Below are 72,089 nucleotides of genomic sequence, written 5' to 3'. Positions count from 1 at the left end.
TATTGTAGTTATAGTAGTGCTAACATGATTGACCTAATTTATACCTAGTCACTGGTTTTGTACCCTAATGCTGTCATCATGGTCTGGTATAGCGGTAATCCTGGGCACGCATGGATAACACACTCGTTGTTGTTGTTTTTGTTGTTCTAAATGTCACCTCTTGAATAGTTCTCCTTGCCTGTTCCCCCAACTCTTGTGTGTCTGTTGCTGTTTTGTCCTTTGCGTGTTTGTTGTTTTGCTTTGTAGAATAGACAAGAATCAATGGCAGCCTGAGATTTATTGGAAAGCAATCTCTGGAATAAATATGTAACACAGAGAGAGAGAGAGAGAGAGAGAGAGAGAGAGACAGACAGACAGACAGACAGACAGAGAGACAGACAGACAGACAGAGACAGACAGAGAGAGAGAGAGACAGACAGACAGACAGAGAGACCGAGAGTTGCAGTCGTTACAGTTGACAAGGACTTGATTAATTTTCACGTTTGTTTTTTAATTGAGTAAATTTTGTTGAACTTTGAAGTACATGTACAACAGAGATTGTGATGTTGTTCATTGTAACATGATGTTTGTGTTTTCTGTTGTCTGTTATATTGCTTTATTTTTTGACACTTTTTCACCTGTCTTCTGTGTCTAGACAGTGCAGAAGGAGTGGGTGCGTCCGCTACAGCGGCTAGAGAAAGAGAAATGTCGTCACTACCCTGAGGCCGAGCTTATACGCACAGACACCATAGTTACCAACCCCTATCTGTCAGCGCCATACTCCGACACTCTGTTCAGGGAGAAAATACGCAACATGTGAGTATACAAAAATGTGCTATAATACACCAAAACACAACATGTACGTACACCAAATTGTGCTATGACACACCAATATGTAACATAAATTAAACATAGGTGTGCTGTAATACACCCATATATAATGTAATTATTCCTACAAAATTGTGCTATGATATAAAACACAACATATACAGTACACAAAGTTGTGCTATAACACACAAATATGCAACAAGAAAGTATGCAGATATGTTGTATGATAAACTAATACGCAACATTACAGTATACATATACACCTGTCTTACCTGTTCTCCCTATTCTTACCCAAGCACTGTCTGTTACAGAGACGATGCAAGACAGGTCTTTCCCGCTGCATGTTTTCAGGCCAATGGAAGAATTGTGCCCCCGCAGCTTCGAGAGGCACACGCTCAACTCGGAATCTTCATGACAGACAGCGAATTCACATCACTATGGCAGCGGTGCGTGATTCCTCCATAAAACTTTATTTACTATATTGTCACACAAATTATTGAACATGCCTGCCGTAAATTAGCATGTTGGATTTCTTGAACATCTTACATAGATGTGACTGAGTTGTATGTTGGAATCACATGGTCTCTCTGTCTGTCCACCTGTTTAAGACATGGTTCAGCAGTTTTCAGGACATAGAAGTAAAATCATCAAATTTGTCATGTAATGAGATGTAATGGGGAAAATCCTGATAAAATAAGTCCAGCATGATTTTAATGCAAGATGATTTTTATGCAACTTGTTTTGTTTTCTAAGGCTTCAAGGAAGAAAATATTAAAAAAGTAAAAATCACATTCTGAACCATTACAGGTACGACAAAGAGGGTTTGGGAGCCATCAGGACCAGTCTATTCTTAAAACGGGCAGCCATAGATACCCGACCCAAAACATTTTCACACCGCAGCAAGACCTCTGTGGAGCTCAAGGTCAGACCGAAATCAGAGGCCAAGGTCGTGACCTTAACTCACAACAGTCAGACTGAGGAGAGTGAGCCTTCTGCACAGGATATACCAGGCGAGACTACACAAGAGACAGCAGAGCCAACCAAGGAAACAGACAACACTGACAAAAATAAAGCATCAGAGCTGGCAACCAGTAAAGACTCAGGGGAACCAGACAAAGGGGAGGAAATCAAGATCAATATCAGCCGCAAAAAGAAGGTTCAGCCAAAACTGGAGAACATCATAGACTGTCTACACTACAGGGTGAGTTATAGACTGTCTACAGGGTGAGTGATAGACTTTCTACACTACAGGGTGAGTTATAGACTGTCTACACTACAGGGTGAGTGATAGACTTTCTACACTACAGGGTGAGTGATAGACTTTCTACACTACAGGGTGAGTTATAGACTGTCTACACTACAGGGTGAGTTATAAACTGTCTACAGGGTGAGTTATAGACTGTCTACACTACAGGGTGAGTGATAGACTTTCTACACTACAGGGTGAGTGATAGACTTTCTACACTACAGGGTGAGTTATAGACTTTCTACACTACAGGGTGAGTGATAGACTTTCTACACTACAGGGTGAGTGATAGACTTTCTACACTACAGGGTGAGTGATAGACTTTCTACACTACAGGGTGAGTGATAGACTGTCTACACTACAGGGTGAGTGATAGACTTTCTACACTACAGGGTGAGTGATAGACTTTCTACACTACAGGGTGAGTGATAGACTGTCTACACTACAGGGTGAGTGATAGACTTTCTACACTACAGAGTGAGTGATAGACTTTCTACACTATAGGGTGAGTTATAGACTGTCTACAGGGTGAGTGATAGACTTTCTACACTACAGGGTGAGTTATAGACTGTCTACAGGGTGAGTGATAGACTTTCTACACTACAGGGTGAGTGATAGACTTTCTACACTACAGGGTGAGTGATAGACTTTCTACACTACAGGGTGAGTGATAGACTTTCTACACTACAGGGTGAGTTATAGACTGTCTACACTACAGGGTGAGTTATAGACTGTCTACACTACAGGGTGAGTTATAGACTGTCTAAACTACAGGGTGAGTTATAGACTGTCTACAGGGTGAGTTAATATCATAGACTGCCTACACTACAGAGTGAGTAATAGAATGTCTACACTACATGGCGAGTTCATATCATAGACTGTCTACACTATAGAGTGAGTAATAGACTGTCTACACTACAAGGTTAGTTATAGACTGTCTTCACTACAGTGTGAGTAATAGACTGTCTACACTACAAGGCTAGTAATAGACTGTCTACACTACAAGGCTAGTAATAGACTGTCTACACTACAAGGTTAGTAATAGACTGTCTACACTACAGTGTGAGTAATAGACTGTCTACACTACAAGGTGAATAATAGACTGTCTACACTACAGGGTGAGTTATAGACTGTCTACACTACAGAGTGAGTAATAGACTGTCTACACTACAGAGTGAATAATAGACTGTCTACACTACAGAGTGAGTAATAGACTGTCTACATTACAGGGTTAGTAATAGACTGTCTACACTATATAGTGAGTAATAGACTGTCTACACTATATAGTGAGTAATAGACTGTCTACACTATATAGTGAGTAATAGACTATCCACATTACAGGGTGTGTTGTAGACTGTTTAAGTACAGGTTAAGTTCTAGTAGACTGTCTATACTACAGCGCCTATTTTAAAATAGACAGTCTACACTACACTACAGCTAACCAAAAAGTTTATATGAGTAATCTTGGTCTTTGATAAATTTCTGGTTCATTAGTTTTGAGACACCAAAATAAATGAGACAATTTTTTTAAGTTTTTAGATTTTTTGAAAATATTTATTTGCCTTTTTAACACAGTTCATGTGATTTAAAAATATGTACCTTTGAAATATTTAAGGAATGAATCCAATATTTATTTGTTTTATACAATATAAAATGGTTTGGGGCAGATTACGCTTTATAAACCGCCAAGCTTTGAATTTGTGAAGAATTTAAAAATTTAAGTGTATACAACTTTATAAAATGATAAGATGTATAAAGCAATAAAGACTCTAAATACAGCTAAATAAGGCCTAAAATGACAAGAATTTGACCACCAAATTACATTTCTGCTGTAAAGTGGTCATATACACATGGGGGAAATTTTCACTAGTTACTCAGTAAGCTTAAAACCACATATAATGTTAACGTTCCCATGCACATGGTAAAAAGTTGAATCGAATGTAGGTAAATCATGCAACTGCATATTCAATATCCACATGTAGTGTTTGACTCCAGAAAATGCATACTTTACAAACAGTTTAAATTATCACTTTTACAGTATTAAGTTGCCTGTTAGATATAAATGTTAATCCACCCAACCTTGGGGTTCTATTTTTCCTAACCAGAACCAACATTTTACTAATTTTTTCAAACTAACAAAGACATTTTTAAAAAATATAATAAGCATTTAGAAAAAAAAAATTAAATGGAGACTTAATGGTAACGACATACTGGTTACAGTGTTACATTTAAAAGCCTGCTCAGCCAAATTGGTTACATCAAATTTAAATGCACTCCAAAAATCAAAGAAACAGTTTTTTAAATTTCTCTGTTTTGAGTAAATGTCATCATAAGCTAATTAAGTCAGTGGTATTTGTAGCCCTACAAATTTTGTATTAGATCTCTGGAAACTGATCAGAGATCAATAGGTTGTGTAATTGAGGACCGATCCATGTGAAATCAATATGTCAATGTAATGAGGTGTAAGTAGGTAAATCAATTTTTTTCTGGGAGTGTGGAATCAGGATTTCATCATAGCAACAGGTGTAAATAGATATCTACCTGAGAAAGGTGCGAGAACTCGGGTATTTATGGTAATGTTCCCAGACCTTTAAACCTGGAGCTGTGTTTAAAAGTGAAGAGTGTTGTCAGAAGATATGACATTAAATGCCAGGATGTGGAATTTAAGAGTGATCTGGTCCGAGAAAGTAATGTTTATATAGGCATAGTAACTCAGTGTTTGTGTGTGTACGGTTGACTAGGAGAGGGGAGGTATCTGGGTCAGGTTTTAGCTCGGTGGAGTAATTTCATGGTGGTACTGATCATGACTCCATTGTGATGAATATGGTGACATGAAGGATTCTATATATATGAGATTCCTGAAGTATATGTATTTATAAGTTCTGTGATTAATGTGTGAAAGGGCAGAGAAAGAGCTAATGAATTATAGGATATTCGTGCAGAAAGCAGTTCAGTGATTCCAAGGTTGAAATTCTGAGACAGCTATAATTAGAACGAGACTTAATATGATGGAGATAGTGGGATTTTCCAAGGTCGTGCATCAACGAACAAGCACCACCAGTACCGAGGTTCGCTGTCGTACATCAGTGGGCTTTAGGGCTGACTGTGGTCGTCCACAGTCCGCCCATATCCGCAGCAAGACCTCGCTCTCCATCACCCGCTCTGTAACTGACCACTATGAGGTATAGAATTGAGATTGGGTATAATATTTTCCCACAAGGTGATGCACTCATGCATTGAGTACAGTGTTAGGTTAATTGGGATTGGGGGGGGGGGGGGGGGGGGGTCCTTATTGAAGGTATACAAACAATAATGTATTACAAGATGTTAGTTGGATGATTTTTATTTTTATTTAAGGTAAGGTTTGCGGCTTGCATTTTTTGGAAGTTGTACCAAAGTTACATACCATTTTGTTCACTATACGAAAGTCTTTCTCATGAAATTCAAATGATTTTGCCCATCCCATTTTATAACTACAAAAGGTCAAATTTCATGATTTCCAATTTCCATGTTGATGAAATGTAAACAATTTCGTGAAAATATGTATATGGACATTTTATATGTGTCAGGACTATTATGGGGGATATTTATGCTTAAAATGTTCCAAAATAATGTCACTATTTATATCATGATTCAATTTTATTCATTTCTGATGAACTACATGTATCTAAAAATAGAATAAAATGCAACAGAAGTCTTAATTTTGGACTACTATTATGTAAACGGAAACATATTATTTGAAACCTTTCCAAGTCCACTGATTTCAGGAAAAATGTATCTTAGAATATGAGTAATCTGATGTTCCTAAAACACTATTCAAAAGCATATGATGCAGACTTCATTTTTGTGAATTTTTCATTGAAACTACAAAACCCTAGAAATAAAAAAAAACCTGAAATCAATTATGACGTCATATAAATTTTGATGTCATAGCTGAAATAAAGGGTAGTTGGTGTTACGTCACAATGAAAATGTGTGAGTTATCTCCCTGTAACCGCAAACCTTACCTTAAAAACCAGTAGGTGCATTCACCTTAAACAATGATAACAGATATATCAATTGTTTGCAACTAGATTTAGATTGTATGTAAACTACACTAACATACCCTTACTGCAGCTATTCAGATATAAAGATATAATATTTTATAAAACAATAATTCAAATAATATGTTTTTAAAATGAAGTCTTTTTAGTGGTACAACACTGAGTGTACCAATTTATATAATATTATAGATGCGTGTATATACTGGTGTTCCATATAAATCATGGGAATCTCAATTAAGCTAAGAGCTGGTAGATCCCTAAGCTTTAATTGGTTTCTTTTGAGTTTGAGGAGTTGTGTAATGCCTTATAGCTGACACGACCTTTGACCTGTTGTTTAATTACAACTCTAATCTTTGAGGAGTCTTACAATGCCATGCTCTCAGCTTTTGACCTGTAGTGGTGTATGATTACTCTGTAATTGAAACAACTCTAATCCCTTCATTTGATTTCATTGCAGTTTGAGGAGTCTTACAATGCCATGCTCTCAGCTTTTGACCTGTTTGACTACCTGAGTGATGGATACATTTCTCGTGTCGACTTCCGTCGCGTTCTCCAGGAGTTTGGTCTGAATATATCTGTGACCGACCTTGACAACTTCCTAGCAAGGTGAGATGTGAATGATGGATGATTGTAATTGTATCATGAATTAACCTATAATCCTGAAGATGGAGTTGGTAGCTGTATTGTTAATTTCATTGTAATCACAGTCCTGAGTGAAAGATCACATTATGATTTAATACATTCTGTTTAATGTGTATACTGTTTTACAGAAATGGAGTGAGAACAATTCGTGGGCAGGTGAACTACAAGGAATTCCTGAACAAGTTTCAGAGTAAATCAGAAAACAGTGTCACAAACAGGGTTGTCACCAGCCAACAGTAAGTGGCAGAGAACCAGTCAATAAAATGGGTATATCAGAGAACCAGTCAATAAAAAATGGGTTTATCAGAGAACCAGTCAATTGAAAATGGGTATATCAGAGAACCAGTCAATAGAATATGGATATATCAGAGAACCAGTCAATAGAACACGAGTAGATCAGAGAACCAGTCAATAGAACACGAGTATATCAGAGAACCAGTCAATAGAACACGAGTATATCAGAGAACCAGTCAATAGAATATGAGTATATCAGAGAACCAGTCAATAGAACACGAGTATATCAGAGAACCAGTCAATAGAACACGAGTATATCAGAGAACCAGTCAATAGAACACGAGTATATCAGAGAACCAGTCAATAGAACACGAGTATATCAGAGAACCAGTCAATAGAACACGAGTATATCAGAGAACCAGTCAATAGAACACGAGTATATTGAGAACCAGTCTGTGGTACATGATTGTGGGAGACATGTATATGATAAAATGTGTGTCAGAGATTTAGTCAATGATAGACGAAGTCAACATATGTCAAAGAAAAATATCACAATAGATAGTGATGGACAATCAATTTAAAGATGATATTATGTAGCCTAAAATTTTGATATCTTTGAATCATGTAGAGACTACTGTTAATGGAAAATTAAACATTTGATGTAAAGAAATAAAAAGTACTTATGTATAGACTTTATTATATAAAGTATATGTATAGATCATTTATTTTATAACTGTACAGTGATTTGTGATTTATCAATGTCATAAGTGATGAATTCCATTCTATGATTTCCAGATTCCAGGATAAGAAGTTTCCAGCATGGCCCCTTCCTCAACACTCTTTGACTTCAGAAGAACTTGACGTTCGATTGGTCGATTTACTTCACGGAGATTTCCTCAAGCTGATCGGCTACTTCAAGTAATTGCTTTATATCAGAAAAAAAGGATCATTGCAGATTATTAAGCCAAACATGATGTTTTCTGCAACTTGTTCTTGTCAATGTAAGCAAGCTTTTACCAACAGACTGGGGGCTGGTCACTGTTGGAGTTTGTTGAGAGATATTTCAATGGTTGGCTTTTCCTTCAGGTCCTGTGACAAGTATGGTTTGGGTGTAATCACCCCGCACGAGTTCCGCAGCGGGATAGAGAAGCGGCTAGGGTACCCCATGTCTGAGCGCCAGTGGGATCAGGTTAAGTGTGATGTGGGACAGGACAGTGATGGACTGATCCCCTACAACAAGTTCCTCCAGATGTTTGACGTCCCGTTAGTATCCATTCTTCTCTATCATTATCATACATGTATCACTGTGATTCCATCTGCGTTCAGTATCTTAGTATCATTGTCTTCTAATTGTCAGCATCTTTACATAGTACTATTGGGTGATGAATCTTGAAGGACTTGGAATTTCAAAGTTTTAAATACCCAGTAATTTAAAAATTGGTGGACCCAATTGAAAAATTGAAAACATTAACTTCATATTGTCTTATATCCAATTCACTTCTCACGGGGACCGTGAATGGACTATGAATTTATCTGATCAAAACGCTGTGAAATCAGCAGATGCCTGTAGTAAATTATCATGATGACAGAATGGCGCTTAAACTGAGAGAACCATGTCATGATTTGACACTGATGACGACCTTGAATAACGTGACCTTGTGTTTGTTGTAGGCCTGGGTCGTGGAACAGGAAGCAGGAGGGGGGACTGGATGTCTGTCAGGTCGTCCCTGCCTCTATGGTGCAGTCCTCGGCAGTGGACCGACTCAGGGAGAAAGCCAAGACCTTCATGCACTCCCAGCCAGAGGCAGTCGGTGTCCAGCCCCAGGATAACATCAGAACCATCACTGATGTAAGTACCCAGTCACTGGTATAAGTACCCAGTCACTGATGTAAGTACCCAGTCACTGGTATAAGTACCCTGTCACTGATGTAAGTACCCAGTCACTGATGTAAGTACCCAGTCACTGATGTAAGTACCCAGTCACTGGTATAAGTACCCAGTCACTGATGTAAGTACTCAGTCACTGATGTAAGTACCCAGTCACTGGTGTTAATACCAAGTCTCTGGTGTAAGTACTCAGTCACTGGTATAAGTACCCAGTCACTGATGTAAGTACTCAGTCACTGGTGTAAGTACCCAGTCACTGATGTAAGTACCCAGTCACTGGTGTAAGTTCTCAGTCACTGGTGTAAGTACTCAGTCACTGGTGTTAATACCCAGTCACTGATGGAAGTACCCTGTCACTGATGTAAGTACCCAGTCACTGATGTAAGTACCCAGTCACTGGTGTAAGTACTCAGTCACTGGTGTAAGTACTCAGTCACTGGTGTTAATACCCAGTCACTGATGTAAGTACCCTGTCATTGATGTAAGTACCCAGTCACTGGTGTAAGTACTCAGTCACTGATGTAAGTACCCTATCACTGATGTAAGTACCCAGTCACTGGTGTAAGTACCCTGTCACTGATGTAAGTACCCAGTCACTGGTGTAAGTACTCAGTCACTGGTGTAAGTACTTAGTCACTGGTGTAAGTACCTAGTCACTGATGTAAGTACATAAGTACTTTACAAATTTATAATTTTCTACTCCAGAATGAAACCTTATAAAATGCATATATGAGACTCCTTGACAAGGTTATGGTTTAAATGCTACTCAGGTGACCGTTAAGGCCTACTGGCCTCTTGTTTCTGTTAGATACAACCTATGTGATCTTTCTGATATACTGATTAATTACCTTCAGCCTCTGTATTTTTTCTGATATACTGATCAATAAGGGGTGCTTAATAGAAAGGCTTATTACTTTACAAGTTTTGCTTTCAGTATCTGTCAACAGAGGTATGCAATTTACAAAATCCATGTTTGAGTGATACCACAGTTGTCACCCCTGACTGAATCCACATGTTTCACACTGGAGTGAACTCACTGTGTGATCCCACCTATTTCTGTCTATCCCCCTTTGATTGGGTTCTAACATTGACTACACTTGGAATTTAATCATGTTGGACCAAAAAAACCTGTTGTACCAGTCCTTTGATTCAATTCCTTGATAATAGCACAATGTTACTAACTGTTTGTAATGTTCTTGTCTGCTCTATGGTTGTTGATATCATTTTACAAATCCAAAGGTAACATAATTAACTGCCATGAAAGCTGAAAGAAGTTTGTTTTATTTCCTACCAAAATGAAGTTTGTTGTAAATATTGATTTATCTCAGCAAGCAATCAGTAAATTTCCACTTTCTGAAGTGAAAATAAATTTTATTCGAAATTTTGAAATATTTGAAACGTATTGCATCTTAGAATATGATAAGACTTCTATACTAAGACTATGTTATATGATGCCATTTATTGAGGCGATTCTCGCAGTAATTTTTTAAATATGATGAACACTGACAACCCTCACAGAGAGTTTGTGCATCACATTCTTACACTTCTTTGAATTGATCACAATGTCAGTTTGTCACGGGGATATGTAAATGTAGGGCTGTTTGCCTGCTCTGTGTGGTATGAGTATCATTCATTATTATTCTGTACAATGTATCAAATAATGGAGCATTTGTCTCCCTGTTTATTTTGTGCTGAAACTAAATTCAGAAAAAAATAATAGAAACATTGCGTTGTAGGTGATGAAGATTTTAGAGGAGCTGTTTCGCAATAGATTCCACACTTTTGACAAGGTGAGAGCTTTAACTTTTTGTCTTTAAATGAGTACATATAAACATTATTCATGGTTTCAGCCCAGGCATGCTAAAGATATTTAATAGATATTCCCTACATCATGTCTTATGATGTATGCGAGGACATGACTTTGGAAAATCTTCGGATATTTCTAGTCATGTAAAACTATGATCTACTGTAAATTATAATATTTCAACATTAATCTTTAAACATCGAGTTTTACCCTCATTAATATTTAAAAACTTTACTGAATTGGTAAGCTTTTTCATACAGAGTATTTTAGTATTCACTGAACATCATTATTGATTAATAGCATATATAGACTGTAGAAATACAGTTTATTTTTTATCAGTTTGCAAAACAAATGTTTCATTGAATTGAACAATCATGTCCAATAAACTTCTTGATAAATTCAGCATCTGATTTATTGGGTCGAACAAGGACACTTATTTTAATAGAGTGATCTTGTTTCTGATTTCAGCATTTTCAGGTTTAATATACATTAGTGATGTAATTTTCTTTACGATTTCAGCATTTTCAAGACATGGATCGTCGTAAGACAGGCAGGATGAGCAAATGGCAGTTCGGTGCCCTGCTTCGACTGTGAGTTTCTTTCTCTCTATAAAATACAGTTGAGGTTGTCGTTTTTTTTTTCTTTAATAAAATTCGACAAGAAAAAATACTTCAGTGAAAATATGAGATAAGATGCAATTTAGTTATCTATTTTTATAAGATATCATTTTATTGATTGGAACTTGTTGTGGGAATTGATGTTTTGCTTGATGGAGGTCTGTAAGGAAATTTCTGTTTTGTTGCAGATGTGGAGTTAGCTTGACAAACTCGGAGCTGGATCGAGTCTGGGTCCGACTCAATGTTTCCAATGATGGAATGTACAGCTACAAGTCCCTCATCAAAGCGTTCGCTCAGAAACAGACCGGGCAGGATGTCAGGAGGGAACAGACAGACAGTGAGTCTCGGCCAGCGTTAGGTCTGAGTACCAATGGTTGTTATTATGTGGTGGATTAATTCCTGCCTCTTTGATTGGCTAATATCCAACAAAGTAGAAAGATAAAATGTTTTGTTATACTTTCATGTTAAATACTGAAATCTGATTGGTTAAGACGCAGTTAATAATATTTACTATTACCCTCAGCGTTAGCAACGCACTTGGCAACGGGTAACATTAAAAAATGTTACATGCGCGAAAATTATGCGCGTACGGTTCGCTGTAGAATTCACGTTATTCCTATATAAAAGCAGTAAAATTTTCTTAAAAATTTTAAAAAAGACATTCAGTATAACAAAATAAATAGTGCCTGTTTGGGAGGATAACAGTTGAAATTGACACCCCTTGAAAACCATTGTCAACCTCCGCTTCGCGTCGGTTGACAATGGTTTTCTCGGGGTGTCAATTTCAACTGTTACCCTCCCAAACAGGCACTATTTATATAATATTCACCTGCATGTGACCTTGAGGGTCAATATAACATTTGATATTTTATACATTGGACTAAAAATAGATCGTCCAGTGAAAAATTGCATTTCTCAATTTGTTTGGCTATGGCTTCAATGTATCAAATCATCGCTGCATCATGTAATAAAACAATTATAGCTGGGTTTTTTTATAAATACGATGATATAGCTACCCTCGAAGTACATTATTGTACTTCTCGGGTAGCTAAATCATTGTGTTGACTTAAATAACAGTAATAATTGTATGATATTGCACTCTATATGCAGTGTTATGTTTTATTATTGCTTCTATCATGGCCTCGGTGATATTTAAATTCTACAAATGCTGTGATTTGGTATTGAAGGTGACACTAGAGAGTTGATTGAAACTGCTAAAAGAGTGCAGCGAGAGAGAAGGGAGAAGAGTGTGTCATCCCAACAACAGAAAACCACTACCACCGTCACCACCAACACGGGAGAGGTAGCCACCACCACCCAAACCATGACCATGGCTTCTGTCACAGAGAACAACACAAAAACCACCACCGTCGACACTGTTGTAGCACAGAAGGCCCCAGGCACGGCCTTGTCAAACAAAAGTCAGCGAACCAGGGACCTCCTCAACAAAATCAAGTCTCAGGTGAGGGAAAGTGAAGCAAAGGCCTTTGTGAAAAAAAGTGAATCAAAGGCCCTGGTGAGAGAAAGTGAAGCAAAGGCTCTGGTGAGAGAAAGTGAAGCAAAGGCCTTTGTGAAAGAAAGTGAATCAAAGGCCTTGGTGAGAGAAAGTGAATCAAAGGCCTTGGTGAGAGAAAGTGAAGCAAAGGCCCTGGTGAGAGAAAGTGAATCAAAGGCCTTTGTGAGAGAAAGTGAATCAAAGGCCTTGGTGAGAGAAAGTGAATGGATCAATAACAAAAAAAGGATGTTCATCAAATTAAAAAAAACTTGACAGTCTTTTGTGTTGATAGAGCCATTAGTTATTTACATACAAACTTATTTACAAAACTGTTTTATAAAATCCATAGAAATTGATGCTTTAAAAGACATGCATCAATGAAACCACACAAATATAAGGCAATAATTTACAAGTTTGTAGAACAAAAAGTATCAATTAGACATTATTATATTAAGGTGGAATAACACACCTGGAAAAAATCACTCAAATTAACAGTAAATTATTTGATTATAAAAGGCATAATGAAAGATAAACTGAAAATATGTCAAATAAGCAGGAAATTTGCAGTTTGGGGATAAAAAATGAATATCGCAAAAATTCAATTCAGTAACAACAGAGGCTCCTGCGGTATTCGACCTTGGTATGTACGGATCACAAACCTTTATCCACTTTATCCACTCAGCTATGGAGTAAGTTACATATTGCAGTTGATGAAATCCTTTTAATAGAACGAAATGTTGTTTCGATTAGAGGTCAGCCATTTTGTAATGATGTGTTATTCCACCTTAACAAAGAATTTAGACTTATGTCTTATACTAAGGAGCAATCCGTCAAATATAGTTATACATATTAAACGCAAAATTTTAACTGAAGAAATCTTTAAATAAAATAAGGTGATATGGTGATTTTCTAATTCCTATTAAATTGTTTATTTAATTTATGTGTCTATTAGTTAAAAAATACTTTAATATTCTTCCTTTTGTTAGGTGGTTGGAAATTGGGAAGGATTAAAGACAGTTTTTAAATTCATTGATAAAAATGGCAACGCAACTATTTCCATCTCCGATATGAAGGTAAGACTACTTTATAAAGCAGAAAGAGATTTAAATAGTTTTGAACTTTTTGTGAAACATGAATTAAACAATCTGTATTTTTAATTCCTTTGTTTAGGAAGTTTTAAATACCATGAAGTTTCCAATGTCTGAAGAAGACAAACGTGATCTGTGTCAAAGATTTGACCTACAACGAAATGGAAGGTAGGGGAAACAACTGATAAAAAAAGAATGAGGAAAAAGAGATATTTTATGTTAGAAAGTGTCCAGTATTCAAAGTGAAACTGATCCAGTATATCAACAAAAATAAGAGCATTATACACATATTATTTCTTTTGTTATGGCATGTACAGAATATTGACTTCCTGTTCCTGTCACTTTTACCTGTAGGTTCCACTACCTGGAATTTATGAAGTGCTACTCTCAGAACCCTCCTCACCTGTCCAAATCTCAGGTCTTCAGCAAACACACACACAAACTAGAGAGAAAGGTAAACCAGGTCAAATCTCAAAGTTCATAGGTCAAATAAAAACAAAGCAAACTACCGATATACGTAAATGTCAAAAATCTAATTCAAATGGCTATTACTCAATGTCAAATATCCATGTCTAAAATCCAGCTGTCAGCAATTGTAAATGTCAATGTTGTCCACCATTGAAGGTCAGAACTCACAACTAAAGGTCAGGACTATATAGGTCAGATATTTAGGGCTATAGGTCAGATATTCCAGACTGTGATCAGATATCTAGGATTAAAGGTCAAATGTTCAGGATTATAGATTTAAAAAAACAAGAATAAACTTATTGTGCCCAAATGTCAAGAACTTTAGGTCAGCTATCAAGGAATAAAGGTCAAATGTCAAGAACTATTGGTAAGATATACAGGAATAAAGGTCAAATACCAAGTTGTAAGGTCACATGTCACAGCATTGATAACTCAGTATAATGTTTAATGACATATCACAATGTCAGAAGTGTAGATCAGTTAGGGTCTCTCAAGAAAGGACACTTGATTTTACCTTTATAATGGCTATCAAGTTAAAGGCTGAAGATTAAGTCCAGTTTATCAACATGTTCCTAATGATGTTTTTATTCATTTACATTCATTGCTACTCCTGATTTACAAATATTTCTATGCTTCAGTTCTGTATTGTGCTCTGCTTTGTTTAGTTTAAGAATGAGCATTCACATTTTTTTTAAAAATGCACCACATTCTAGGTATATGTATGTCATGCGACTGATAAAAAAAAATTAGAAAATTACTGTATACAGGGTTATTTTTGCCCCATATTTTTTCACCCTCCTACAGTTGCAAACAACTTCGCCCCATCTTGAATTTGCCCAGACACAGTTGTGTAAATTTGATATTCTTTCTGATAAGTAAACAATTTTAAGATATAATTCACACAGATTTCAATTTGCCTACTGGCAACTAGGGCTAAAGGGATGAAAAAAAAACGGGGATGAATATTTCCCTGTATACAGCATCATGAAATTGAGAGGTGTGTGTAGATAAGTGTGTGCTTTAAAACATGATATAATATGGATGCATCTTAAAAGAATACTGAAATGGTGTCATACATAAAATGTGGCATGAAAAAAAGTACAGAAATAATCCATGTGAACATGCATGTAGATACATGAACATGAAGGAAAACACATGCAACATGACATAACATATACCAATGAAGAAGGAATATAGTACAGGTGTTATGTGTTATCAAAGTAGATATGATAGAATGTCAAGTTAATATAATGCAGGAGTAATTGATAACACATCAAATGTAGGTAGATTTAGGGAAATTCAGAGTCGATATACATTAAAAGTACCAAAACAGTTTCATTTTTTTTTATATCAATAAAATTCAATGAAAAATAAAGTACTTTGCCATAGACACTGTATCTCTCATACTAATACATCTAGCATGGTATGTACTGTTGTATGTAGATGATACACATTGGCCCTAGAGTGTATGAGATCTAGTGTTAGATGGACCCAGACTAATTGTTGATATATTTTATGTATATATAATGATTGTTGATATATATTCAAAGGCCAACTAAGTGAAAGTGAGTACGGAGTGACAGACTGACTTGTGTTGTACACATCTCTAGCTGCATGCAAGCATTACTACAGCATTTACCTTCAGTATTCAGCATATACCGCATACTACAGCATACAACCATACTGCAGCATACCACAGCATACACTGCTACTGCAGGCTAACGCTTGGATTGTTAGTGTCTTCTACACACTGTCAAACTTAGTCACATTTGTACTTTGCTGTAGAGTTTTTCCTCACAATAAATTACTGTGTGATGTTCCAGAGGTCAACATACTATTCTAAGTGGGCAAGACAAGCTAGATGACCTCCAAACACAAAGGTCACTGATCCCCAGGTATACACCTTTTTGACCCCATTTCATTAACAAAAAGATTGATATGTTACACATACAATATGTCACCTTATTAATTAATCCACACCTGGTATTTTTATGTCACCCATTACCATATCTAGTCCAACAAGGAACAAATTGTAATCCAGCAAACTCACAACAAGCCATCACCATCACCCACTATATCTATATTTCTTCTTACGATGGTTTAGTATCAGCCTGTATCACATAAGAGAATATTTGTTTCCATTTAAATAAAAAATTGTTGAACTGTTTACCTAGTACATCTTTATGTCCAAACTAATATTTGTGTTTACAGTTACCAAAGCGACGTAATGTTTCGCCAACACCTTCCTTTATGTCATGGACTATCCCTGACAACCAAAACCATAGCAACAGAAGTAAACTAATAACCCTGTTTGCCTCACAGATTATTGATACAGCTAATTTTGATATACAAGTTTTATTTTAACAGTTTGCATAAAGTAACAAGCATTGGTTGGTGTCTGTGCTGTGAACTGTTGATTGGAGTTTTAGAAATATTTTTTTTCAGCCAGAGTTCATACTATAATATGTTAGATTGAAATTAAAATTGAAATCGATGGTATGAACTTTGATAAGATATTTAAGTAAAAACATATGTTAATTCAATATCCTTGCCCAACAAGCAATATTCCTGCCAGAACATACATTATCTCTACCAGTACAAACAATATCCCAGTCAGCACAAACAATATTCCTGCCCAACAAACAATATTCCTGCCCAACAAACAATATCCCTGCCAGAACATACAATATCCCTGCCAGTACAAACAATATTCCTGCCCAACAAACAATATCTTAGTCCTACAAACAATATCCTAGTCCTACAAACAATATCTTTGACATACAAACCCCATCTTTGCCTTTCAGACAATATTCCTGCCCTTAAAGCAATACTTATGTCTTTCAAACAATACTCATGTCTAACAAACATTAGCTTTGCCCTACAAACAATATATTTGCCCAACAAACATATTTGCCCTACAAACAATATATTTGCCATACAAACATATTTGCCCTACAAACAATATATTTGCCCTACAAACAATATATTTGCCCAACAAACATATTTGCCATACAAACCATATCTTTGCCCTACAAACAATATATTTGCCCTACAAACCATATCTTTGCCCTACAAACAATATATTTGCCCTGCAAACCATATCTTTGCCCTACAAACAATATATTTTCCCTACAAACCATATCTTTGCCCTACAAACAATATATTTGCCCTGCAAACCATATCTTTGCCCTACAAACAATATATTTGCCCTACAAACCATATATTTGCCATACAAACAATATATTTGCCATACAAACCATATCTTTGCCCTACAAAAAATATATTTGCCCTACAAACCATATCTTTGCCTTACAAACAACATATTTGCCCTATAAACAATATATTTGCCATACAGACAATATTCACATCCTACAGACAATATCCCTGTCCTACAAAGAATACTCATGTCTAACAAACATTTTATTTGCCCTACAAACAACATCCCGGTCCTAAAGACAGTCATCTTTTCTTAAAAGCATTATTCCTATCCTGCATACAAAATTCATTTTTGTAAAAAATATTTTTGTCCTACAACCATTACCCCTCTCAAAAATGTACAAATAGTATTCCTGTGTTTCAAACAATATTCCGCTTCTACTAACCGTTTTTCGGGGGGGGGGGGGGGGGGGGGGTCTGACAAATGTCGAGATTTACAGGCATTATCTCTGTCTTATAAACATCTCTGTTTAAGGTTTCCCTATCCTATTAACAATATTACTGCTGTACAGACAGCAGCCCTACCCAAAGAACGATAGCCCTGTTCTTAAAAAACTACCCATATCATATAGACACCATCTCTCCCATATAAAGAGCATGTTCTGTCCCTTAAACAACGTTTCCTCTCCATCAGACAATATACGTATCATACAGACACTATCCGTTTCCTTCAGACAATATCCCTGTCTTACATGTACCGTGTTATGTACCATAATATCCCTCGCCCATGTACAGTATCCGTGTTCTGCAGACTATAACCATTTTCTACGGATATAGAACCTTGTTTTTCAAACCACATCACTGTACTTCACTTACTTAATGCCCTTGTCCTACTTTCACCATCTGTCATACAGACAATTTAACTATCCGAAAAACTATTTACCTTTAACAGTGAAACAATATTCCTGTACAACAAACAACATCTTTGTCCTACAGATAAAATCATTGTGTTACAGACATCGTCCATGTTTTACAGACAATATCCCTGTCTAACAGACAATATTCCTGTCTAACAGACAATATTCCTGTCTAACAGACAATATCTCTGTCTAACAGACAATATTCCTGTCTAACAGACAATATTCCTGTCTAACAGACAATATCCCTGTCTAACAGACAATATCTCTGTCTAACAGACAATATTCCTGTCTAACAGACAATATCTCTGTCTAACAGACAATATTCCTGTCTAACAGACAATATTCCTGTCTAACAGACAATATCTCTGTCTAACAGACAATATTCCTGTCTAACAGACAATATTCCTGTCTAACAGACAATATCTCTGTCTAACAGACAATATCCCTGTCTAACAGACAATATCTTTGTCTAACAGACAATATCCCTGTCTAACAGACTATCCCTGTCTAACAGACAATATCCCTGTCTAACAGACAATATCCCTGTCTAACAGACAATATTCCTGTCTAACAGACAATATTCCTGTCTAACAGACAATATCTCTGTCTAACAGACAATACCCCTGTCTAACAGACAATATCCCTGTCTAACAGACAATATTCCTGTCTAACAGACAATATCTCTGTCTAACAGACAATACCCCTGTCTAACAGACAATATCCCTGTCTAACAGACAATACCCCTGTTTAACAGACAATATCCCTGTCTAACAGACAATATCTCTGTCTAACAGACAATATTCCTGTCTAACAGACAATATTCCTGTCTAACAGACAATATCCCTGTCTAACAGACAAAAACGCTGTTCTACAGACATATTTTCTTTCTTGAAACCAATTGTCTCTGTTGAATGAACAATAATTCTCTCCTACAGACATTATTCCAATCCAAAAAAACTATATCCATAATATGCATACATTACGTTCTTCTACAAACACTTTCACTATCCTTCAAGCAACATATCAACCATTGTGAAAAAAGTCACTTGATCTATCATGCAGTTATTAACTGAGACGGTCTTTTACGCACTATTCTTTATATTTTGCCAAAGGAAAAGTGTCAGGGTCAGATAATGACATATGTGTTATACTAAAATTCCAATTCACTAACGTTAATTTATCTACATGTATTTGAAATGTTGCATTTTACTTATTTTGAAATTATTAACATGATGACAACAGTTTTTTTTATATGCTGATTTGCCACTAAGAATGAGTTAGTTATCCAGATGCTGTGGTTCTAATTGTTACTAACAGCAGGTTTTTATTTTTACACAGCAGCGTGATATTAAATCAGCCACGGTAGGATTGGTAATCAGTAACATTCATCAAAAGGTGAAAACATGTTGTAGTGTCCGACTTGTTGTACCTTGTTTGTTAGAAGAGCTCATTTTCTAAATCACTGAATCTAATGAATGCCAGCAATTTCCACTTTAAAATAAGATCTATGTTTTTGATTATATGATTCAGGTATCAAAAAGTAAACATCTAAATAATCAGTTTAATTATTTTTTCCCTTTACTTAAAACGTATTTTGTTTGAGTTAATGCTTTTTTCATGCTACAGAAAAGATCATTTTACTTAATTGTTTTAAACCAATCTTTGCTGGTAGATTGGTTTTGGTGAAACCTATCTCAATATTATTATTATTTTATTATATTTTTTGTATTTATTGTTCTTTGTTTTTGGTTCATTAGAGAATTTAAGATCACCTGTTTTCCAGTATCTGCTATAAAATTTCATTCTTGACTTATCTAGAACTTTAGGCAAATTCCAACCAAACTTGGCACCGAGCACTTAAAATCTATATCACAGGACATGCTTATGTCAACAGGAAAGCTTCTCCATAACTCTAGATTCCATTACGTTCAAACCAATACAAAAGAAATTATACTATAATTAATTTTCTTTTTTTCCACAGATCACAAGAAAATTGAAATTAAATGTAATTTGATGGTGACACATTTTAAGAACATATTTATTTCTGGATTAAGGGGGCTGGATGGTTGTCGTCAGTTTATCCTATATAAATCTCATTAAGGAGTAGAGCTTAACATATAGATGTAGGAAAGTATTCAAATCTAAAACTTAAATAATGTAACTTTGAATCGAAGCAAGAAAAATGACGTCACAGTGCATTTGAACGTCAGATGAACGCAAGAGGCTTTATTGATTCATTGACCGAATGTAGTTTTGATTTATTGGGTTACCTTTATGCAATCAATGCACTGTAGAGAAAGTTGCAGGGTAAACTAATTTTATGGCTAGATAAATTATCTCTAGATGTTGAAAGTCGATCTAATGGGTAATATTTTGACCGCCCAGCCTCCTTAAGAATTGCTTTTTTCACGCTGAACTAAATTGTTGTTGTAAAGAGTTGTTTAGTTTTGTATTATTTTGTCTGTATTATCAGATAGAATTGTTTGTTTTGTATTACGTTGTTAGTGTTGCGTAACATGCTACAATCAGCTTCAATTACAACCAAGGAAAATTATGAAATATATTTAGCTTTAGGATGCAATAGTTCAACAATCCATTATGGTATCCTAAACTGTCTTAATGTATTAGTCTGTTCCTGCCCTCATAATGTAATATTTAATGAATCATACATGGACCATTATAGTCTCAGTGCCTGACCACGTATATTAAACTTAGATTAAAGCTAATATCTGTTTAAATTATTTGTATGTATAATGAATAATTATAATAAATAATTATTATTACATCTTAAAAATCTGTACCTTTCTGTTTCGCACTCCGATGTCTTTGGATATACTTTAAAAATACCAATCTATATATACATAATTATCATACATATACTCAATTTTGTTCATGTTATTTCAGTTAATGTCAGAGCACAAAAACTTGCGGCGAGCGTTTCGTAAGTTGGACATAAATCGGCGAGGTGAGCTGGGGATTTCCGACTTCCGCCGGGCTCTGGTGGGCTGTAACATTCGGGTCTCTAACGAAGATTTCTACCACATCCTGAGCGAGTTTGACCAGGAAATGAAGGGCTCTGTCTCATACAACGACTTCCTCTCCACATTTGTCGACAATTTGTGATCAAGAGCACCTGTTTCTGAAAAGAACTATAGTTTGGTCAACGTCATCGTAACATTATGATACTGAGGATGTTGATGATTATTTTCAATGTTTTTAGGGGTCTCTTATTCTGTGATACTTCTGGTATTGTTCTTTTAGGCTTTACAATTTAACAAAACATATGTACATTAATTCTATCTTTGTTGATTTAATAACAAATTTTAATGGATTTATTGTTTGTTAATTATCTATATGATTGTATGGTATCTATTTTGTTGATATATTTTGTTTTTTTCTGTTTATGAATTGAAGCATGTCTGTGATAAGGAATAACTTCGTTTGTCAATGTAACCAGATTTATTTAAAATATTAACTAGTGCCTGTTTCTATTAAAATGTATAATGTTAGTCCGTGTTTTCACCGGATAAGATGCTTGCATAATAGAGATAGATAGAAAGTCCTTTTTTCTACTATGTATTATGTTACAGTAGTTTTACCTCAACTAATTGTAATAATTTCTTAATTATCAGAAAATTAACCGTCCATAGTTTTTTTTAAATAAAAATCCATGTTAAGAATTTTAAGTTTTTGTTTGTTACATATTAAAAAGCATCGAGTGCTATATTAAAGTTGAGGTTTGTATAACTTAGCTGCAGGAAATATTTGTTGCAAAATTCAAAATACGAAAATGAAAATATAATACCTTAAGGACTGTTTGATTTAAAATGACAATATGATACAGAGAACTGTTTGATTTAAAACGACAATATGATACAGAGGACTGTTTGATTTAAAATGACAATATGATACAGAGGACTGTTTGATTTAAAATGACAATATGATACAGAGGACTGTTTGATTTAAAATGACAATATAATACAGAGGACTGTTTGATTTAAAATGACAATATGATACAGAGGACTGTTTGATTTAAAACGACAATATGATACAGAGGACTGTTTGATTTAAAATGACAATATAATACAGAGGACTGTTTGATTTAAAACGACAATATGATACAGAGAACTGTTTGATTTAAAATGACTATATGATACAGAGGACTGTTTGATTTAAAACGACAATATGATACAGAGAACTGTTTGATTTAAAATGACAATATAATACAGAGGACTGTTTGATTTAAAATGACAATATGATACAGAGGACTGTTTGATTTAAAACGACAATATGATACAGAGGACTGTTTGATTTAAAATGACAATATGATACAGAGAACTGTTTGATTTAAAACGACAATATAATACAGAGAACTGTTTGATTTAAAATGACAATATAATACAGAGGACTGTTTGATTTAAAACGACAATATGATACAGAGGACTGTTTGATTTAAAATGACAATATAATACAGAGGACTGTTTGATTTAAAACGACAATATGATACAGAGGACTGTTTGATTTAAAATGACAATATAATACAGAGGACTATTTGATTTAAAACGACAATATAATACAGAGGACTGTTTGATTTAAAATGACAATATGATACAGAGGACTGTTTGATTTAAAATGACAATATAATACAGAGGACTATTTGATTTAAAATGACAATATAATACAGAGGACTATTTGATTTAAAATGACAATATGATACAGAGGACTGTTTGATTTAAAATGACAATATAATACAGAGGACTATTTGATTTAACCCGACTTGAAATCAAATGTCCTATGGTTATTTTGGATTTTTTCCCCGGTAGATAACCACTTTTTTCACTGAAAGGAAAACACCGTTTATTCAAACCATCCTCTGAGAACCACATAGCAGAAGCCTGAATTTGATTTAATCATTAAGAGGCCACAAATTATGCTTGAAGTAAAGTGAATTCACTCTAACCACATACTTTGATAAACGCTAACTCATTGGTCATTTATTAAAACGTCTTTTCATTATATATAAGTGTTGATTTAAGAATAATTGAAAATGATCATTGATAAAAAAAAAACCAAAAAGAGTAGTTTTGCCAATGATTAATTTTAAAAAGCATCAGATTCTCTTGAGAAATTTCATAAGCAGACTCGGGAAGAGAAAAAAGTACAGACAACTCGTACATGTGCAGCTTTTATGATTACTGTGCACCTCGGGAAAATTATACAAGTTTGTGTCGCATTTAATGCACCTCCACAACACCATTTAACAGAGGATGAAGTTGTTGTGTCTTAAGACAAAGGAGAAAAAAGGATTAAGTTCAATATGTTAAATAAGATAAATTCCTAAATTTTTAGTGAGATATAGGAAATGTAAATGCAATACTCGTTTGCTAATTTGAATTGTTTAGAGATTGTACATTTCAAAAATAAAATTGATGAGAAGTATTTATAAAATTGAAATATATTTAGTGACATTGTAGTTCCTATGGAAAAGGTTATAGTTTGTCGGATGAAATTGGAAGACTTAAGCAAGGAGTATTCTCATATTTATCGTGACGAGAACTTTTACAATACAAACTGTTTACAATAGCGTGGTTTGCTATGTTTCTAATATTGGTAACTTTCTTATTTTTACATGTTTTTAGGATTCCTTAAAGATTTAAAATTGACCATTTAAAGAAACACTACAGCCTATGTTGCGCAAATACCATGGAAAGATAATTTTCCCGTAATATAAATGAATTTTCTTGCAAAGTTGATAATATAACCTTGTAAAAATTACGCTTTGTAAAATCTAAACATTCTCACTTTATTGCTAAAATTAATAATGTAGACGGCCTATACACATCTTTGCTAGCCAAGGGTGACGATCCACAGTGTTTCTCTGTTCAATAGAGAAACACCGTGGATCGTCACCCTTGGCTAGCGAAGATAGCATATACAGTAAACATTGCTAGCCGAGCTTTAAGTTTAACACTGCATGCGCATCGATTGTAAACATTTCAGTGTGGCTTTTACAATCGATGCGCATGTTATTGTTATTTAAATTTTAGACCACGTGGTTTTTTATGACCCTTTCAGTTTCGCAGTAAAAATCATGCCTCGTGTTTAATATAGTCTTTTTCATAGAATCTAGGTATTTGTAATCAAATATAAAATCTAGAGGTTTATTGATTTTAAACTTTATATCTTCATTAATTGGTGGATAAAACGTGTTCTAGAAATAAATGTGACAATACAACAATTGCAACAATTAACATGCTTTAACAGAGATCCCCCATAGGATTAATTTTCGATCCGCGCCTGACCTAGTAAGAGCATCATAAGTGAATCAGACAGTACTATTTTATGCAAAATGTTCCTTGAAAATGGCTCGACATACTAGGTTTTTTATGCGAAACAGACACCCATTATTTTTCTAAAAACATGGTATTGCACACCAAAAGCATTAAACATGGCTATGATTTTTTAAGCAACCCAATGTTTATATTTTCAACCACTCTACACATGGTTTAACACGAACGATAACTCTGTTTTGAATATCATTGTTTAATATAAATAGCCGCTAGATGGTGAAATAAGACATACATCATAAAAGATTTTCATGTTTGAACATAAATCAAAGTATGATATGATATGAAAAACGACCAGTCCTTACGTATTTTGAGACTTCTATCCGAACACTTATTCTTCCGCTCGAAATTTCACAGGAACTGAACAAACCTCGGTGAAGTCTCGTGAACTTTCATTCGAGCACCTCTATTTTTTATTACATAATTAGCAACGATAAAGAAAACAGTCCGAACACATTCGCAGGGGTGTTTTAGAAGGAAGATGAAAAGACCACGGATTTCGACAGACTTGGCTAAACAAGAGGCCCATGGGCCACATTCTCACCTGAGCAACAATAGACATTATAAAATCAGCTTTACGGAGTAATATACCAAAACAAATACGGAAAATGTAGATCCTGTATTTTAAAAAATCATTTTTCCCCTGAATATTCTGTTTATCATTGATCCCTTTTTGTCACAGTATTGTCATTTTACATAATGAACATCACAGTTCTCAAGAAGATCCAAATCAAATGAGATAAAAATCTACATCAAACTTGTGAAGCCCAGAAGTCCAGAAGCCAAGTCTAAACAATTTTAAGAATCATAAATTTGTCAAAATGCTTGCATATAAGTAAAACCATATACATTGTATTATAACATTTGAGTTTTGATGAATTTAAAATGTTTTCCTTTGTAAAATTGGATCCACCATCCCATGTGGCTCCATTCTACTCCTGAATAATATGATTTTGACAATTTTGAATCTACACTATCTAAGGTGCTTTCACTAATGTTGCAGCTTTTCTAGGAATTTTTTTTTACAAAAAGATTTTTCTCAATATATTCCTAGATTTAACCGGCCCCTATTGTGCCCCTACCCTACCCCCAGGGATCATAATTTGACCAAACCTGAGTCTACCCTACCTGATGATACTTCACACAAGTTACACCTTTCTGACCAGTCGCGTTCTGAGTAGAAGATTTACAATAAAATTTCTCTTTATATTCCTATGTAAAAAGTTGACACCCCCAATGTGGCCCCACCTTACCTCCAGGGACCATTTTTTGAGTAAACTTGAATCTGCGCTATTTGAGGATGCTTCCATGCAAGTTTTAGCGTTTCTGGCCTAATGGTTTTTGAGAAGAAGATTTTTAAAGATTAACTCTATATTTCTATGTAAAACTTCGACCTCCCATTGTTGGCCTTCCTTAATATGCTTCCATGCAAGTTTTAGCTTTTCAGGCCAAATGCTTTTGAGAAGAAGATTTTTAAAGTTTAACTCTATATACTCCTCTGTAAAACTTCCCCCCCCCCCATTGTGGCCCCACCTTACCCCGGATACGATGATTTGCACAAACTTAAATCTACACTATCCGAGGATGATTACACACAAGTTTCAGTTTTTCTGTCCTATTGGTTTTTGAGAAGTAAATTTTTAAAGATTAACTCTATATACTCCTATGTAAAACTTCGACCTCCCCATTGTAGCCCCACCTTACCCCTTGGGACCATGATTTGAACAAACTTGAATCTACACTATCTGAGGATGCTTCCACACAAGTTTCAGTGTTTGTGGCCAAATGGTTTTTACGAAGAAGATTTTTGAAAAATATCACCACGTTTTCAATAAATCCTAACAATTTCCCCTTAAAATAGTGCGTGTACCTTTATATTAACAAACCTAAATCCCCTTTACCCAATGATGCTTTGTGCTAAGTTTGGTTGAAATTGGCCCAGTGGTTCAGGAGAAGAAGTCGAAAATGTAAAAAGTTTACAGACAGACAGACGGATAGACAGACGGACGCCGGACAAAAAGTAAACAGAAAAGCTCACTTGAAAAAAAAGATGGAAACGAAACACAAGTGCGACCTTAATATCTTGTAAGATATAATAATGATAAATATTCTTTTGTAATCAATCATTTTATTACAAGAATATTTTAACATCTACATGTAGATCCGCCGAGCCTTTCCACATCCCGTTGATCTTCGTCAGGTGCCTTATTTAAATTAACGCTCTGAGGTAGTAACAAGTCAAGAAATTTCTTAATATTAAGAGTTAAGACGCTGCATTTGTCATGCGCATGATCCGATGCATAAATTATTTTCACCACTTGTTTATTTCTATAAAACTCTCTCCAATATACCATTAACAACTGCTGTCATTCAAAATTACTTGATATAAAAAAAAATTCAAAAAGCGAGTCGATAAGATATAAGTTTTGAATTCCGGAACATCTTAAATACGCAATCGCGAGCTTTTTTTCGCAGTAAAAAGATTTGAACTTTCATTACATGCACACTTTCTATTTTTTAGCTCACCTGAGCTGAAAGCTGAAGTGAGGTATTCTGATCACGTTTTGTCTGTCGTCCGTCTGTCTGTCTGCCCGTAAATTTTTCACATTTTTCAACATCTTTTCCAGAACCACTGGACCAATTTCAACCAAAACTGGCACAATGCACCCATAGGCAAAGAGAAAAGAAAAGGTGTGAAAATTAAGGAAAACACCTTTTTACAAGGGGAGATACTTAGAAATTATGGAAAGATTTTGAGAAATCTTTATAAAAATCTTCGTCTCAATAACCATTTGGCCATGAAAGCTGAAACTTGTGTGGAAGCATCCTCAGGTAGTGTTCATTTAAAGTTGTAAAAATCATGACTCCCGGGGCTAGGATGGGGCCACAATGGGGGGTCGAATTTTACAAAGGAATATATTGAGTAAATCTTAAAAACCTTTTCTCAAGAACCAATCAGCAAGGAAAGCTGAAACTTGCGTGAAAGCATTCCCAGGTAGTGTAAATTTAAAGTTGTGAAAATTATGACCCCCAGGGGTAGGGTGGGACCACAATAGGGATCGAAGTTTTCCATATGAATATATCGAGTATATTTTTAAAAATCTTATTCTCAGAAACTAATCAGCCAGGAAAGCTGTAACTTGTGTGGAAGCATCCTCAGGTAGTGTAGATTCAAAGTTGTTAAATTCATGTCCCCTGGATGTAGGGTGGGGCCACAATGGGGGTTGAAGTTTTACAAAGGAATATATAGAGTAAATCTTTAAAAATCTTTTTCCCAGAAACCAATCAGCCAGGAAAGCTGAAACCTGTCTGGAGACATCCTCAGGTAGTGTGAATTCAAAGTTAGGAAAATCATGACACCCAGGGGTAGGGCGAGCCCACAATGAGGGGACAAAATTAGATAAAATCAAAGTTTTGAGGAGTAGTGAGGGGTCATATTTGGGATCTAGTTGAACAAAGGAAAACATTTTAATTATTCACAAAAATTGAAATGTTATCATGTATGGTTTTACTTATATGCAAGCATTTTGACTTATTGCTGAATCCTCAAAAAATATTTAGACTTTAGCCCCTGGACGATTCTTGGGCCTCACAAGGGGTTCAGAGTGTGATGTAGGTTTATTTTCAGTTTATTAACAATTGTTTAGGATCTTTTTGAGAACTTCAATGCTCAACGTGTGATATGACTAGAAAATCATCTAAGACTGGATCATAAACACAATAATATCCGGGGGGGGGGGGGGTAAAATTTTATTTATACAGGATCTACATTTAATATACCACATTGTCCACATATTTCGTATTATGACTCCATTAAGCTTATTTTATCATGCCTATTGTTGCTCAGGTGAGCGATGTGGCTCATTGGCGTCTTGTTTATTTGAACTGTGTTTAAAAAAGAAGACATAATCAAGATGAGAAAAATTAACTGTAGTGTCTCTTTAATAAGTGAGAGGTTACTGTTATTAAAGATTATTTTTGTTATAATTTATTCACAAACTATGCATGTACAATCATAACATAAAAATATGAATGAAATTGGAAACTCAAGTAACTAATATTTTTGAGATGATCCGCCAACTATCCTTGACCTCATTTTCTTTTCGTATGTTCAATGAATTGGAAGAGTATATGTCAACATATCTAAAATATTTAATTAATGTATTCAAACAGTGATTTTGTAGAGGGTAAAATAAACTGACATCTGTTAAAATAAATAAATCTTTTTGCTAACAATATCAATAGATTAAGTGCTCTATATAATACAGGATTGGCATGGTTACATCCAAGGATTACTGTTTGTTCATTAAAATATACACCAATATTGCACAAGTTCTTTAGTTTTTCCTGTATTGTAATCCAAATGCTTCGTGCATGCAGACAACCATAAAAAGGTGACTTATTGACTCCTTTTCATGGGAAAATGAACACATTTCCGTATCTAATATTTTAAATATAAATTAACCAGAGTTAGTGCACAGAATTCTATGTAGAATTTGGAATTGGAAACTTATCAATTTTGTGTTCATTGTGACATTATGAGGAATCGTAAGATATTGTTCCCATTCGTTTTCTACAATTATCTATAGACATTCTCTTTTCCCATTTGTGTTTTACATTTACAAGGGTTTTGGCGACAGATGATATAAATATAGGGGGAAAAAATTAATACCTTTTGTGCCTTTTTTTAATTTTTTCAATATTGCAATCAAATATTTCTTCTCTCGTGACAATCTTATCAAATTATCAAGTTATTAAAGACTAACTAGCACATTGTAAAACTATTGTCCGGAAAACTTATCTTTTATCAAATTCAAAAAAAAAATATCAGTAATAATTTAAGGAATATAATCAGAAATTGTTTCTTTACAATACTTTTAATTCACAAAAACTTGTGATATGAAGCGTAAACGTAATGAAATTTGAAAAAAGGTTAAAATCAATTGTACAAGCACAAAATATTTCTATAAGAAATGGAAAGAAGATATCTGTTTTACAGATCAATATTGAAGCATTGCTGTACATATGTTTTAAAAGCTTTTCTTTCCTTTTTTCCAACCTCGACATGCAAGGTTCAGAAAGCGTCATTGTCAGAATAAAAAGTGAGTGGTAGCTCTAATGGACCACTTTCATAAGTTTTAATTGATTTAGTTTACAAATTAAAAGAAAAAACATTTTGACCAGATTGTCATAAATACAGTTTGCTACATGTTTTTAAAGGGGCATAGTCACGATTTTGGTCAAAAATTATTTTTTCGATTTTAATGTTTACAATGCTTCAGTAAGGCATTCTTAATAGGCAACCAAAATTTGATTGTCATTTGTTGAGTTATAAGCGAGTTACAGAGCTTATAATTCTTCGCTTTGTAAACAAAGCTTTTGTTTGAAAGCGTTTGAATGTTGAAGTGAAAATTCCAGTTTTAGACCTCAAATGAATGTGTTAATCGTTAGTTACTGTTTATTTATGCTTAAAATGAAAAGGAACATAGACAAATCAGCTTGAAGAAGACTTTTTACTGGTATATTGAACCTATGTAAACAAAAACAAGGCACGAGCCTTGTTTACATGACGAAGAATCGTGATCCCTGTATCTTGCTTAAAACTCATCGGCTGGCACCCAAATTTCATTTGATCATTTGAAATGCATTCCTAAAGCATTGTAGATAATAAAAACAGAAAAATAAAATTTGACCAAAATCGTGACCATGCCCCTATAAGATGTTTGTGTTTTACAGTTAATAAATATTGTCCCCGTTGGATTTGTTTGTGTTGTGAACTTCTCATCAATCAAACCAAAAACTTTACGAAGCACCCGTCAAACATTTGTCAATCAACCCTTCAAATTTAAAGGTTCTTAGTTAGAAACCAACATAATATCAATCGAGACAATGAACCAATGATATAATGATTAATTGAACATGACATAAACAATTTGTTGATCAACCCTTCAAAGGTTCTTAGTTAGAAACCAACATAGTATCAATCGAGTCAATGAACCAATGATATAATGATTAATCGAACATTGCATAAATGAGAAAGGTGTATATAGGATTAAAGGGTTTGTTAATTGGCCACTACAGTCACCTAATCTCGATTTTATTACCAAGTATTGAGCGTTCCTAGTGAAAAGTTGTTTTTCACAGACGTTGAAAATCTGCCATGCTACAAGCTCCACAATATATGGAAAACTACTTTACTTAAAGCTGACATGAATTCATAAAAGCATTTGGTCGCCATATTAGTTTCGATCGTTCCTCTACTGCCACTTGGGTATATATATCGGTTGAGAAAGTTACGGTCGGTTGCTTTCCGATCGAGGTATTCATGTTGCACGGACTTATAAATGCATGAACTACACATTGTAGTAAAATGTTTGTAGTAAAGAATAAAGAAAACAACAATCAATGAAATACAAAATATGTTCATTCTGTGAAAGGATTTTCCAGATAACTTTATCATTTTGCACATACAGTGCTGCCTCACAACGCATTCACATCGAACACGTGTGTCTTTCATACAGAGTGAATAACGTCTGCGTCTTTTTAATAAACCCCGGCGGCACTACATCGAACACAGTAGATAAATGAAAGTAAATCCAAGAAAATGACAATGTAACATCGTTTCCATCCGTTCCACCGTTTCTAAAATCCATACGACCATTGACATTGCTCGATCTGCCGCAGTGTGTTGTTTGCGCATGTGCGATGTTATAACATACACAGGAAAACGGTCCACAAGTATCGAGGAATTTTATAACTATCTGCGCTTGGATTTCAGCCTGTCTTGTTTCATCGTGTATTGGATATATCTTGCCAGTGCAGTGGTTGTCATTTTATTTTTCTACAAAACGCGTTTCTACACGTCTTTTCGTCCAAGGCAACGTGCTCGGGTGCATGAAATACCTGAATGCGGTGAAGCATGAATAGTGCTTTCAGCTTATATAGGGGGTGTGTAGCGATGAGCAGAACAATAGAATTCGACAACAAATATGGCGGTAGTCGGAGATAAAAGGGAAATAATGCGTATTTATGAATTCATGTCAGCTTTAAGTTTTCTGCCACTAGGCAATTTAAATATAAACTAAATACTTCAGGAAATTGGAAAGTATAAAAACAACATGAAAAGCCAAACAAAGTTTCAATACTTAGATAAATCAATCCTGTATTATTAACAATATCTTCTTATGGATATAAAATTTTCATTTGTTTTCATGTGTGTTTGAAAGATTCAGTCACAACCACGGTTTATACTTTCTCACATTAACGTATAATGTTGATAATATTTGGATTCTGCCATTAGAAGTGACAGATTTATGGTTGCGGTCAATAATTCTCTCATACAACCAAAATGAATATATTAAACAAATCATTCTTTAAACATTAAATAACAAATTAAAAATTGATGCTGAATTCAACCCCGGTCTATTTTACAAAGATATTAGTTGATCAGAAAAGGCAAAGAAGTTGTTTTAAGCTCAGAAGTCCCGGAATTTGTGCAAGGTAGCCTTTTGCCTCGAAAAAAGATATATTCTTTTTAAAACGCATTATCTTATTTCAATTTCAGTCATTAATTTGTATGAAAAAAAAATCAATAAAAAACCAAACAAACAAGTTCAAATCCTGTGTATCTCAAGAAAACAATTTATGTTTTTTTACAAATGGTTTTTAGTGTCAAAATAACGTCAGTATAGACGGATTACATTCATGGTATAATGGTAAACTAAATGGAAATGATCATATCACGAAATGCTGGTGTGATTTTCTAGCAATGAAGAAAGCGATATTTAACAACAGTTAGAAGGAAAACCTTGGTAGAAGATCACCACATTTTGGGATATACTATTTCTTATCATACCTGTACGATTTTTCTCGGATAATTAATTTTAAACTTTTTATTTCCTTGACAACATTCATTAGGTTTCATGCAATTTGTTAGTGATATATAATTTAATTCTGGTTGTAACGCACTTTCTGATTGGTTAAAAAATTATTTTATATCGTATAAAGAATGTTGCCTATGTAATAGTAAGATTAACTTCAAAAAACGTATCATTACGCCTCGCGTTACTTATAAATTTTGTACAATTTTACGTCATTTTAAAGGTCAAATGACCGTTTTTTGTCTACAATAAAGGTAAAAAAATTAAATTATAAGCAATGAATTCAATATTTATTAGTTTAATACGATATAAAATGGTTTGAAACAGTTTACGCTTTTAACAGTTTAAGCGTAAACTGCCCCAAACCATTTTATATCGTATAAATCAAATAAATATTGAATTCATTTCTTTGATAAACTCTACTGGTGATATCGGAGTCACTATGTCAAATTCAAAGCGCGGGAACTCGAGCTTGCTTACAATGAACAAACTCTGTATTGTTGACAAATAAACTATATTCCGTACAATAAAATACCAACAATCTGCTATGGTGGACAGTGAAAAACAATTATAATGTTATTCATAATGAAAAAATATAAACAAATGGAATGGAAACAACAAATCCTTCGAAGCTTATATCAAAATGGTTATATTCCTTATTTCTATACAATTCATGCATAAGTTGGGATGCCTCAATACAATCTTAACAATCTTTGAATTAAGCAATGTTGTAAATGCATCGAAATTTACTGTAAAGGCGGAAAACGAAGTAAACGTATTTTATATTACTTAAAGGCATTGACTTCATCTTATCTGAATTTCAGATAGGTTTCCCCAGGTTTTTTTGAGTTCTCTCATTAATTGCATATTGCACTGTGTGGGGATTTTTAGCCTCACAGACAGAAAAGAGTGTTTTTACGGTGCTTTGCTCTTTTATAAAAAAAATTTTTTATTAGAAAAGAGATAAGTCCAATTCTCGTAATCAATCGTAATCAATCTTTTGGGGACGCCTTAAGTGTTTGAGGAACGGATGGTTGACAGTTTCAGGTAGATCTTTGAATCAGTGGGATCTGTTTGAAAACAAACACTATTTTTGCCATCTTTCAAAATTGATGTCGTTTCCAAAATTATTTTTGGAAGTAATTAAGTTACATCAGTCAAAGATAATCTAGAGTTGCTATTAACCTGAAAAACACGACAAGCTGAAATGGTTGTATGAGACGCTTAGATGCAGATTGCATTTTACACTTCAAATTAAAGATAAGTGCCAATAGATGTACCACGTATATATTTGACTTTCATTTAACTTCAAATATTATCATGTAAATGCATAGTAAAAATTTGCACAACAGCTTTTTTTCCACTGATTCAAAAGCCGATAAAGTTTCTACGATAAGGGGTATATTAAAACATCAACAAATGTTGCCTTAGTTTCATTATAGTGAACTACACAGAATTATTTTAAAGGCTGTACCTTTAAAAAAGTTTCAACAAATTGTTTTCACCGACCGTTGCCCAATCAGCTCGTACTAGGTGGAGTGGAAACATTTCCACTCATGCCTTGGAAAAGAGGGAGAAGAGATAGTGAGACTTCATGGATAAAACTAGGTCATACAGATGAAAAAATATCATCAGTTATAAACCTGTAATAAATTAACGATTATTATATCCTATATTGATGTAATTTTAAAGTGTTGATAGCGATGTCCATACATATAGGATTAACGTAATGTTAAACATCCAACATGTGCTGACTTTTGAACTGGTTATTGAAACCGCCACCGAGAAACTATGAAACTCTAACTGTTCTAATCAAATCAAGTCGAACTTATCAAAACTAAACATAGGTTATATTGTTGCTGGTAGAAACGTTGGTAAAAGGGATTGGATGTGACTGTGTTTTGGATAACAAATTTAATTTAACTCATTTGAGCTCCTTGTGTGAAATGTCTTTAATTTGGATTTGTCCGCACATTTTTTATACTAAGCTGGCGCTTATGTTGTCTTTCGATATACCATATCTAATTCATTAATCACATTAGCATTTTAAAATATTCAATGCCCATATTCTCCAGAATTTTTATTTTGGGTAATGGTAACTGTTATGACATTACGTCATTCCTATTTATATTTGTAGACACTTTGTAAACAGCAAAAAACCTCTCTTCAAAACAGTTATAATAGTGAGGTCAATATACGATATAAAATATCTTAATTTATTTGCCAGTTCATAGTTAATAATGTTTTGTTCATCTGTATCGTTAACTACATATTCTCTCTCTCTCTCTCTCTCTCTCTCTCTCTCTCTCTCTCTCTCATTTATGTCACAAGAGGTAATGTCTTTAATCTGCTTACAACAATCTGATTGGACAAAGCCATTCAAAACATTTCTGGGGTACAGCTTTTAAAAAACATTTTCATAGTTCATTATGAACAAGGATATAAACTTATTCAGGATAAACAAGTAGCAATGATGAACACCATTGAATAATTGAGAAATATGGCCGCACTGGCTTTCTATACCCATTTATGATAAGTCCCATAAGGACTCGGTATTAAACGTCAGACTTTTATTTTCTTCCTGCATCATTTTGTAATTTTTTTTGTCTGAAAGGACAATGCTCACATAGAGTATATTAAGGTTGTGTAATTTGATTCTTAAACATTCGATTTCCAATTCATGTCTACTGATGTGTTCCCTATAACGATGGGCGGTTATTGGAGACCTCATGTATGCGTTTTGTTTCATAGGATACAAAATTAATTAGGACTATCTAAATGTCTCAAAATTCATCATCAACGTTTTCATCTGCAAAACGACTTCATGATTCGACAAATAATGTCGAAATAAATAAAACATGCAGCGGAAATATCTGCCCTATAGTGTGCACCAATAAAAATGACTTAATGTGCGATTTTGTTAATATTTTCCCTTGTGCATTTAACTGCAAAAAAAGAAAGAAAATGAAGCATACTGTATTAAGCTATTTGATACAGTAATAATGGTTATGTATTTTTATGATACAAGTACTTGATTCGATGAGTTGATCTATAAAATGTTTGGCCAATGAACATCGCTTTAGATTTCCCGTTCATCCATCCAATCATTTACATGTTAAAATTTTTTAGATTATATATTTTATGCTAACCACATAGTGTGTAGCACTTTAGCTTTAACAATGAGTATGTTGAGCAGTATTCTTTGGGTTCTATTCTGTGTCTGCCCAACGTCTATAGCCACAGTACTAGTGAGTAAGCTATACATAGCGAACCTGGTTCATGATGAGAAACTATTTAATGAGTTTTTGGTGTTGCAGAGACCTTCTAGTAGCCTCGTTGAATGCGCCTCTCTGTGTGGCCCGCATTGTGTATATTATGGGTTCAACAGCAAGACGAAGAAATGTAGAATTCACAGTTGTTCTGCACTAGTCGATGCTGTGGAGGAGGCAGGCTGGAGATACTATGCTTCTAATGACCCGGATTATAAACGTAAGTTGAATATTTAAGAGATTATTCAAACATCGATGCTTCAGATGCGTTTATCAGCTTGTTTTGCCATCAGCATGCTCTCTTTGATCAATGCTATGAAAACGGCAAGATAAAAAGAAGGATAGGCATACTATGTGGTAGGAAGTCAATTAAATTTTCCGTACTTTTTGAATTGTGTCAATAAAATTGTGACAGGTCCATGTTTTTTTTTCTGATGAAGGTATATTGCTACAAAAGTAAGAAAAGTTGACTGTAGAAAAATTGAAATCATCGCGTTTTTCATAAAGTTTTAATGTTAGGTTACCATCAATGTCCATTTCCAGTATAATATCCAAATATGAAACAGATGACGCAGACTCTGTGGTATCTTTTATTTTAAGTTTACTGGGATATATCGAGTCGACATAAGAATGGAAATAACAATTATTAATTGATAATACGTCGTTTTTTAAGTTTTATCACTGAACTTAATTGTTTTGCTTTACGTTTACGTCGTCGGTCATTTGAGCGGGGTTTTATTTCAGGACTCCAAGAGTTACCCCTGTCATCAATTAAAGTACATGTATAACAGTTCAGGTCACGCCATGCAGCGTGTGCTATTTGGCTCCTCCTACACAGCTAGTGGTTAATTATCGAATGAAAAGCGTTTTAATTTTGTTTTCTAAAATCCATATTGAACGTGTCCCTTTCAAATATTTGAAACATATACTTAATTTGAAGAGCTGTATATCTAGTTACATGGTATACGGTTAAACTGGACGATTTCTACTGTATATATAAATTTTACTAGAATGGTTTCAGTTAGGGCCAACATTATCAATAGCTGTGAAAATAAGTTAAACAAAATTACATGTATGTATGTATATACTTTTACTTTTTGATAAAGGACAAATACTTAATCCATGGCTATACTCTATAAAGAATACTTTAGACAAATGCGGACTTTCAAATGTATGGTGTGTTCATGAATCATACCATTATAACACCAACTGGATTAAGAAAACTATTAACCAAAGGCTAAGAGATCATGTTTTACAAAAATGGCATAACGATATTCAGGAATTGACTAAGAGGGTTATATATATAATTTATAAAACAAATTTTAAATGTGAACTCTACTTATTCTTGTTACTCAGTAAATTACAAAAAATATTAGTTAAATTTAGTTTCCTTTCTGCTGAAATAGGAATGTTGAGTAGTGTTGAAAGAAGTAAACGCTATTGTAAATTGTGTAATTGTAACAAAATTGGCGATGAATTTCATGTTATTTTAGAATGTAAGGCATTAAGTAACTTACGAAGTCCGTTTTTAGCTACAGATTACTGTTCTTCTCCTAACACTAACATTTTAAATTTCAGGTAAGAAAAGTATGACGAATTAGTTGTGACCTGTGTATACAAATTAGTGCCTGAGAACTTAGAATCAATATTTTAATGAATAAGAGTCCGTGCCAAATAACATTGTTACAGTTGATTTCAAGATTTCTAAACTGAAATTCACTTTTTATCTTATCATTAATTGCGTGTATTTTTACATTGTCTATTCACAAGGGGAATTTGGTCGACCACAATTTGCAATAAGAATTATCATTAGAATTTTGAATATTAAGAACTAGAAAAATGCTTGTGAAAATAACAAATGGCCGAAAATCAAGACAACGATAAAAGGAACTAAAGAAATATAGGAATATAGTCGGGCAATGTTTCATAGCAATTTTAAATTGATTAGAAAAATTTGATTACTTCAATACATGTATAGAAATATAAAGATGCTTGTTAGATTTATCGACAGATCTCTGAAGTAACAAAATTATATCGGATTAAAGTCAAACAAATTATAATAATTACATCTATTCAAAATTAAAAACGAATAAAACCAGAATAATCAAAGATAAAACTATCCTCCGCTCCCCGGTTTACAATGAGAATATGTTTTAAGCGACGCATCAAAAACGGGGAAACAGATAGAAGTTCTAATTTTGATTAAACTGAAATACATATGTTATATATCATATCAAATTCATGTTAAATTATTTCATTTTATATTGAAGAAAACAAAACACGTGTTAAAACATCTATACCAGGGGCTGAAACAATTTTTTAGTAATCATATAGTTCACCTTCAAACGGTCTTTTTATAAATACTAATTGAAAACATTATTCTTCCTTCACGATTCAAATAAACAGTATCATAAACCAGAAATGAATTATATGAAATATTTGGTGCATAGAATTTCAACCAGAAAAGTGTCATTTTATTGATGTATGCAAGAACAGTGTTTTGACAATATTTGACACGTCTAAACTGTGATCACTTTAGAAATGGTTGACTCTAAAACGTATGATTTGAACTGTTTTAAAGTAACAAATAACAACAGTTACAATATGTTGACATGCAGGAAAATACAAAGCATGTTTTAGTGTTACATGTACGTACAAAATCTAGTGTTATCTAGCGTCAAATTTCACCGCTATTATCAATATATATTACATGGAAAATGCTAGTCAATGCATGGTTTTGACAAATAGTAAAAAGATAGAAGCTAGTATGTACAAAGCATATGATGAAGGACACTTGTGATCATCCAATTCGTTTTAATTTTTATTTTTGCTACAGATATATCAATAGATTAAGACATAACGAGTTAACATAAAGATTGCATATTTTGTCTAATGGAGCTCAAAACCAAAAAAAAAAATTCAAAATTTATCTTATGTGGCGATTATATAAAAGAAAATGAAATAATTGCATGACATTATATTATATTCAATTAATAAACAAAAGTTTTTAAAGATATCGGTATCATATATATATATATATATATATATATATATATATATATATATATATATATATATATATATATAATATATATATAGGGAAATTCATTTTTTATTAGAGCTCCACCTCCGCCTTGACCGAGGCTTGAAGTCACGACCTCTGGATCCCATTCTCCTTGCAGTGAGCGGCCACCGCGCTAACCACTCGGCCATCTAGGCAAGACAAAATTCTTGCTTTCGACGACGAACGGAACCTAGCGCGCTGTCCGCACACTACACAGGCGTTTGAGATACAGGTGGAATACAGTTAAACGACAATATATAATTTGTTTATGAATTGAATATATGCTTTATTTATTCTTTATAGGTCTAGTGATAAACAATTTTAGCAAAGTGAAACTTAAAGTCCCCAGAAAATGAGTAAAAAGTTAATTATTGTATTTTTTCTACTCAGCTAAAGACTGTTTGGCGGTGTATGGGACTGGACACAAATGTTCTGGTGTTTATGAAATTTACCCAGCAGGGGGCGCTAGCACGGACGTCGTCTGTGACATGGAAACAAAGGGAGGAGGATGGACAGTAAGTTATAACAATCACAATATGTCAGCTACACCACTGTGCAATCCCTGATGCTAAATGTTTCAATATATGACAGGTAATTATTGTTATCAAAAGGCACTCCGTATAGGCTAACCATTGTTCTAAAGCCGTACCTGATTGAATAACGAAATAACATTGTAAACTAATATAAATATTATATAACAATTTAGAAAACAAAAACATTGGCCTTAGTAAAATTGTTCATCTCCGATCATGTCCTAAATGTCAACAAACAACTACAATGGCTGATCCTAGAGTAATGGCACACAATGTAACGCGCTTCTCCTTGGCACTGGACTATAAAGAAATGATGAAAAATTAAAATTTGCACAATAATAATTCTAATTTGAATTAAAACTTTTGATAAAAATTTCTTTGAATAACTTAAATGATGCAACCGTTTATACATCTACGTAATTTTAACGTATCAGAATAAATCTTATGGTTCAAAGTTTGAACACAATATTTTAAAACAGATATTTATTTTTTTAATGTCGGAAAAACAAAACAAAAAAGAACATTACTGTTAATTCTAGTACGCGGTGCTTTTTGTCTTTAACGCAAGGAATTAAAAAGCCAGACAAGCGAATAGAAGCAAAGTGCATTTTCTGCTACAGTGGATAAAAATCACTAGAAACTATTTGGAATTGATATATCATCCTTAAAGTGTGAGAGAGTGAACAGGGAACCCTCCATGTGGTTCCAATGTTTTATGAAGGTACATGAATTGCCAATAAATACAGTTGGTACTCAAAGAACATATGATCAGCAAGGTTCTTACGTCATCAATCATATTAAAGTGCTACTTTAGTGATTATTTCAGAGCAGTTGTTTAAACTGATCTCACTTTAAAATAATCTAATATGTTTCTCTATAGAACACAAAGATTATTTATTTTTTCTATGAAAAATATGAATAAAAATTGTGATAGAGCATCATAGCCAATTTTTTTAAATACACAAAGTGATAATTTTTGTATATATTATGCCAACAGATAGAGCAGATGACTTGGCTAGCGTGCAGCCACTCTCCTCACTTTGCGCTCTATATAAAATATGGTATCTTCATAAGTTATTGTCATAAACGTATTGTTCAGATATGAATTGAAACAAGTAGATAATTCACAGTACGAATTTTTGTCACTGAACGATTTTTCACGATTATAACGCATTTGTGACATTACTTTTGGATCAACTTGGGTACGTTTTGCTTGTTTATTTTTTTATTTTTTTTCATTTTATTTATATATTTATTTATGAAATACAAGCATACATACAATTACACCCACAAAAACCACACACAAACACACAAACTCACACGCTCGTCTGCATATTTTAAATAATAAACTTTATGTATTGATGCATTTGAATTGCGATAAGCAGTGGTTACTTGCTTGAAAAAGATACAGTAAAAACAAATAAAAAAAGGAAGGAAAAGGGAAAAAAATTGCTGTAAAGTAAAAAATACCCAAGAGGAAAAAACAAAACAGAAAACAAACAGGAAACAAAGAGAAAAGTTATCAGTCAAATATTTCTTTCCAACTATCCCACTGTTTTTCAAATTTATGCACTTTAGAACTTTGAATTGCAGCATATCTTTCAACATTAAATTTTAACTTTTGAAGAATTTTAAATTCTTTAAAGGACCAAGAAAACTAATCTAAGAAACTAATCTAGAAAACTAAGGTGTTGGCACCTTGTTGAACATCAGACAAAAAAATAAGTATTGTTTCATCGATAGAATAATAAAAGTAATAACTTTGTTATGACATGTCAATGGAAATTCACCGAATATGATATTTAATACATTAAACCCAATCCTTTCAGAAGTCATTCTGTAAATATGAAGACTCAGTTCACTCCACAGAGTATGAATTATATCACAAGAAAAAAAAACATGGACTATGGTTTCTACATTTTCTTTACAAAACCCACAGCTGTCAAAAGACTTGATATTAATTTTTTTTAAGGTAATACCCAACTGGAAGAATGCTGTGTAAAATTTTAAACTGTAACCAATGAAGAGACGAATCATGAGTTGTTTTAAAACAAATCTTAAAAACATCGTTTACTAAAATATCATCAACACCATATGGAGTTAGTTCTGTCCTCCATTTTTTCTATAGCAGCTGGGACATCATCTTTCTCGTTCAGATAGTTGTAAATAATTTTAGTACATTTTTGTGATATTAAAACAGGTTGCAAAAAACCTGGCATACATGGATTAGGATTTCTTTTGACAGAACTTCTGTCAATAGATAATAATTTCAAATATTTAAAAATTGATGTTGTAATGCTATTATATTGCATTATACATATATCATTGAGGTTATATATGCGATGCGTTTAAATACATCAAAAACTAAAAGAAAATCTTGCACTACCTTTACCCCACTTTTATACCAGGATTTATAAAAGATTGTTTTGTTCGCTACTTTTATATTGTAATTATACCATACTAGAACATTTAAAATGTTGTCTTTAATGGTTGCGTAGTTATTTTTAGTTTTTATGTAACATGACCAAGAATAGAGAACATCTTTCCAAAAAGCATTGTTTTCTTTATGTTGGCGTTCCAATACAAAAGTGTCTCCAAAATCATATAATTTCTATAAAAAATAATGTCCATTTATAGTGTAAAAAATATCCATTGTTTGTTAATGTTAATATGTTAGCCAGTTCATCCGATTAAGGCATGATTTATGATTTAAAAGTAAATTATAGTAATTATTCTTTAAAGAAGTTCCATTTCAATTTACATGTAATCTAAAATGAAATGTTTTGAATCTAATTGTACATGTATCAAAAACTATCCCCAACATTTGAGAGAGAGAGAGAGAGAGAGAGAGAGAGAGAGAGAGAGAGAGAGAGAAAAAAAACAAAGAGACAACAAAGAGACAACAAATAACTGCATCTTCATGGACGTCTGTACAACATAAAGACTTACACCCCCAACTGCCAAACATTCAGTGTTTGATTCAAAAGCTGCTTTTTGATTTTTCTACACTGGAATACAGACTCGGATCCACGAATATCGATATTGCTTCTCATTGGCTTTTTAAACCTACAAAAACAGAAAATACTGCTCATGCACCAAGTTATTTTTTTCAAATTCCAGAATGCCAACAAGGAAATCGATCCCGCTAATATAAGCAAAATTTTTAATCACAAAAATTCAATCCTGTATTCCGCCATATTTCAAGATAAAGTCAACCCCTTGTACTTCCGATATTATACTTCAACCATTGCTTCCAAAATTTTCAATTAAAAACAAACTCTACAGGACCTTAATATCGAACATCTTAAAGATAATCCTCCAACGTGTTCATGTTCTTCACCCTACAACTATAGTCCTGCCGGTGTAATGAAGAATAATGACCCCCGTAGAATAATGACCGGGGGTCATTTTTCTACGTAGAATAATGACCCCCCTAGCTGAAGAGTAATTGGATTTTTCTGAAGAAAAAAGACCCAGGGGTTATTTTTCTTAATGTTAAACATGAAGAAAAATGACCCCCATAAGAAATGACCCCCCCCCCCCCCGTAAACATGAATAGAAATTGGTTACCCCGTATCTAAGATATGACTTTGAAATTACTTAATTTTTCACTCTGTTCAACTGATTTTGAAGTTATAAACACCGAACTTGTAAATAAATTGCTGTATATAGTTTTTCATATCCGTAGCAAGCACACGCAAAACACAGAGCTGGTTTAAGTTTTTGAAACAGGTGCCCTCTGATGATGATATCTTAGTTATTACTTGTCCTAACTTCACCAGACTTCCATGGATGGTGGGTCTTATATGATACTGATTCACCTGACAGGCTTGAATGCTGAGTCTGAGCCATAGGTTTATGATTCTTGATGAAGTTTAGTTTTTTGGAACAGGTCACATGTTTTATAGATAATAGCTGGCATAATTGATTTAACTATATTATAAATGAAACGCAGAGGTTGCTTCAGATGCAGAGCCTGATCTCCATTATCAAGGATACTAAAGAAATCTCATACCTCACTCAAACCTGCTTGATAGATAGATGTGGTTGTTGTTAAATGATGTAACATGATTCCTATGATATAGTATTGTATGATATGAAACTTTATTGTTTAATAAGATACAATATAACACCGTATGTTATATTGTAAAACGTTATATGATACGATAAAATATTGTATCAATTTTTTTGATATTTTATGATATGATATTGTATCATGAAATTGTTATGTATAGTATTGTATATTTTGATACTATATTGTATAATATTATATTGTATTATTTATTAATTATCTAATCATATGATACTATTACATATGATATTGCAATATATAATATTGCATCCTATGATATAATATTGCATATTCTATGATATTGTATCATACAGTATTGTATAATATGATATTGGTTTCTGTAATATAGAATTATGTAACATAAAACATGAAATTGTATATAGGATATTGTAATATTTTAATATATCGTATCATACGATATTTGATAATATGATATTGGTTTATATGATACGTTATCATATCACATAAAATGGTATTTTATGATATTTTAATATATATTATTATATCATATGATACAATGTGTATAATATGACTGTATTATTTAATATTTTACTTTATCCCATGATATTGTATCATTTGATATGATACAATGTTGTATCAAATTATATTGTATTATATAGTACAATATCATATTATGTATCAAATATGATACAGTATTATACAATATCATTCTATAATATTTACACTCACTTTCTTTCCCTCTATTAAATTGCATTGATAGATTTGAGTGATATTTACGCACAACACAGAAGACCCAATCACCAAATCTGGTACGTATGAATACATTCAGTATTCCTTCAGTATTTCTCGAAGAACAAGAACTGGCTCTTCTCGCGACTTCAAACCGGATACCGACCTGATATTATACTTACGCTGATAAATATTTCATTGATGTAAATACATTTTGACAGTTAAATGAATTTAATTGATTAATTTCTTAGTATATCAAGAGTAAATTCATTAAATTACAGAAACACAGAGCCTTTAAAAAAATCATATTTGCAGGAAGGAAATACATGTTTAAAAAACGTAAATATAAGCATTGAATCATTATTTTTTGAAAGATGTGGTCTCATAACTACAACAAGAAGTGCAAACAAATTTTCATGACGCGCTAGCGCGCGTTCTACAATTTGTATGCACACACCGTTGCAGTTATGAGACCACATATTTCAAATAATAATGATTAAATGCTTAATTATACAATATAATATTATATGTTTCAATGTTATGATGTATTATTGCAATATGATATTGTTTCATATAATACTATATTGTATTATGTTTTATGATATTGTTTGATCAAATACAATAATGTATAACACAATACAATGTCTAATCATACGTTACAATATCATATCTCACAACTTTTACGGTATTTTATGGTATTATATGATGAATATTGTTAGTATGATAGGAAGCAATTTTAATTTTATATTATTGTACCATATGAACATACGATTATCATACAATTTTTTAACAGATGATATACGATTTTGTGTCAAAACAGAATCCATGAATATCCAAGATCATGAAGGATGGTTTTCATATAATATGATAAAGGTGGTCTCATAAAGGTGATGCCTCGTCTCGGTGAGCTTTGTAATCTATGATAATCTATGTTTTATAATTGCGGAGCTCTCCGTCGTTTAAAGGGTTCCGAGGCATCTTTTGGAAATTTTATTTTTATAAATAATATTAATAAAATTAAATTACCCGAGGGGGGGGGGGGTAGGGTTCGGATTCCCTCTCCCGTTTTACTGCGTGAAATTATTAATATTGAATTTTTCGGGGGAGGGGGGGGGCCCTCTCCCCCTCTAGATCCATGCATGAGCAAGGAGTGTCGCTTAATGAAATTAGAATGTTACTGTGTTTGGTCCACGGTTAACAGACGGCTGGTAGGTGACAGGAGTCATATGTACACATTATGGCGGACATTAAATTTTGTGTGGAGTAGATAACTATTAGACATAGCCAGCACTGGTAAACATATATGTTACATGTACACATTAAAATATTTATAAACATTCATAGTAAGCGCGATGGCCTAGCGCATGCGTACCAATAATAGCATGGATTAATCGGAAAACCTTGGCGAGTACGGTGCCTGTATTAAATTCTATGTAATCGACCGAGACTTGCTGAAGGCAATAAAAAAAGGCGAAGGTGAAAGTGCGAAGTGCAATTGTTAAGATGACAACCATACACTGATGCAAAACGTCAATATCTTGTTATAACGGAAGGTATATATACCCCTTCTTTCACTTTAAGTTTATTTGAATATGACTTATAATTTTTGTTACTTTCTGTAAACTGCAGCAGTAAAAATTACAATAGTGTAAAAACTATTTCACAAATAATAAAAAAAATATACTGAAAAACTTTAATCTACATGGGGGTCATTATTCTACAGGGGTCACTTTTCTTCATGTGGAGTGTGCTCATTTTTATGAAAATGACACTTATTCTTCAGGCAAAGGGGTCATTTTTCTACGTAGAATAATGACCGGGGGGTCACTTTTCTGCGTAGAATAATGACCGGGGGGTCATTATTCTACGTAGAAAAATGACCCCCGGTCATTATTCTACGGGGGTCATTATTCTTCGTTACACCGGACAAGTCATTACTGGTGATGTTAATTTAGTTAACAACGAAGACATAAGATCGCTTATTATGTAAAAAACAAAATTTAGGGGACCTAAATCCTTCACATGGCGTCGTAATTTTATACATATCATGAATTCTGTTGAAAATTACGCTAAAAGATGGGCACAATCTGAAAAGAAGAACTTGATACCTTGTCAGAGTGGGTTAAAAGCATCTTATATGTAGATGTATATTAAAATCTCGTATTAAACGACTGATATGTCATTTGAAAACCATCTATCCATCTGTTTTCAATAAAGCAGAAGTCAGAAAAGAACTAGACAGACTGAACGATCAGTATGTACTGGTCCATGCTGATAAGGCAAGTAATAACATCGTCTTTGTATGTAAGGCACATTATATTAATTGTATTTTCATAGAACTAGGTTTTGATTCTTCTCTTCTTAATCTTACTTACACCCATAGCAGCCTTTCCAAGCAGGAAATACTTCAAAATCATAAATCGGTTATGTATATCTTTACAAGTTGCTGTCCTTTAAAAAGGACTACAATACGTGGACCATATGCATGTGTTTCCAACGAAAACGTGAAAGCCTCAAGATTATCAGAGATTCTACCGACTCTAGCCCTCTGCTTTTAACCACTAAATTTGTACGTTGTATTACCTATACATGTATGTATAGCCCTGACTTTTTATCTCAGAATTTAAAGGATTCATACTTCTAAAATAATTATAATCTATCTTTGAATGAAGTTTGCATGTATAGTGTCAGGCATTTGGTGAATTCTACTATTTGCGCACACATAACGATTCGCCCTACTTTGTTAACTAAAAAGTGACAGATTTGTGTAAATTAAAAAAATCATATTTTGATGCATTTTTCTTGCGATTTAAACTTTTATACAGTGACATAATTATTCAATCATACTTCAATGCTTAAAAAAATTTAATCGGGAAGTTCTCTAGCCTCGCCTACTACAAAAGTAAAGTTAAGTTACATTTGTATTCGGAAACAAAAAATTGCAAATTATGCTGTTTGATGCATGTTGTAGTTTCGGCATAACATTAACTTATTTTATAATACTGATAGTTCATATCACATGACAATCATTTCTTTAAAAGGAATACTTTGTTTCTGTACTGTTTACCGACAACTTTACAATTACAGCTCCTTTGAACTTATGCACACATATGGCACGGAATCCAGATCCCGATTCATATAAACGTGTGCTAGCCTGGTTCCCTGAGCTACCCATTACGCACAGGAACCAGGCTAGCTCATGTGCAGGCTTAATTTTCACCATAGCATCCGGTTTAAACTCGCTTATATATTTTCTGCGTGGACCTCAGGGTCCACGCAAAAATCTCCAATAAACAAAATGAATTTGATTTACCTTATTTGTACTGGATTCCAAAGCTTCACAAAAGTCCTTACAAACAGAGATATATAGCAGGTTCCAGTAAATGTTTTACCAGACCTCTCTCTTTACTCTTTACTAATATTCTTAAAACAGTGAAGGAGAAACTTCAAGAGTACTGTACAACAATATACACCAGAAGTGGTGTGAATCAGATGTGGATACTAAAAATATCTAAAGAAATATTAGAAACTTTGAGGTCACAAAAGCTTACTAAAATCGAAAGCATCAAAACGTACGTTTTTTAAACGCTTTATACAACCTTTCCCACGACAATTTAAAATCAAGGCTTTTTTATATCATCGACAGTTGTTTCTTCTTTAAAAAATGGAAGTCGTGACATGTCATTGGAAATCTAAAAAATTATTTTGTAATAAACCATTCTGTTTGCACACACAAGTACTCTGAAGTTGACATTAAAAAGATGATTGAGTTTCTGATAGACAACATCTATGTAATTTTTGGAAATCAAGTCTTCTAACAACAGTGGCGTCGTAAGCAAATTGAAAGGGGGGGGGGTTAGACTATTTCTCAGAAATCTTAAGAGGCAAAAAAAAAATTAATCTAATTCCCAAAATCATGAAAATCCTTATCCGGGGGGGGGATACTCCAAACCAAAATAAGTCCTTAAATACCAAAAAAAAACTTTCTTTGCCAAAATCATAAAATTCCTAATCGGGGGGGGGGGGGGGGGGCTTAACCCTCTATGACGCTATGCTATGTGCCTAATGGTAAGGTCTAACTTTGCAAAAAAATTGGGGCTCAGCCCCCACACCCCCCCCCCCCCCCGGTTCCGACGCCTATGAACAATCCGTTGGAATTTCCATGGGTAACAATTGTGCCCCATTGTAAGCAGACCTATTTTTGTATTCTTATTGTCACGGGGTCGTTATTCCTCGTACGAAATAAATAAATTAAAGGATGGTCCAGTTTCCAACATTACTTTATTATGGCATTCGTGAATAATAATGATGATAAGAAGGTGACCTGAAATGAAAACACTCATACAATTGACGCATACATTTTTATAATATTTAGATATTTTAACTTTAAGATAAAAACAATTAAAGAAAGTATTTCTCACCAAATTTGCCTTCAGTAAAACTTAATAGTAATAGTTTGAAACTAGTGACAATCTCAAACTATTAAATCAGACCAGTTGTAAAACTGTCGCTGTCTGCTGGCAAACGAGTTATGTTCTAAAATCATGGTGCAAAGCATTATAAATTAAGTGTTATCACTCACACTTGCGCACTGACCATACACACCCATGAAAACCTGTTTTTCCACTACCAAATATAGACATACAGTAGCTATTACCGTATTTGGTAAATCACAACCCAAAATAACACAATCACGTGACAGAACACGAATACCACTCAAACACGAGTAAACTATGAATGAGTTAATAATGAAATGTATGGATGAATGAATGAGTAAATAAATGAATTACTAAATACTAAATTATACTCAATTGTAGCCCTGTGACATTCTCCCCCACTTAAATAAAATGTCTCCTGACATTTCTTAAGGGAGAATACTGAAAAGAATCATAACCTCTCCAAATCATATAACTTAGTACTGTTACTAAATATTTAAAATATATATCATTCATATTAGAATAATATCATGTTCTACCGTCTATGACATATTCTATCGACAAAATCTAACTAAATCATCTTATCAACACTAAAATAATCATACCACATTCTACTTATACTACAAAATTAAAAACAAATATTCAGGAAAATATGTAATTAAAATACAACACAATATGCGATTCTGTCTGCAGAATTTCACTATTCTGTCGGCAGAATTCCACTAATCTACCTGTGACATTCTCTCCGTGTCATACATACCAGACCTGAGTTTGTTGGGGAGATACCCAGGTACCATACCTTTCTGGGGGTTTTCTAACCCTTTCAGATCTCCTTGGTTCCGTTATTTCCTGTGTTGGCGATTCAAACGTTGTTGTTGAATTCCTTGTGATAGATGACCGACCAGTTGAATGAGATGATCCCATTGTGGAGTACTGCCGAGAACTATCATATGAATCTGCCGTTGATTTTCTTTCTGAAATACTCAAATTTCGTTTAGTTTTACCTTTCCTTTTTCTAATGGTAGTTCCTTCATCACTGGATTCTGATTCTGAAATATCTGATTTCTCTGTTGATTCTTTTTGCTCTGGTCTTGGCATCTTCTCAGTTGACTCTATATTTGAACTAGAAGATTCAGTTATGCACATAAAAGGCAATAAAAGATTTCTATGTAACGTTCTTATTTTCCCAGACACCTCATTTTTGACTCTATAAACGGGTCTCTCTCCCACTTATCTGAGAGTTTGGCTTTGCCTGAAAACACTAACATTTTTACTAACACTCGATCACCAATATCTAGTTTCTCAAACCTAACACCGTGATCATTCATTCTTTATACCTGTTCGAGTTCCTTCCGATCTTACCCCTTGCCATCTTGTAAGCGTAGTGTAATCGTTTCTTTAACTTCTGGGCATAGTTTTCTCTACTTCTTACCTTTTCTTGTGAATCCTCTAATCCAAGATAGGCATCGATGGCTAATCGTGGATTCCAACCAAACATAAGGTAGTGCGGGGAAAAGCCTGTAGTCTCGTGCTTTGTCGCGTTATAAGCGTGAACTAATGGTAAAACGTAAGTTTTCCAATCTTTCTTCTGCTCATCGTCGAGTGTCCCCATCATTTTGAGAAGCGTCTGATTAAATCTTTCTACCTGACCGTTACCCATTGGGTGATACGGCGTCGTTCTACTCTTCTTTACTCCGGCAATCTTGCAGAGCTCCCTAATAACACTACTCTCAAAGTTTCTCCCTTGGTCGGAATGTATACGCTCTGGGAAACTATAGTGGCAGATAAATTGCTCATACAGTACCTTTGCTGTTGTTGATGCCAGTTGATTCCTGGTCGGAACAGCCATTGCGTATCTCGTAAAGTGGTCTGTTATTACAAGTATATTTTCATACCCACCTTTTGACTTCTCCAGAGTAAGAAAATCAATACAAACAAGTTCCAGAGGTCTTGTTGTATGAATGGACACCAATCCAGTTTTTGGTATATCTCTTGTCTTGCTTCTTACACACCTCTCACACTTTTCTACCTTGTCAACCACATCTGCATACATATTGGGCCAGAAGAATCGCTGTTGAACTAACTAGTAGGTTCGATCTCGCCCTTGATGACCCATGTCATCATGCAGTCCTATGAGTACACTAGATCCTTGACTCTACTTATAACTTTATCCTTACCTTGTTCCTCTCGCCAATCGATGTTGCTAAGCTTCTGCGGTGTTTCATCGACTTCTTCTGACTTCAGCTTCATTGACTTTCCAATTACACAGCTCTCCGCTAAAGGGTTAACCTTTACCAATGCAGCTAGAGAAATAGCTTTAACCACATCCGAAAACAGTTCTTGTTGTGGTGGATTTCTTGATAACCCATCTGCATCTCTATTGAGCTTACCTGATCTATATGTAATATTAAAATCGTAAGCTGACAATGATGCCAACCAACGATGAGAAGTAGCATCCAGCTTGGCTGTTGTAGTAACATAGGTTAGAGGATTATTATCAGTCCTTACCTCAAAGTGATTACTATACAAATAATCGTGAAATTTGTCTACTACAGCCCATTTTAAACATAAAAACTCCAGTTTATGAGCTGGGTAATGTTTCTCTGGTTGTCTTAAACCCCTACTTGCATAAGCAATAACTCGCTCAATACCATCATTTACTTGATATAAAACAGCCCCCAAACCATCTGAACTCGCATCTATGTTCAAGACAAATGGTTGGGTAAAATTGGCATAAGCAAGAATAGGAGGATTTGTAAGCTTCTGTATGATCAAATCAAAAGAATCCTGTTCTAACTCACCCCATTTCCACTCTGTCTTCTTTCTCTTCCTTGCGTTTTTCTTTGCTGCTTTGTGTGTTGGTTGTCCAATCAGTAGGTCATTCAAGGGCTTGACTATTCTGGCATAGTCCTTGATGAATCTGCGATAATATCCTGTGAAACCTAAGAAAGATCTTAATGACTTCACATTACACGGAATCGGCCAATTCTTTAAAGCAGATGTTTTATCAGGATCAGTCATAATCCCCCTTTCAGACACTACATGACCTAAGTACCGAACTTGACTTTTAAAAAATTCGCATTTCTTTGGATTTAATTTCAACTTATAGTCATGCAATCTCTGAAAAACAGACTGTAACCTCTCAAGATGTTCCGTGAATGTACTGGAAAATATAAGGATATCATCAAGAAAAAGTAAACACTCTTTGAGATTCATGTCCCCCATGCAAGTTTCCATAAGTCTTTGGAATGTTGCAGGAGCGTTGGTCAGACCAAACGGCATCCTGTTACATTCAAAGAACCCTAGTGGACCTACCGTGAACGCCGTCTTTTTCTTGTCCTCCTCTCGGATCTCCACCTGCCAGTAGCCTGACTTTAAGTCTAACTTACTGAAATAAGTAGCCCCGTCTAACCTGTCTAGCGTGTCCTCAATCCGAGGTAAAGTGTAGGCGTCCTTGATTGTCCTGTTATTTAACTTACGCAAATCGATACAAAACCTTAAGGACCCATCCGCCTTCCGGCACAAAACAACATTGGAGCAATATGGACTACTGGACTTTCTAATAGCGCCAGCCTCTAACATCTCACGTAAATTTTGTCTTACCTCTTCAATCATTCCCGGGGGAATTCGCCTGTATGGTTCTCTGAAGGGTACATCTGTCGTTAAGTGTATCTCGTGTTTCACCACATCCGTCCGCCCGAGATCGGTCGGGGATGTAGAAAACAACCCACGCCATTTCTCTAAAACACCATATACCTCCTTACACTGTTCTGTAGAAAGATTATCTGTATTTACCTTCACTCCTAAATCTGTTAAGGGTTTGTGATCTTTCGTCTTGTCAGTAGTCGGTGTTTCCGGATTCCAAGCATCCATTACTCTAACCTGACTTACCTGACACAAATTTGTTTTCGGCAGAATCTTTATAGCACTTGCCGATATATTACATACCTTAACGTTGACCCTTTTGTTTCTACCTGCATTCTTCATGGATAATAACCCTGGACAAACTATCACTCCTTGTTGCCCATTTTCAGACTGTTCTGTTAACACTGACTCTACAGAGGAATCTACATTACGAACAATACCTCTAATGTACTTAACTTCATTAGGTTCTAACTTAATAGGAAATCTGTTCGTAGTTTTTACAGGTAAACAACAGTTCAAATTTAAATTTTCAATTGCACTTTTCCAAGCACTGTCGGCCATATCTGAAAATTCTTTACAATATCGAATTACATTGGTACCCACAATGACAGGGATCTTAGAACTGTAGTCTGAAGTCTTTGTCACTAGAACTGGGACAAAAAGTGGTTCTTGGAGAAATGGTAGCTTAACAGAAGCCTCAATATAACCAAGAAATGGTAACTCACTGCCATTTGCGCCGTATACATTCAGCTGAAATTCTGAAATGTTATGTAATTCAGGCTTGTTAGTCAGAGAATTATAAAACTCTTCTGATACCGTAGTGACCATAGATCCACTATCTATGAGACCAATGACCTCTTTTCCACAAAAATTAACAGTACTTGTATTTGATGGACCAACCATTCTCTGTTCTAAAGTTGTAGGGCACTTACTTTTCTCTTCCATTTGCCCTGCAGTGGAAGAGACTACTCTTTTGGGTCACTCCTGACTTTGTCTTCAAATGGTTTCTTGAAATACCTACCTCTGTTGTTTCCTCTGTTGTACGAATGCCCCCTCCGAAATGCTCGTCCTCTGCCATAAAACTGAGTGTTTGGAGGAGATAATTCATTACTTTGATTATGCATTAGTTCTACTTTCTCTAACCTTTTTTCAATACTTTGTAGTGTCTTGAGTAACTCCTCGTTAGTTGTAGACTCTTTCTCTACTCTTGCTGTACCAAGGTTCTGATGAGCTGTCGACTTTTCGCTGGCCTTACTGCTGCATAGTTCCTCCTGTTCAATCTTTCTGATTTCTTTAAGTAAACTCTGAAAATCTTTCACAGAATCAAAAAGATACCTAGTTGCACTTCTCAAAGGTTTGCTTTTAAGACCTGTCCAAAATTTACTACACAAGATAGATTCTTTTGCAGCATCACTGATATGACCTTGTTTGATAGCTTTACACAACGTCGACTCTAATAATCTTGAACCATATTGAACACTAGACTCTGTGTCCTTTTGACAATCATTATAAAAGCCCTGCATTAAAGTTTCACTGCTACTGACTAAGCCGTAAAAACCTTCAAGTTTAGCTAAGACCTTATCTACCGTAGTTGATTCCCCAAGGGATACCAACATTGACCTTGCTTCACCCCTTAAAGAATTTCTGATAGTCTGAAGCAATAAAGCCTCAGGAATAGCATGCGAATTTTGTAAACATTTCACTTCAAAACTCCAAACATCGTAGCTAACTTCACTCTTGTTTGGTTCAAGACTACCACTGAATATAGGTAATTTAGGTGTTACATCAAAATTACTTTGCAGTAATGATGCATTCGAACCAGGGAAATTGAATGGTCCAGCATTTCCTATGATGGGAGTGCTAGCTTTCAATGCCATAAGATCGTCATATTCTTGGTTACTTATTACCTTATATCCGGGTTGCTTTATACCTGGTTCTACCAAAGATGTATTTGTTTTTGACAATCCTCGGCCACGCCCCTTCTTTGGTTTCGCTCCCGCTTCTTGATCAACACCTGTCAGGTTTTCACCTCCTTCTGCCATATCAACAATTCAAAATCTGACAAAAACAAACTGCAAACTGATGAATTTAAAGCTGAAAATAAATCGGCACTAGAATGAATACTTAAATTGCTCTATTGTTTTCAACCGACACTCTAGATACTTTTAAGCAACACTTAATGCAAACTAGTCTACTCACTACTGCACTAACTAATCACTACAGTTATTAATTAATCTAAGCTATATGATAAGTATAAAATCATGCAAATGAATGATAATGATAGTTGTAATAAGAACAAAAAAAAAAAAACAGATGACAAAGAATTTGAGTTCAGTACAAACACTTCAGAACTAGTAAACCGACTGAAAAATCAACTCAAACTTGAAACCAAAATTCAAAATGAATTTTACCGATTTTCTGCAAGATTCTCACATTCTGTAAACAATTAGTGCTTGATATGCTCAAGTAAGTGCAGTAAAGGGTTAGTAACAAATCTGATTGTCTTCGTCTGGATCTGTCAGCTGTCAATGGCCCTGAAATTTAAGTAAAAGTTATTTAGTTTACGCGAGGTTACTCAAACTCACTAACTAAACACGCAAGCTCTATCACACATGAAATGATGAATGGTACAATAGCAACATGAGAAATGAAAGAAATGATAAACAGTACAATGATAGAAATGAGAATAAACACATAAAATATATTCAGTGTAAAATTATCTCACTCGCAGTCGGTCACAATAAGTTCACTGAAGTCACTCAAGCGAAACTGAGTGTTCGACTTTCCTCGCCGTCCTAGATTTTGACCCGATAACAGTCAATCACGCACGGATCCTGTATATACGGTCGCTATCTTCCGGAATTCCAATGGCCTGGCCAGAATATTCAATACATGAAGTAGAAATAACAGGAAACACAGTGATGTATTTCACACAAAATCAAATAGTTGAGCGCTCACATGAATATATATACCGGTATTTCTGTTTTCCGGATGACGGTTTTATATTTGGAATTCGGTCACACGAGTCGACTTTGACGTACGCACGTGCCAGATAAAACTCCCAGTGTTTTCCACAAGTTAGGCCTATATGCTGGGACAGAAGTTGGAATTTACGTTGGAATATTCGTTGTTGGATACGTTGGATGCGTTGGATACGTTGGGCGCCATTTGTCACGGGGTCGTTATTCCTCGTACGAAATAAATAAATAAAAGGATGGTCCAGTTTCCAACATTACTTTATTATGGCATTCGTGAATAATAATGATGATAAGAAGGTGACCCTTGTAAAACTGTAGCTGTCTGCTGGCAAACGAGTTATGTTCTAAAATCATGGTGCAAAGCATTATAAATTAAGTGTTATCACTCACACTTGCGCACTGACCATACACACCCATGAAAACCTGTTTTTCCACTACCAAATATAGACATACAGTAGCTATTACCGTATTTGGTAAATCACAACCCAAAATAACACAATCACGTGACAGAACACGAATACCACTCAAACACGAGTAAACTATGAATGAGTTAATAATGAAATGTATGGATGAATGAATGAGTAAATAAATGAATTACTAAATACTAAATTATACTCAATTGTAGCCCTGTGACATTATGAAACAGAATTTATTTAAAAACTTATACGTGAAAGAAATAACTCACTCGCTGTGGCTCAACATTCAGGTATATCGACGACGTATAATCAATTAACAATTGTTATTTCCATTCTTACGTCGACTCGATATATCTCAGTGAACTTGAAATAAAAGATACCACAGAGTTTGCTTCATCTGTTTCATATTTCGATATTTTACTGGTCATTGGACATTGATGGTAACCTAACATTACTATCAACGGTCTCGTTTGAAGTAATCTTTTCGTAAGTTCAATGGTCGATACAACGACCTTGTCAGCAAATACAATCTCCCACTTAGTCGCATGCTGACTGACGTTTTTCATACTAATTGATAGACCATGATAAATAACCTAATTGTCTACGTACTTTTTCGGGTTTTTTTTATTACGACAAAGAGAACACGGCGGGTGTGACCGGTCAGCAGAGGATGCTCACTCCTCCTAGGCTCATGATTCTACCTCTCTGTAAAGAAGGTCCGTGTTGGCTCAATGTTTGTATTTTGACCATCACAAACAAACCAAACCATCAACGTTTTGTTTTTTCCCTAATATGACATTTTCCCGATTTTGACATTAACCTCGCTTATGACATGCCCAATTGTGACAAGGAGCACACGGTGTGGGCGACCGGTCAACAGAGGATGCTCACTCCTCATAGACACCTGATCCTACCTATTTCTTTTTGGAGGTCCGTGTTGCTTTGCTTTGAATTTGTATTTCGTTTTATGGATTTTTGAGATGGTTGTTATTGTCATTTTTTCATCAACCCCATCCCTACATGTTACTCTACTTTTCAATAGTATGAATAAATAAATACTGGTAAATATCTACTTAAAATGATAACAGATGGTTTCATTCAATTTTGATTATGGTAAACAAGGATAGGTTTTGTGGATTAACTACTAAGCAATATGGTAGGCCTCTACATGTTAAAGAGTGCATACCTACATCTTCGGTACATACTCATGTTACATGCATGACAAATTAATTTACTCAAATTTAATGCAAATCTTTTATCATAAATATAGAATTGGAACCTACCGAACATTAATATGATTCCCTTACAATGTACACTAATCTAAGATAGCTGGACACTGCTTAAATGAAATATTTTCCATCACGGGAAACTTTCTGCTTTTCTATTTTCACTTTTACTCGCTTGAAATGATCGCACTAAACCCGAAGTGATATTTTGTCTCAAAATTAAAAAAAAATGTCTTCTTAACTCATATATAAGTAGAAACACACAAAAATTAACTTAAATAAAACTAAATTCAATTTAAAATGACAAATTCTTTAATTTAAATTGGTTTTCTGAAAATCTGATGAATATTTTCCTTTAGAATGTGTTATTAAAATGATTAAACTTGTTGAACTTGTTGGAAATTTAGTTTGCTCACATAAATGAGAAGATGTACAAAAGAAAATGCACATTTATCATAATAATTGCAAATAAACAAGAAATATTCCTTACCAGCATAGAGCTCAATATGGGTATAGTCCACTGATGCATTTTCTATAGGCGGTAATGTTAATGTTGGGGTTCATAGCTCAGGCCCTAATTTTCGTTCGGTAACGAGGGACCTCTTGTATGAAAGCTCATCAAACTGTCTCTTTCCTGTTAAAACTTTGTGGAGTAAAGTCAGATTCGTTTTCAGGCAAAATGCGTCTGTATTGAAAAACTCTGAAAATGAAAGTAAAAGAAAGGAATTTCACAGTTTTGGAATGGGTGTGCATCAAACAATTTTAATTCTTTTCTTTAAATGATAATTGAATTTTGAAGCTTGCTTCTAAAATTGCAAATCCTCATTTCTGACAAGTGTCGAGTATTCTGAACTATTTTGTTGTCCTTCCAATTCTAAAAATAGAGGGATATACCCAAATACAATACTGATAATTTCTGTTTGACACAATTAAATAGACACTAGGTTTCAATAACTGTGTAATTTGGTATAATATTGTTGTCAACCCTCTAGAATTTTTAGTGAGTTTTAGAAAGGGATGGCAATCAATTGCAAATTTTTTGTAAATGTTTTATATAAAATTTATTTGTTTTAAAATTATTCAAGAAAAAATACTATACGACAACCAACAACAGTGATGTATAATTTTCCCGACAACCTTTCGCAAATTCGTATAAAGTCAGTATTAAACCAGCTTAAAAAGGGTGATCAACAAAGAGCACTTCAAGTAATCTATGACTAAGTTCTTAAATATGCCTTTTGAAATAATTGTCCTTCAAAATTTTAATTACATGCATTTACTCATTGCAAATGCATTAGCTCTCTAATTAATTTAAATCGTGCTAATTTCAAAAGGCTGTAAAATATAAACAATGAAAGTATGTATAATAAGAATATTAATAGTAATCATAATGATGATGAATTAAATTAATATTTGGAATGGGTGTTTTATAGTGCCCCCGAAAGATAGCCATATAGCAGTTTTTCTCCGCAATAAAGGGCTTTGTTGTTGATTTTACAAGCATGATTAAGTTGGTATTTTTTGCTGGAAATACATGTGGTTAGTCACAGTCATGATCAGAATGTCCTTAAAATGTAAGAAAGTACATGATGCATACATTAATTCCCTTGATATTAGATATATATTTTGTGCAATTGAATGTATTTACAGATTTACATTTTGTTGCTTTGCTATTTTTTTTTTTGTTGAAAAAAAAATACGTATTTTATATCGGTAAAAGTTATAATAAATGCAGTCTTTCAATAAAAAAGACGAGAATTTTTATATGCGAACCGGTATCTAACAAACCAGAATAATTTCATAAGATGCCCAACTATGCAGCAATTAAGAGACAACATTTCTATTCATGATAAAAAAAAAATGAAATTAATGGACTGCACATAATATTACCTTATGGCTACCACAGGAGAGAGAACAATCTTTCATGAGTGTGTTTGTACGACATATGTACTTCCAATGATTTTCCAGTGTTGAGATATTGCCCGGACAAGATTACACGAACAGACGGGCGGACAAACGGTCCACAAGCTTTGTTGAACTTTAAAAATTTCATTTTCAATTCTAGTGACATTTTTTATTTACAAATTAAGAAAATATCTTTGCATGCAAATGCATAACATGCCATAACTTATACATTTACCAAATGATTAGTTAAGTGGTCTGTATTCCAAATGAAACAAATAAAACATAGTCTATAATAAATAATAAGTCGGCAAATACGTGAACATGTGTATTGAGGTTTATGCAACATTGGGATGTACAAAACAGTGATTTGAAAATTAATCTAGATTGGCGTCAATGAATATATTTCTAAAATCTGAACCCAAAACGTAGACAAGAAATCGTAGTATGGAGGGAGGTCTATTATACTGTAGCTTTTCCTTCTGGGGGAAAGACTACTATACAGCAAATTTTTTCCCCTGTAGAAAGACTACTATATTGCCAGTTTTTCGGGAGGGGAGGGAAGACTACTACGGAGGAGAAGCAGCTATACAAAAACAATACTTTAAAGACAGTTTGTTTACATTTATTGTTGATTTTTTAAAAAATACGAACATATTGGGAAGTGACTTGTTATTTTAATAGCCGTTTTAATTTACACATTCTGTCTTTACTTTACAATTCACGGTAAAGATCAAATCATCTGTGTTCAATCTTGTCTAGTTATTAAGTTCAAACAATATCAAAAAGTTTTCTAACTTTGTTCATATCTTTATTTTGCAACTGTGTGAGAAATGCATCGCTTTAGCTAAAATTAAACAAATTTTTGATTCCAAGGTTATATCACATTTTCATTATCATATTTCATATGGTAAAACTATAATAATTGTTTAAATGTGTTGTTTCTATAGCGAGAATTTGCACGCTTTGCAATGACTTTCTAAAAACTACTGACTTTGCATCATGCCTGCCCCGCATATTGTCTGTATTATGTATTTTTATACAAAATCGATGAGCCTAATAGCTCTACATTAAAAAACAAAATTTTCGACTGGTAAGAATTCCCATTCATATTTTCAATCTCTTACAAGAAAGTATCTAAAACCGAAAACTAATTTTCATTTGACAGAAGCTTTCCTAGAGTCTTGTTAAGTAAAGCAAAATCTATTTTCAGCCTTTAGCCGGCTGAAGTGCGACTTTTATAAGGTGCATTAAAATGCTATAAAAGTGTTATAACACTTCATTTTATGTATAAATCTACCAAAGAATCAAACATTTATTTAGTTTTTTAGTGTCAAAATGTCAAATTTAAAACGTCTCAATAATCATCGCACGTAACATTGCATGCATCGATTACATAAAAATACAATCTTGGTCCGTCTTTTTCAAATGTAAAAACAACTTAATAAAATTATTGGGTTTTTTAGAATAAGTATTTTTAAGTTTATTCTATTTTTACATAAAAAGAAAGCAAAATCTTTTTTATTAGATCAATCATTACTATTAACTTGTGTCTACTTAATTCAATAATTATACATTATGCAAGGAATTGAGAAATCAAACAGTTTAAAAACGTTATATTCATTAAATTGGAAAACGGCATCTCTTTTTTTCTCTGCATCATTTTACAGCAGCATGTATTTAATTCACTTGCATTTTTTTCCTAGCTTATTCAGAATCGATTTGAGGGATCTGAAGGTTTTTTTAGAGACTGGCAGGATTACAAAAGTGGATTTGGTTCGGCTCCAGGCGAATACTGGATTGGTATAGATCCCTTTTATACATTACACGTAATGTTTATACCGTGCTTATAAACAGATAAAATGTTCACCTTCTGTAATTAGCTGTTTTATTTTGTGCTGTTGTTAATTTCCTTAAAACATTTAATTGAAAAACTGACTTTGTAAAATACTGACTTTTTAATCAGCTTGTTTAAAAAAAATCACTGTACATGCATATGTAGCTTTAATATTATATAATAGTAAGCTATCAAACATATACGTTTAATACATGTGATTCCAGTATTAAGTTGTCATTAACTCAAATATAAAAGGCTAATGAAATAAATAATTTTTTGGGTAAAATTCAGATCAAAATTTAAATAAACGTCTAAACTATCAAATTTTAAAAGAAAAAATGTTTTTTTAATGAATGATGTTTTCGTCATTTTGGACATACATTCTTCATTTAGATTCCTGTTCGATGAAAAAGCTTGATGTTTTAACACATGTTTAAGTAATGTTTTAGTTTACGCATAAAACCAGGATATCGATATTATATAAGCCACAGCTATCGGTCATTTGCATTGATTCAAGATTTAAGTCCCGAATATTAATCAACTTTTTTACTAATGCATTGAATTCCTTTTATTCGGAAAGTTGGCATTTTAGGGTATATAATAGTAAAAAAAGATGGGATGAAACAAAAGCTTGTTATATTTTAAGTTATTTATACACGCTTATCTTTTGTGGAGCACAGTTAGCTGTGAATAATCCCAAAACAATGTGGTTAAGAATGTTTTATATCATTCACTAAGTCTCTTTGTTTTCCCGTTTTCATAACGGTATTAAATCACAGTTATATCAATATATCGCAAGAAAGTTGATATAGAATATTTTTAAAGAAAATGTTATAAGTTTTTAAAAGTAGTTTAAAATACTGAGGAAGCTTTATCTATGTCTTGTTGTTAACGACCATATAAATTATTTTACAATTTTTAATATAACCCTATTTTTATGTTTTATATATTATTTTTTTGAAATTCAATGAACAAAAAATGTCGGTCAGACACAATCTTGTCGTGTTGAATCAACACGAAGAAGTATTTTGAGATGTCCCATACTGGCACCCCCAACTGTTGTTTTATGTGCTGATTAACTTATGAGAAAAATTGCATGGTGAAATATTTATTCTAAAAGACCTTTATGATAAGTAAAAACGGGTCGTCTAAAATTATTTAATCATCGGTTATTCAATATTTATACAATACATTTTTGATCTTTATTCTTTTTATTAATAAGCTACACAGCAAATTTCAATTCAATTTTTTAAAAAGATTGGAAAAACGGTGTATGGACAGATTGACAGTAGGAGACTTATTAAGACAAGGATAATCAAATGCAGTTTCCCAGGTAACAAAAGAAAATAAATCTGAAACGTACGAGAAGGTGCTCGGCATCAATTGTGTAATGCGCTTTAGATAAATATGATGCATTATTTCGACGAAAAATAGCACGGAGTGGGATAAAGCTGAAACAATGATATAGTGAAAGATAAAAACACAGGGATTGGTAGAGCTCGATTACATATAGTTTATATTCCTGTACTCCTACTTATGTTGCTAAGCTCGTGTAAATCCAAAGTACATGTTAAAGCCCAAGGGCACTAGCAGAAATAATTTTCTCGTAATTTAAATGCCGATTAAGTTTTTGAAAATATTTTAAAATATTACACTTAAAATGATAATAGGGTCCATTTTAACAATTTTTCTTTACACTACCTGAATATCCATTATTCCTTTTCAAATAATAATTACTATAGGGCAAGTTGTGTGAACGTGTAAGTGTTTGTTCTAAAGCCGGGCACCCTGCACCGAGTAACTTGTCAGAGTTCCTATTGTGTTTATGGAGTACCAGGTTATTTTCCCCTTATTCAGGATTACTTCTCCTGATACTCCACCACAATTCCTCTAAACTTTTACTACTACTTGCGCTTCTTACTCCTTCTACCCGTTTTCTTCTTTCTTCTCAAGCTGCTAGGCTAATTCTCCCTGAGAAATTCTCAGCGCGTCATTATGTGACATTGGGTCATTCCACCCGTCAAAGGGGTAAACAGCATTCTGGGAGAGTCCACAATACATTTTATGCTGCGTTGATTTGACAGTTTTTAATATATTCGATCAGTCCTTACTATCTATTCAAGGTATATTACTGAAGTCAGGTACTCTTTACACAATTGCTCTGAAAAATATAGTTCCATTCATCATCAGCAGATACAACATTATAACAAAAGATAAATGTATTGTAAAGTGTTATCTACAGGGTTCTTTTCAAGGGAATAGGGTTTTATAAATATTAACAAAGTTTCTTAACTCTACCTGAGTATCAATGATTCGTTTACAAAATGATTAATACAGGACGATGTGTATGGTACGTGTTCTAGAGCCGGGCACCCTGCACCGTGTTACTTGTCAGAGTTCTTATTGTGTTCGTGGAGTACCAGTTTATTTCACCCTTATTCAGGATTACTATTCCTGGTACCCCACCATAATTCCTCTCGACTTCTCCAACCACTGGTGCTACTCACTTCAACCCTTGCTCTCTCTTTCTTTCGCTTCTTCTTCTTGGACGTCTTTTCTCTTCAGCTGCTAGATCAATTCCCTCTGAGAAATTCTCAGCGCGTCCTTATACGATATTGGGTCGTTCCACCCGTCAAAGGGGTAAACAGCATTCTGGGAGAGTCCACTCTAGTCTCCTTAGATACATCCCTTTGAAGTTACCGAACGCCTAATCTTTCACTGATACACTACGCACGCCTCGATATACATGCGTCCCGCATGTCCAATGATCAGAGTACAAAGAATTTTTCTCTTTATTAACTAATTTTTATTTTTTTAAGTTTTAAGTGATTGGTTTTCATACAAAAATAACAATGGGCTAAAAATCAAGTATCTTTCCTTCCCCATAGATAAAAAATTATGAAAACAGACAAGAGCATTAAAAATATGGACCATTAACTTAAAACAATGTTTCCTCGTCAAATTACATTCTTCAACACAGGCTCATGCGTTCCAAATGTCCTCCTCAAATCTTTCAACATTCTCCCCGTCCTTCTGACAACTCCCACTATTCTCTGGTGACTGCTCCCATTTGTCTGTGTGCTAGCGTCATTCATGGTCGCTTGAATCTTGCAGCAGGGACATTGGAATGAAGGGTGCCTTTTGACTTTCAGCTGTTTCTGGAGTCACACTTGTTTCGTTAAACATTTTTTTGTCTGATGCCTTTCGTTTGAATCCATGGAGGAAAAGAGACGACTTCTTGCGAAAGGTCCTGCTTGATTCAAGGTCAGGCTCATATATGAGCTGACCTGAGATGTTCTCGCCACTGATCATTAGAGGGTAATGACCACGAGTTTGGACATGTCATCTCACTGCTAGGTGGTGGGCATTCAGTTCTTTCAAGCTGACATTGAAGCACCCCAAATATCCATTCAGTTGCAGCTCATGTTCTGATTCTTCGATATCCATCTTAGCTGATGCCACGTGTACCAAACATCTAGTCTTCTTCAAGAAATCCAAACCCAAAATTTCATCAGTATTGATGTCTGCTACTACAGTCTTAAATTCAAATTCCGAGTAACCAATGTTAATACGAAGATTACATTTTCCTTTAGCTTGTAACAGTGCACCATCAGGTAGTGTAAATTAAACGTTGTGAAAATCATGATCCCCAGGGGTAGGGTGGGGCCACAATGGGGGGTCAAAGTTTATCAAAGGAATATATAGGGTAAATCTTTAAAAATCTTCTCAGAAACTAATCAGCCAGATGATTCTTCATAATTGTTAAGACTTTGGCCCCAGGACAATTCTTTGGCCTCACGAGAAGGTTCAGAGTTTGATGTACGTTTATATCCCATATATAAACTATTGTTAAGGATCTTTTTGAGAACTGCAGTACTCAGCATATGATATTACTATAAAATCATCCTGTTAGAAAAGGGACTAATGATTATAAACGTAAGAATATCCAGGGAAAAATGGATTTTATTTATTAAGGATCAACATGTATTATTGTACATTGTCCAGATAGTTTGTATTATGACTCCATTAAGCTGATTTTATCATACCTATTGGTCCTCAAGTGAGCGATGTGGCCCGTGGGCCTCTTGTTTTTCCCTTACTACACATAGTAATTAAAAAGCACACTTAAAATAAAATGCCTTTAGCTGGCGCTTAAAAGTAGTAAAATCACGAATAGTTCTCATGTCTGTCGGCAATTCATTCCAAACGGTCGGTCCTGAAATTGCGAATGATCTGGCAGCAAAGGTTTTGCGTTTGACGGCAGGAACATTTAGTGTTTTAGCGACACTACTTATGGAGCGAATGCTATATGTTGACTCTCGTATACTTAGCATTTCTCTGAGGTACACTGGGCTTTCACTATCGTTGAGACACTTATAAACAACACACGCGATTTTAAATCTAATTCGAAAATAGCCGGTAACCAGTGTAATCGCTGGAGAGCTTCTGTAGAGCTATCAGTCGACTTCGACTTCAGCACAAGTTTAGCAGCGCGATTTTGCAATAACTGCAACCTTTTGATGGTACATTCCGGCAATCCGTACAGGACACTGTTGGCATAATCCAGATGGCTAGTAACTAAGGACTGTACTATTTGCTTGCAGGAGTCGACAGTAAGGTATTGGCGAATATTATTGATCAAGAACAAATTCAAGGATATCGTTTTGCATTTTTTGCTGACAAATTTCTTGAACGTTAAATGTTCATCTAGATAACAACCGAGATACTTGATACACACAGATGAATTAACACTAGCACCCACAACATTAATGGAAGTGGAAGAAGACAAAGATAGCATCTGTGGACTTCCAAATAACACAAATTCAGTTTTACTTGGGTTAAGTTTCAGCCTGTTTAGGTTCATCTAGTCATTGATATTAACTAAGACGTTCTCTAAATTTGTTATTACACGTTTTTCATCTTGCCTTTGGATTGAAACTATCATATGCGGAGTGGTCATCGGCATAACCTAGTAATAAGACCCCCGAGTCTTTGATAAACTGTTGTAGAGTACTTGCGTATACAGTGTAGAGCACAGGTCCACATATACTGCCTTGTGGGACTGAGAAGTCCAGGCATCTAGGCTTAGATTTAGACGTATTTAAATGCACTTCCGCCCTCCTTGAGGAAAGATACGATTGAAACCAATCAAGTGCTGACTCGGACACTCCGAAGGTAATTTGTAATACTTTACTAAGTATGGGATGGTCAACCGTATCGAATGCAGCTGAAATATCTAATGCAACTAAGACGGTGACTTCCTGCCTCTCCATTTTCCACAGAATGTCTGATGATAATGTTAGTAGAGCTGTTTCGGTACTGAACCCCCTTCTATATGCACTTTGATAATCCGGTAGTAGCTTATTCGATTCGAGAAATTTCATAAACTGAAGCACACTTTTCGACAATTTTTGAGAGGTAACTTAAATTACTCACCGGACGATTGTTTTTGAAAATTACATCCAAACCGTTCTTTTTCAATAGGGGTCTTATAATTGCTGTTTTCCATTCATTTGCAAAAACACCCGATGTGAGGGATTTATTAACCATGAAAGTAATTGTTGGCAAAAACACCTCGGAAAATTGCTTGATCAGTTTTGATGGGATTGGGTCAGTTGGGCAGGTAGTGGACTTTGAATATTTGATCAAACCTAACACATCTTCGTCAGATACTGCCGGGCACCCTGCACCGTGTTAATTGTCAGAGTTCTTATTGTGTTCGTGGAGTACCAGGTTATTTCACCCTTATTCAGGATTGCTTCTCCTTGTACCCCACCACAATTCCTCTCGACTTCTCCAACTACTGGTGCTACTCACTTCAACCCTTGCTCTCTCTTTCTTTCGCTTCTTCTTCTTGGACGTCTTTTCTCTTCAGCTGCTAGATTAATTCTCTCTGAGGAATTCTCAGCGCGTCCTTATATGATATTGGGTCGTTCCACCCGTCAAAGGGGTAAACAGCATTCTGGGAGAGTCCACTCTAGTCTCCTTAGATACATCTCTTTGAAGTTACCGAACGCCCAATCTCTCACCGTTACAGTATATTTTATACGTGGAAGAAAACAAAATTAACGTAAACTTATTTTTAAAAATCGCCTTCTTCAAGAAAATATAAATGTGAAGTAGTCATTTCCTACGTTATCTGCCTCCTCAGACTTTTTCACGAAAATAAAGATCATTCTTCGATCTGACAATTTTTCGCTAATGAATATTGTTTACATTTTTACAATTGTTATATTACTTTCGTGAGTATCGTTCGTTAGTTATCACATAATTTCTTTAATTATTTATTGTGTATGAGTGTGTTTTTCTTTTCTTTTTTCCAATGACGGAATGGTTTTGCAACACCTGCACCTGCACTCGTGTAAACTCTATTTATATCTAAGGATGTGGCACTGTTTGCTAGTGAAGCAAGACTGGTGGCAAGTTCAGTGATTTTAACTTTAATTTTAACAGCGATCGGCTAAGTACAGTATAAATTCAATAATTTAAAAGTCAAATATCTTGGATATGGGGTAACCTATATCTATTCTTGTTATTAAAGATGTAGGATATGTTGTTCCCCATTTTCTGCTGCATTTTTGTTAATGTAATTAGGTATGTATTCTCAAACTGTTGAGGTTATCTTGAATTATGATTATGCCATTCACAAAATGCATTCCTTGTAGCAGTAAAACGGAGCAAATGTGATTCATGTTCATTTGGACAGAAATGTCAATCTATAATTAGGTACACATAACAACCATCGTACTTCAATGTAGTTCAACTGTTCTTGAACTATATATTTGTTTGTGTCGCTTTGAATATGCTTCGTGCAAAATGATCAAATTTAAAGTTTCATGTCCTTGATGTCTATATTTGTAGGTAATGATGTGATTCACGAACTGACAAAAGCAAACACCAGCTCGTTGTACGTCACAATAACACTCACAAACGGAACAACCTTGTTTGAGCTCTATGAAACGTTCTCAATTTCGAGTGAACCGGACAATTATACGCTATATATTGGTGGAGAGGCCTCTGGCACTCTCGGTATGTTATACTTAGTATCAAAAGGATTTAATAGTTTACTTGTGTTATAACGTGACCAAACAAACGATTGAAACACTCTAGCTAGGTTTAACTGTTATACACGCTTTCGAATGGATTTTGCAGTAATAGAATGCAAAGATTAAGTTTAACTGAATTAAGTTATAAGGAACTTGAGATAGTTAATTTGCGGAATTACTTTTTTGATAGATATGTGGAGCAAATCGCCAGTTCTAGCAAAACCGTTTAATACTAATAACACTTTATCTGATTTTTCAGAGACGATCACATTTATTAAGGTTGAATGCTTCATCAACATTTTATTCTATGGGTTGTTAAAGTATCATTACTGAAATATGATTTAATTGTTCAAAGAAGATTACCTTAATTAATTACAACTATTAAGATAATCAAAGTACTGATATAACTGAAAGCTGGGCTCGTTTGATTGTTTTATGCATGTTGTGTAGTAAAGACTGGCAATCTCTCTCTCTCTCTCTCTCTCTCTCTCTCTCTCTCTCTCTCTCTCTCTCTCTCTCTCTCTCATGAGTTTAATGCCAACAAGGCGTTAGAGAGCGACTTTGCAAGCGGCTAATAACAAAATTTTGCATGTTTAGTAGAAACAATTATTAGTGTATTGAATTTTGAAACAAGCGTTATAAAATCGAACCACCCCCCCCCCCCCCCATTGCTTAGATGTGCAGTCGAATACAAATGTTTTGTAAAGTTGTTCATGGAAATTCATGTGCATTGTATGTGTCTTGTTTTCAAACACGTGATTTCTAATAAGAAAATGAAAAAAGGAAACAATGGCTCGCTCTCTTTAACTATTTAGTATAGGGAAAGCTTCTTCTTTTTTTTTGCTTATTTTTGATGTGTTATTTATAAAGTTATTAAAAGTAACATTGACAATTTGCCTGTCTACGACCAGGACTCTGATTTCAGCAGAGTCCGGCTAACGGCTAAAAATATTTGTCGTCCTATTTTTTACTTTTGATTTGTCCATTTTTTTGTAGTTGTATGGAAAACTTTTATATTATCAAATTTTTCCATTAAGTCTTAAAAAATGATAATGCTTTAACACACAAGTGCTTCAATATAGCTATAAAAAGTAAATTAAAAAAATAGACATTTGATCACAAAATATGCATTATGATATGCCTAATGTACGTTTGTATGTATATTTGAAAAAGGTAACCAGATGACTGAAACAGGATATTCACACACCGATTTGAATGGAATGATGTTCAGCACACCAGACAGAGATAATGACCGACTTGATTTTAGTAATTGTGCATTCCTTCTTCGCGGAGGCTGGTGGTTTAACGCCTGTCATAGTGCTTACCTGAATGGGCCCTACAAGATATGGCATGTACTTTGGGATCCTCCATTTAGAAACACAGACAAGGTCCAGAAAACATCGATGATGATAAGGCGGAGATAAATGGGGAGCAATTATCTTGGAAAGTGCAGTAGTAGAATTAGATTTGGCAAAATAGACTTACATTGCGATAGTCGGTAATGAAAGGGAAATGATGCATATTTATGAATTCATGGCAGTTTTAACTTGGGGTTTACTAACGATTTATATGATTATGACATTTTCGATTAAAAATTGAAATTTTTTTATAGATATGAGTTATTGTTTTGTGAATTGTCAATTTATTTGCAATACACATTACAAACTTCTGTTTTCATGTAAAAATGTACTTGTCCGTTTTTAAGTTGACAAGGAGTTCATGAAACATTGAAAACTATTAATTTAAAAATCATATAAAACCGGATCTAATTAATCAAGAATGGTACCAAAATTTAATTGTATTAGTTAGAAACACTGTTTATGTACATAATTCTATCAACAATAAAATAGCTACCTATAATACACAAACATCAACATTCTTGTATTATTGCAATAAGAACATCTGCGGTTTTCAGAAAACATATTACTGTTGTATAGCTCAGTTTGTCTGAAAATAAAACTTGTACCTATTCAAGTTTATTTGATAGTGTTTTAGACCGAAATACGTCCCATTATGATTGTTATATTTGTCATAGAACAGTTTCTTATTTCATTCTGCTTTTTTGCTATACATTCGCAGTGTTAATGCCCATAAGTCTATAAATGTCGAAAACACCTAATATAAAGTGATTCTTACTAAACGACTATTAAGGAGGCCGATTTGTTTTGGGTTTTTTTTGGGGGGGGGGGGGGGTGTAGATAATTCACAATAGCAAAACTCCTTTATTTTTAATCATATGTAATTTACATCAACTCTAGTTTATTTGCGATATTTCAAGAAAATCGACCGTCTGGTTCTCTTTAGGGGCAATCTCAAAATACAGGTACATTTACTATAGGAATATATAGGAAATTGTCATTTTCCAAAATTCGAAGCAGATTTAAAAAATACAACAATAGCTATTTTTTGATATGAGATAAGAAATATCATTTTCTATCTTATATGTAAAACATTTGATATTCTACCGTCTGGGTTTAAGTGGGGGCCATTTCAAAAATTTAAAAAGCACAAAAGTTTGCTATATATTTGGGGTATTACAAATGTAGTTTTATATCATGGATTCGTTAAAAAATTAAGAAATATACCCCCCGAGGATAGCACTATTCTGTATATAAATTATCAACAGCGTACGATTTAAACTTTTGCTTTTATGTTATTTCTTTTCACGCACTCCTTTTAACGCCTTAATTTTCATAACGTCATAAAAGCACAGTGGCAATGCTCACCTACAGTACATCGGAAAATCATTTGAAAAATAGTTTTGTCTTTAGAAATCTAAATATTTTTATCTGTATTTTGTTTACTGGTTTAATTTTATAAATGATATGAAAAAAAAATCAAAAAGAGTATAAATACACATTATTTTACAAGAATGCGCAAAAACATGCGCAATGAAAACTAAAGTCGGCCTCCTTAAACGAAAACTTTTTTATTAATTTTATTTATATAATTATCAATTTTGTATTACCATGTATTGATAACAAATAAATTTAGAAAGATATATAAAGTGTACCTTGTTTTTAAGATTGCAAGTGTTTTAGCTAATTTGAAGAGTAATTAGATACAGTCTCCTGTTATCTTTCCCTTATAGAGCGCCACACAGAAATGCAGTTCCTTTCACGCATTACCTTATCTATTTTATAGTATTTCAAATAAACAAATCGGTGTCAATACACATGTGAAACATGCCGGAAACTTTTTACTTTGAAACTGGGTGTAGTAATAAGGGTGGCCACGGTTTTTTTTTCTTTCTGATCAGCTTAGGAAAAAAGGTTCGGATTCAACCAATTAGAAGTGGATTTTCTTTGTCCTGTGTTGTCTGCCATCTGTCTATATATTTTGTATTTTGTTTTACTTCTAAACCACTAAGCCGGGTTCAAAGAATAGTTAAATTATACACAAGACATTAAGATGATTATTGAGAGTTTGAATTTAAATCAATATGGACGCAAGCTAAAGAAAAGGTCAATACCTTTTGGGTTTTTTAACCATGGCATTTATAAAGCATTAGGAAAATATCAATGGATGTAAATATAGCATAGAATTAAAAGCTTAACATCGTGACCCATTGATTGATTTAATAAAGTGAACACTGCAAACAAAGAGTACAAAGTGCTCTATAACGAGATGAACGAACCTCACCTAAACTCAACACTAGTCTGTTATGTTTATAAAATTTCTGGTTGAACAGTCACGCCATGAGTTCATATCACGATCTCTAAAACCGTTGGTCGATCCAAGGACAATCTGCACACCAGGCGATCGCTCTAACCAGTCCAGTTCCGAAAATGGAAACGACCATTTCTTTATTTTATTTTATTTTTTAACTTTATCACTGTTTTTAAAATACCTTATTAGTTTTCGGAAGAAAAATGAAGGAACTATAAAGCCAGAAATCTACCAACCACCTTACTTCATATATATGACTTGACATGAACTTGTCAAATAATCCTATGTATAAGGATTTAATCATCATATGAAGAGTTGTACACAATTAATTCTGCACCTATTCAAACCTTATATATTTACACTTGCAAATCTTTTCCCTTATATTACACTGTTTGCACAATCAGCTGTTATTCCTGCATAACATCATTATGGGTCAAGAGGTCAAAGTAGCGCATGAATAATCTATAGTCTGTCCAAGATATTTATGCAGCACATTTGGACGATTTTTAATAAAAATACACTTACGTGTGAAAGAAGTGCAATTGAAATAGTTGAAAGAGATATTTTCCAAGATAATTTCATTGACACATTATCATCTTTCACTCGGAAAAATTCACAGGAACGAAAACAGATTCCTTACGGAGATTTATAATGGGGAATGTTAACATCTT

At 34.1% G+C, this 72,089-nt stretch overlaps 2 protein-coding genes across 8 annotated transcripts in view; both read left to right on the top strand.

Moving 5' to 3' along the window:
• LOC128168774 (EF-hand calcium-binding domain-containing protein 6-like) overlaps positions 1-22,088 on the top strand; it is a 33,741-nt gene extending 11,653 nt beyond the window's left edge. For 2 of the 7 annotated variants that reach the window (XM_052834930.1, XM_052834926.1), the window contains 18 exons: positions 635-795; positions 1,119-1,253; positions 1,615-2,008; positions 6,554-6,702; positions 6,867-6,974; positions 7,768-7,890; positions 8,059-8,235; positions 8,644-8,821; positions 10,597-10,650; positions 11,184-11,254; positions 11,470-11,618; positions 12,469-12,743; positions 13,763-13,849; positions 13,947-14,032; positions 14,219-14,318; positions 19,747-19,803; positions 20,390-20,413; positions 21,313-22,088. In XM_052834930.1, coding sequence (XP_052690890.1) covers positions 635-795; positions 1,119-1,253; positions 1,615-2,008; positions 6,554-6,702; positions 6,867-6,974; positions 7,768-7,890; positions 8,059-8,235; positions 8,644-8,821; positions 10,597-10,650; positions 11,184-11,254; positions 11,470-11,618; positions 12,469-12,743; positions 13,763-13,849; positions 13,947-14,032; positions 14,219-14,318; positions 19,747-19,803; positions 20,390-20,413; positions 21,313-21,531 — 2,547 coding nt within the window. In that variant the 3' untranslated portion in view covers positions 21,532-22,088. Of the gene's footprint in view, positions 1-634; positions 796-1,118; positions 1,254-1,614; positions 2,009-6,553; positions 6,703-6,866; positions 6,975-7,767; positions 7,891-8,058; positions 8,236-8,643; positions 8,822-10,596; positions 10,651-11,183; positions 11,255-11,469; positions 11,619-12,468; positions 12,744-13,762; positions 13,850-13,946; positions 14,033-14,218; positions 14,319-15,882; positions 15,898-16,155; positions 16,228-16,543; positions 16,626-19,746; positions 19,804-20,389; positions 20,414-21,312 lie in introns of all 7 variants that reach the window. The other 5 variants (XM_052834927.1, XM_052834929.1, XM_052834932.1 and 2 more) reach the window with 5 other exon arrangements.
• A 13,726-nt stretch (positions 22,089-35,814) lies between these two features.
• Positions 35,815-69,173, top strand: LOC128168778 (microfibril-associated glycoprotein 4-like). The gene is made up of 5 exons (XM_052834938.1): positions 35,815-36,124; positions 39,359-39,483; positions 60,573-60,669; positions 67,565-67,732; positions 68,923-69,173. The coding sequence occupies exons 1-5, from the start codon at positions 35,815-35,817 to the stop codon at positions 69,171-69,173; spliced, it is 951 nt and encodes a 316-aa protein (XP_052690898.1).
• The last annotated feature ends 2,916 nt before the right edge of the window (positions 69,174-72,089 follow it).

This window comes from Crassostrea angulata, unplaced genomic scaffold, assembly GCF_025612915.1.
Source record: "Crassostrea angulata isolate pt1a10 unplaced genomic scaffold, ASM2561291v2 HiC_scaffold_47, whole genome shotgun sequence".
Classification (NCBI taxonomy): domain Eukaryota; kingdom Metazoa; phylum Mollusca; class Bivalvia; order Ostreida; family Ostreidae; genus Magallana; species Magallana angulata.
Note: the sequence above shows the minus strand (reverse complement) of the source record. Positions and strands in the feature narration are given on the sequence as shown.

Bases quoted from the DNA above. Each gene is read 5' to 3' on its own strand.
- LOC128168778 (XM_052834938.1), top strand. From the start codon at position 35,815: ATGAGTATGTTGAGCAGTATTCTTTGGGTTCTATTCTGTGTCTGCCCA. The intron at 60,670-67,564 runs GTATAGATCCCT...CTATATTTGTAG, and splicing joins TCCAGGCGAATACTGGATTG to GTAATGATGTGATTCACGAA. The intron at 67,733-68,922 runs GTATGTTATACT...TATTTGAAAAAG, and splicing joins AGAGGCCTCTGGCACTCTCG to GTAACCAGATGACTGAAACA.